Source organism: Dipteris shenzhenensis, chromosome 27 (assembly GCF_047967505.1).
Source record: "Dipteris shenzhenensis isolate YYH24624 ecotype China chromosome 27, Dip_SZ_1.0, whole genome shotgun sequence".
In the NCBI taxonomy this organism is placed as follows: domain Eukaryota; kingdom Viridiplantae; phylum Streptophyta; class Polypodiopsida; order Gleicheniales; family Dipteridaceae; genus Dipteris; species Dipteris shenzhenensis.
This window is the reverse complement of record NC_141622.1, coordinates 49,814,964-49,887,052: the sequence shown is the minus strand read 5'-3', so window position 1 is coordinate 49,887,052 and position 72,089 is coordinate 49,814,964. Positions and strand designations below refer to the sequence as shown.

The following is a 72,089-nucleotide window of genomic DNA, read 5'->3' as shown; positions in this document are numbered from 1 at the left end:
TTTTTCCGCATGAGCATAAGCTCCTTCTCTTATGCTTATGCTTATGAGCTTATGCGGAAAAAGAGAATGAGAGAAGCTTATGCTTATGCTTCTCTCATTCTCTTTTTCTGCATAAGCTCTTTCTCTTTTTCCGCATGAGCATAAGCATGAGCTTATGCTTATGCATAAGCATAAGCATAAGCATAAGCTCATGCTTATGCTCATGCATGAGCATGAGCTTATGCTTGTTACCGCATTAGCTTATGCAAAAATAGAGAAAGGGAGAAGCTTATGCTTCTCTCATTCTCTTTTTTCGCATAAGCTCCTTCTCTTTTTCTGCATGAGCATAAGCATGAGCATGAACTCATGCTTATGCTCATGCATGAGCATGAACTCATGCTTATGCTCATGCGGAAAAAGAGAAGGAGCTTATGCAAAAAAAGAGAATGAGAGAAGCATAAGCTTCTCTCATTCTCTATTTCCGCATAAGCTCATGCGGAAACTTACGCATAAGCTCATGCCCATGCATGAGTATAAGATCCTTCTCTTTTTCCGCATGAGCATAAGCATGAGCTTATGCTTATGCCTATGCATGAGCATAAGCATGAGCTTATGCTCATGCTTATGCTTAAGCATAGGCATAAGCATAAGCTCATGCTTATGCTCATGCGGAAAAAGAGAAGGAGCTTATGCTCATGCGGAAAAAGAGAATGAGAGAAGCATAAGCTTCTCTCATTCTCTTTTTCCGCATGAGCATAAGCTCCTTCTCTTTTTCCGCATGAGCATAAGCATGAGCTTATGCTTATGCTCTTTTTCCTCATGCTTAAGCATAAGCATAAGCATAAGCATAAGCATGAGCTTATGCTTATGCTTATGCATGAGCATAAGCATGAGCATAAACTCATGCTTATGCTCATGCATGAGCATGAGCTTATGCGTAAGTTTCCGCATAAGCTCTTTCTCTTTTTCCGCATGAGCATAAGCTCCTTCTCTTTTCCCGCTTATGCTCATGCATGAGCATGAGCTTATGCTTGTTTCCGCATGAGCTTATGCGAAAATAGAGAGTGCGAGAAGCTTATGCTTCTCTCATTCTCTTTTTTCGCATAAGCTCCTTCTCTTTTTCCGCATGAGCATAAGCATGAGCTTATGCTTATGCTTATGCTTAAGCATAAGCATAAGCTCATGCTTATGCTCATGCATGAGCATGAGCATGAGCTTATGCTTGTTTCCACATGAGCTTATGCGGAAATAGAGAAAGGGAGAAGCTTATGCTTCTCTCATTCTCTTTTTCCGCATGAGCATAAGCTCCTTCTCTTTTTTCGCATGAGCATAAGCATGTGTTTATGCTTATGCTTATGCTTAAGCATAAGCATGAGCATAAACTCATGCTTATGCTCATGCCTGAGCATGAGCTGATGCGTAAGTTTCTCACTCTATTTCCTTTTCTCCTTTTCCCACTCTATTTCCCCCTTCTCTCCTTCTCCCATGAGCATGAGCATGAGCATGGTCTGCATAAGCTCATTCTCCTTTTCCCACTCTATTTCCCCCTTCTCTCCTTCTCTATTTTCCCTCATCTCTTTCCCCTTCTCTATTTCCCCCTTCTCTCATTCTCTATTTCCTCATTCTCATTCTTTTCTTTCCTTTACATCTCATTTCCCTCTTATCTTTCCCTCTTCTTTCCCTCTTTCCTTTCCCTCTTCTTTCATTTCCCTCTTCTTTCTTCTTGCCTATGCCTATGCCTATGAGAATGCTCATGTTTGTTTTTTGTTTTCTGTTTTCGTGTTTGTGTCTATGTTAGACATGGGATCACGTCGCTCATCGGACGAGTACGGACAGCCTCGCAGGAGGAGAGCTCACGATCTATATGCTCCAGAGGACTTTGATTCCTCTCGGGCGACTACCCCGAGGAGTACCCCTGGTCCGACTCCTCCCGGTCCTAGCACTGCGACTACCCCTGGTCCGACCCCTCTTCCACGTAGCACTGCGACTACCCCTCAGGGGACTTCTTTGCTAGCCGCGCATGGCTTTGTCGGGACTCCCGACGAGTTTGTAGCGCAGATGAGCGATGAGGAGGCAGCGAGATTCTTCTCTCTGCTCTCTCAGAGGACCTCCGCAATTCCTTCCCCTACACCGACGGGTGGACGTACTGCCCAGCCATCCCCTCGCGCCCCTTCGACCGCGGGATCATCACCTGCGCATGCCTCCCGCAAGGGAAGGAAGAGTAGGATGGGCGGCTCATGTTGTGCTGACTCAGGAGATGTAGACGAGTCAGCACACTCACGCTCCTTTAGGTCTCCACTTGGTCCGGAGACACAGTATCAGTCAGGTCCCTTTCCCTCTCCTACTCCCACAACTACTCCTCGATCCGGAAGCGGTCGCGCAGCTTCCACTCCTTCAGACTCTGCTACCGTCAGTCCCCCTTACTCATCAGGGGATCTCTCCTATCAAATCACATCTGCCGGAGAGATAATAGAAGACAAAAAGGGCAAAGCAGTGATGGCCGCCATGAGGAGGTTGATGAGTCATCACTTCAAGAGCGGCATAAATATCGATTGGCGGTATCAAGATGCCCAAAAGAAGCAGGCGGTGATCGATGAGTTAAAACAAAGATATCCTAATCCGCCAAATGTGGAGTTTAATAACAATTATATGCTCGAGCGCATGGGTTTGGTCCTAAAGCATCGCAGATCAACCTTGCGTACTTCCATTACAAAGGGGTTGGCTAAACCCAGCTGGGCAGACAAAGCTGATTGGAAGTACTTCAAGAAGCAACATAGGGACCATCCCGAAATGTTCGAGGGTCAGAGGAGGGCTGCGAAGAGACGGCTGGACGTCGTAGGTACTTCGCACTTTGGTGCAAGCGGACGGTATGCATTCGAGGCAACCGTGGTAAGTCTACTTCTTCCCATTTAATGTATTGTTCTATTTGTTTTACTTACATATTACATGCACTTTAGCTAACTCTAACTCTCGTAAATTGGATCCACAACAAGCTGCGATGGGTCGGCTTCCTACGGATGCAGAGACGCGGCGCGCATTTCGGATAGGAACAAGGCCGTGGTTCATTGAGCAAGAGGCAATGGGAGCGACAGTCGATTGGGCTGAGGTGGCTGCTCGCACGGTATAAGTTTACTCCTACTTGTAATCTCACTTTTTAATTTAAGTTCCAATCTAATTTTTGATTTATATGGTTCACTCTTAGGGTCAAAGCTCAAGCGTCCCATCATTAGAGACGAGCGATCAACAGGGGCAAGGATCGGATGCAGGTGCCGAGGACGAGGGAGAAGACGCAGGTGTCGGGGACGAGGGAGAAGACGCAGGTGTCGAGGACCAAGGAACAGGCCATCAAGACGATTCGGATTCGGATTCGGATTAGTAGTGGTAGTAGCTCATTGTATATCCGCTCGTTTGAGCAATTTTGTATCGCCCTTTCACAGGGTAATTTTGTTACAAACACAGTTGTATATGTATATGCATTTCTTCCTCATCGTTCACAAGAACAATTTTGTATCATCCTGCAAGATGCGGAAATTTTGTTATAGAAAACTTTCTTTTGTAATTACAAAAAAAAAAAAAGGATTAGTGGGGCTAAACAGGGCCAAAAGGAAGCCCTGTTTAGCCCCACTAACCCTTTTTTTTTACTTCTGTTAATCGTCGCTATATAGCGACGTTTACCAGTGTCGCTATATAGCGACGATTAACAGAGTCGCTATATAGCGACGTTTAAAAATGTCGCTATATAGCGACGATTAACAGCGTCGCTATATAGCGACGATTTATAGCGACGCTCCTTTTCTGACGATTTTAACGACTTTTATAGCGACCTTTGCACCCGTGAAAAAAAAAATTTTTAATGTAAAAAGCGTCGGTATTTCCGTCGGAAAATGACCTATGCCTTGTAGTGTAAGGATGCAAGAGAGTGTCCTACTTGTGGAGAGGCAAGATATAGAGCAGATCTCAAAACCTTGGACGTGCCTCGTAAGGTATTGCGACATTTTCCCATAATCCCTCGCATCCAACATATGTTCAAGTGCAAATCTATTGCAGAGCTCATGTCATGGCATTCCTCCCATCGATCAACCGATGGCAAGTGGAGAACTCCCGCGGACTCTCCTGCGTGGAAGCATATTGAAGACACATGGCCAAGCTTCAAGGAAGAACCTAGGAGCTTGAGACATGGATTGGGTATGGACGGTGTGAACCCATTTGGTCTCAAAAGCACGTCTTACAGTGTATGGCCAGTGGTATTGGTGAATTACAATCTTCCACCCTCTATGGCTATTAAGAAAGGACATGTCATGCTGTCCCTTCTAATTCCAGGGAAACATAAAGTCAAAAACCCTGATGTTTATTTGGAGCCTTTGATTGATGAGCTAGAGATACTTTGGAGAGGTATCGAGGTGCATGATGTGAGCAGGCCTCCCTCGTCACGAGACTTCAACTGCAAAGCAGTCTTGATGTGGACGATGCATGACTTCCCAGGCTATGGCGAGTGTTCAGGTAAGCATTGCATTTTTTAATTATGAATAGGCAAAGGACGTGGCACCCTAAACCCACCTTCCACTCTTAATTGCATCTATTGTTCAGGTCTCACTACATCGGGTTACCATGCATGTCCTGTTTGTGGTCCTTCCTAGTTGCCTCACGGACAGACGCATTGAATAAGGTCATCTATGAGAATCACCATCGATTTTTCCCACCTGATCATCCTAGATATGTTGCCCCTTGGAATGAAGTCCTCCCACAATCACTCACCGCGGCAGATTGGATGAGAATTTGGGATGGTTCCATGACTCCTCCACCACTTGGCATGAGCCGGTAAGGATTTGTAACTATTGGCTGGAAGTAAAGATTGGCTATATTGGTTGAAAGTAAATATTGCACGCTAACACTTTATTTTGTTTAGATACTCCATCTTTTATCGTTTACCATATTGGTCCCACCTCAAGATCAATCACCTGCTCGATCCCATGCATATCTTCAAGAATGTGGCATCTAGCATTTGGGAGCATTTGAATAGGACACGAGATTTAGCAGGCATAAGGGAGGATCTACGTACCACAGGGAGGATGCGTGAAGCTTGGCCTCAAGAGAGACCAAACCGTGGATGTTATCAAAGCTAGAGATGGCGACGGTGAAGCGCGCTATTACTACAATTCGTACTCCCACTGGATGCATGAGGTGTTTGTAGGGAGCCTTTACAAAAAGCAAGAAAAGAGGTGTAGAGCAATTATATGGCTTGAAATCTCATGATTGGCACAAGATGCTCCAAGTAAGTATTTTATATGCATAATATCTTTTTCCTTTCAAATTTGTGAGTGAATAGCTATAAGCAACTAATCAACCACCTCCTCGCGGGTTCAGTTCATACTACCTACTAGCATTTCACGTAGTGCATCAAAGGACGTGAAAGATTGTATTTACAAGATGGGCGAGCTTGTGAGGTATGTGAGCTCAAAGGAAATAGATCCCACCACGCTTGAGAATGCTCGAGTTATGTCAGCGGAGGCGGATTGTTTAGTGGAGGAGACATTTCCACGTTCTATTCTCACAAGCCAACTACATCTCATAGTACATTTGGTGGATGAGATTGCTATATGCGGTTCTATACATGCACGATGGTTGTTCTTCCTCGAGCGCTTCATGAAGACGTTGAAGGGATTCGTGAGACAAAATGCAAGACCCGAAGGTAGCATGGCCGAGGATTGGTTGGTACAAGAGTCACTTGTATATATTTCTGAGTTTCTTGTTGATGTGGATAGCTCTCTCCCACGACTATGGAGAGATGATGAAGACCTAAGGATGACCTCTATTGTGCCTCAAGGAAAAGGACGCAACAAAGTAATAGACACGGAGTTGCATAATAGTATCAACCTCTTTTGCGTTCTTAATAGTGATGTGATGAAAAGATGGGTGACAAGATACGAGGATGCAAAGGTAAGAAGAGAAGAAGAAAGGGCCCTCTTTCGTACACACCACGGATCTCGTGTGCCATACCCTCAGCATCTAAGAGCACTTCCAAAGGATATTCATGTGGATTGGCTACTTGATGAAATGGAGAAAGCAGAGAAAGACGAGGGGATGCATATCACAATGGAAGAATGGGAGTATGCTAGGGGATGCATGAGCAAGGTCGGTATATAGAATGTTATGCATAAGTTAGGAGCTTTTTATAATTTAGATTGCTTATTTAATTGATTTTTTCTTGGTGTAGTGCACTATGTTCAATGCTATATGGTGTAAGGGCAAGCATTTTCGACACTACTACACACGCATCCTATTGCGACGTTTACGTACCGACGATTAGCGCCCGCTTAGCGTTAATCGTCGGTATAAAAATCGGGTGTCGTAAATCGTCGCTATATAGCGACTTTTAAGAATCGTCGCTATATAGCGACGTTAGTAATAGTCGCTATATAGCGACTATGAAGGGTCGCTATATAGCGACTTCTATTAAAGTCGCTATATAGCGACTTTTAAAGGACGCTATATAGCGACACTGAGACTATATTATAGCGACGTTTTACAGAGAGGTTTTTTTTTTTTTTTAAGTCTTAAAATTTATTTTCTTCCAATGACAAAATTTTGTAAATTTTCATACATGTTTGAGCTCATAGAGAAATAAAAAATGAGAGCATGTACATCAAGCCTTTGAAGCTCATATATTCATGTCCAAGTTGGAGATGAGAAAAATCAAATTAAATAAGAGCATTTACATCAACTGTTTCATCTTGAGCCAAGTCTAAGGCGCCAAGTAAGTCTATCTCCAACTCTATACCGAGTTGATCTCCTATATCATCATCGTACTCTAGCATCGTACGTTCACCTAAAAGTATTTGATCATCTTCTTCAATTAAGCTTAAGTGTGGTGATCGATCTTGACGATTGTTGTCTTCCTCGTCAATATCGTGATCTCCATCCTCCTCCCGTGCGATGTCATTATGCGCATCTTCCTCTTGCCTCATATGGTGATCTACATCTTCTTCGCTAGATTCATCAATTGGATCCGGATTTGGTAGTGGCATCTCCATATCCACATCTCGATCTTCAAAAATCTGCTTACTTCGTGGCGCAACTTGGATCACGTACCACCATCTTGGATCAGAACGATCCGGATGAAAAACCACCTATATTGAAGATGAAAAATCACGTGCCAAATGTCGTCAATTATATATATATCAATGGACTTAAAAAACGAAAGCTTCGACTAATTAAATCATTAGTATGCACCTGCTCACAGTGCTCGGGAAGAACAAAAGTATCACTTTCATCGGTCCAATGTTTGGTGGAGTCTATTGCAAAGAGACCGCTACCATCTTTTCTCACAGTTGCATGGGGACCGTTGTAAGTAGTTCTAAACCATTTTACATCAAGAATGAAAATAGTAAATCGTCTGAAATCAATTTCATAGATGTCGCGTATGGTTCCACAATAATCCAACTGTGAGGAGAGAAGATTGGTATCCGAAGCACTTGCTCGGCTATCTTGTGTGAAGTTAGCCATGACTCCACAATCATACGTGACTCTCTTTGAATCGATGCGTTCTATGCGAAAATGTCGTCCATATGACCATAATGCACTGTACTTTTTGTACTGTAAAAGAGTATCATTAAAACAATGAAGATGCACCTATTTTATAGCATATATTGCCACAAATAATTACTTAATTACATCAAGAGATAAGAAACTTACATGCACCATACATCCAGATGATAACTCCCGCTCGCGCTCGTTTATTGTCTCTCCATCACGTTCGGCTTTACGTATAGCTAGTTGTAGCCAATCAAGTGACATGTGAGTAGGGAGAAGAGCCAGATCTCGTGGAGATGGTTGTGATCGCCTGTACATTACTCTGAATCTCGTCCTTGCATTTATTCTTTCTGCTTTGGCCACTTCATATCTCTCAATCCACTTCTGCATCTCAGGGCTATTGAGGATACAAAACTTATTGAATTTCTCCATTTGCTCTTCGCTCATCTTTCTTTCAATCCCTTTTCCTTGGGGGACCTCGCCAATGATGCGATCATCATCCTTGTTGTGCCAAGCTTGCGGCATATCAGGATCCGTGGATGCAAGAAACTCTGTGATATATACTAATGACTCTTGCACAAGCCATCCCTCTGCCATGCTTGCTTCTGGTCTTGCTCTTTGTCTTACAAACCCCTTTAAAGTTTTCATAAACCGCTCGAGAAAAAACATCCATCGATTATGAACGGTACCTGCTATAGCCACCTCATCAACTATGTGCACAAGCAAGTGGACTTGAGTTGTCATAATGCTTGAGGGAAAGTGCTTCTCAAGCAAGCATACGGCTTCGATGGATTCCACCCTAGCCTTCTCGATGCTCGATATAGAGATCTCTTTTTGAGATATCCACCTATTTCACATGTCCATGCATATGTAAGATATTTGAGATATCCACCTATTTCACATGTCCATGAAGAAAATAGATAATGCGAATTGATAGTAAGCATACCTCACAATACCACAGATCTTGAATATAGCATTTCTAACATCTTCTTGTAAGCACCCTTTTATTGTAATTGGAAGGATGAACTATCAAAGCAACAATGAAATCATGTCAACAATATAACATAATAATAATTACGCTAATGCATCACTATTATCGGTACACTAATTCTACTTAGAATACCTGTAAGACCTTGTGCCAATCATGGGACTTGAGGCCACTAAGCTTATTGTCCTTTGAAAATGCTCCTTTCAAGCAACGCATGTACCCTGTCGGTGTTTGAAAAGAGGCAATGTCTGCCTTGATCGCTGCCTCCTCCCTCGTAGAGAGGATCCACGTTGCTTTCGGGAGGACAACTTTTCCTGAAGCATGCACTTGGGGCCACAAACGAGACATCCTATTCATAGCACGCAAGTCTTCTCGCACTCCTCTCGAGTCCTTGGAACCAACCAAGTGTGCCCAAATGGTAGCCCCCACATTCTTAAAGATATGCATGGGATCCAAGAGATGATTGATTTGTAACTGACCCCAATAAGGAAGCTCGTGAAAGATCGATAGCCTCTTCATACCAGGAGGAGGTTCCTCTCCATTCTCCCTCCAAGCTTGAATCCAATCACTTGCTTTTAAATATGATGGTGGTGGATCAAGCTGACCTCCACGTGCGAGATGGTCGAGCGGAAGGTATCGAGCATGACCTTCATAAACATTTTTCCTCATGTGTTTGGAGTAGCGTGCAAGCGATTTCAGAGCGGGTCCACAAACAGGACAAGCATGGTACCCACTTGTAGCAAGCCCTGCACGCGTGCATGAATATGTTAGTACAAGACATGCGTGCAAAAGAGAGTAAAAAAAGCATAATCCCTCATTGTACATGTAAAGACATAACCACGTACCTGCGCACTCTCCATATCCTGGGTAGTCATGCATGGTCCACATCGAGATACCCCTGACGGAAATATCATTGGTATGCCTAGGAGCTCTGGAAATATCAAAGACCTGCACTCCTCTCCATAATATCTGTAACTCCTCTATCAAAGGTGCCATGTACACGTCCATGTTTCTTGCCTTGTAATTTCCTGGCACAAGTAGTGCAAGCATGAGGTGTCCCTTTTTTATTGTTAGCCATGGTGGGATATTGTAATTCACCACGACTATGGGCCATGTCGACCAAGATGTCGAGCGTAACCCGAAAGGATTCACGCCGTCCATGGCTAGCCCAAGATGTAAGTTGCGTGGCTCTCTCGCAAAGTCCGGCCACTGATTATCTATGTGCTTCCAAGCCGCACAATCTGCGGGAATCCTCAATGTGTGATCAGTGGACCGATGAGATGCATGCCATGTCATCAACTCCGCTATGGATTTGCATCGAAACATGTGTTGTATTCTTGCAATGATGGGAAAGTGTCTTAAGACCTTTACCGGTATCCTCTCACCCTGCAAGTCATCTCTATATCGTTGTTCCCCACACTTTGGACAACTAGCCAAATCTCCATGCTCACGACGAAAGAGAATACAATCATTACGGCAAGCATGGATGGTATCATAATCCATACCCACCATTGTTAGCATCTTTTTCGCTTCATCTCTTGATGCGGGCATGGTATTTGGTGCAGGCAACATCTTTTGGAGCAACCTATGACAAAGACACTATCCAAATGATGATTCTCAAAACAAACAATATCCAAATAATGAGTCAATCAAATTAATGCAAGGGCTAACCTCATTAAGGCCGAGACACTTGTATCCGACCACCCATACTGTACTTGTAGATTCAAGATTGAGAGACAAGCACGTAGTTTAGACATCCTGGCACCCTCGTACAATTGTGTTGATTGCAACTCTCGCATTTTCACCTCAGACTCTGACATCACGTGTACGTGGGATGTAGTGCCCCTAAAAATGGAATCCATCATGTCGACCATACCCTCGTCGTCATCTGGGAGACTATAGTCTTGTTGAAAGTGAGAAGGTATATGCGTACCCTCGTCACCCTCGTCATCCTGTCATAAGCTCATTCGTGTAAATAGAAGATCTTCTAATTCCGGGTATACAATAAGATTGCGAACTTAAATAGCTTTGACTTACCGATGATCCATCAACATGTGCAACACCAACGGGGGGTACTGGTTCCGGCTCCTCCCCATACATCCGCAAGTGGCGCATGATAATACGACGTTGATGTCGTACTTCTCGCTTGCAATGAGTGCAATGACAATATAACCTCTCCGTAAGCCACTTCGTGCTCCCGGGCGTTGGCGCATCATCGGATGAGCTTCCACTCGTCCCTTCCATCTACACTTATAAAACCAAAACATAAGCATGAAGAGGAGATGTACACAATTATGAGCATAGCATGTTTAATTTGAGCTTCTCTTGAGGCTATATAAAAAGAATGACATCGCTATATAGTAAGGATTGAAACAAAAAATCCTATATAGTAAGGCTGTGTAGTAAGAGAAGATATTGACAATTATAGGCATAGCATGTTTGAGTCACAAGAGGCTTCATTAAAAAACAAACAGTAAGCGTCGCTATATAGCGACGCTCTGTTCCGTCGCTATATAGCGACGAATAAGCGTCGCTATATAGCGACGCTGTGGGTTAAAACCCGAAACGCCGAAACCCGCGGCGTTTTGCTCAAAGCTTTCCTAATCTCTAAACTAAGCTCTCCAAAATCTCCTCCCACCTATTTTCACTGACCTCCCATCTATTCCAAGCAACCTCCTACCCTATTTCCCACTCCTCACCCTCCTCCTACCTCTTGTGCACCCTCTCTCTCCTCTTTCCCTCTTTGGTTTCCAGAAAGAAAGTTCTTCAAAAGGTGAGTTTTTTTCAACAATGTAGGTTGTTTGTTTGTTAGCTTTGGTTTTCTGAGTGTTTCTACTTGTATTGCTAAAGTTTTAAACTAGTTTTCATGCTTGATTAGAAAAGATTCAAACAAAAAACGAAATTTCAAGAAAGAAAGAAAGAAACTCACCTCTTCTTTCTGTATTTCTCTTCCTTCTCTTCCTTCTCTTCTCCTCAATCTCCTCCTTTCCTTGTCTCCTCAATCTTCTCTTTCCTTGTCTCCTTTCAAGAAGTTGCTTTTGTGATCTCCTCTTTCCACTAACATCTTATTTGAAAAAATGGGTTGTTTTCTCTCTTTTGTAGGGCCAGTCCACTACACCGAGCGGGACATAGTCTCTCTTTTGTGGGCCCAGTCCACTACACCGAGCGGGACATACTTTTACAGGTAAGTGCTTCCTCTTCTTTCCATTTAAGCTTTTTGTTATTTGCATTTGCCTGCAGCTAGCGCCTTAAGCGCTAGCTGCAGTGATGGGCGTAGGAACCCTCTCTTCCCCCTTCTCTTTTTCTCATTTTCCCCCTTCTCTTTTTTCCCTCTTCTCTTATTCTCTCTTTCCCCCTCTCTCTTTTCCCTTCTCTCTTTCCTTTCCCCCTTATTCTCTATTTCCGCATCCCTCTTATTCTCTTATGCTTATGCTTCTCTCATTCCGCATAAGCTCCTCCTCTATTTCCGCATGAGCATAAGCATGAGCTTATGCTTATGCTTATGCATAAGCATAAGCATAAGCATAAGCTCATGCTTATGCTCATTCATGAGCATGAGCTTATGCGTAAGTTTCCGCAAGAGCTTATGCGGAAAAAGAGAATGAGAGAAGCATATGCTTCTCTCATTCTCTTTTTCCGCATAAGCTCCTTCTCTCATTCCGCATAAGCTCCTTCTCTATTTCCGCATGAGCATAAGCATGAGCTTATGCTTATGCTTATGCTTATATGCATAAGCATAAGCTCATGCTTATGCTCATGCGGAAATAGAGAAGGAGCTTATGCGGAATGAGAGAAGGAGCTTGTCATGAGCTTATGCGCAAGTTTCCGCAAGAGCTTATGCGCAAGTTTCCGCAAGTGCTCCTTCTCTTTTTCCGCATAAGCTCTTTCTCTCATTCCGCATAAGCTCCTTCTCTATTTCCGCATGAGCATAAGCATGAGCTTATGCTTATGATTATGCATAAGCATAAGCATAAGCTCATGCTTATGCTCATGCGGAAATAGAGAAGGAGCTTATGCGGCATAAGCATAAGCTCATGCTTATGCTCATTCATGAGCATGAGCTTATGCGTAAGTTTCCGCAAGAGCTTATCCGCAAGTTTCCGCAAGTGCTCCTTCTCTTTTTCCGCATAAGCTCCCTCTCTTTTTTCGCATGAGCATAAGCATGAGCTTATGCTTATGCTTATGCATAAGCATAAGCATAAGCTCATGCTTATGCTCATTCTTCCGCATGAGCTTATGCGTAAGTTTCCGCAAGAGCTTATGCGGAAATAGAGAATGAGAGAAGCATATGCTTCTCTCATTCTCTTTTTCCGCATAAGCTCCTTCTCTCATTCCGCATAAGCTCCTTCTCTATTTCCGCATGAGCATAAGCATGAGCTTATGCTTATGCTTATGCATAAGCATAAGCATAAGCTCATGCTTATGCTCATTCATGAGCATGAGCTTATGCGCAAGTTTCCGCAAGAGCTTATCCGCAAGTTTCCGCAAGTGCTCCTTCTCTTTTTCCGCATAAGCTCCCTCTCTTTTTCCGCATGAGCATAAGCATGAGCTTATGCTTATGCTTATGCATAAGCATAAGCATAAGCTCATGCTTATGCTCATTCTTCCGCATGAGCTTATGCGTAAGTTTCCGCAAGAGCTTATGCGGAAATAGAGAATGAGAGAAGCATATGCTTCTCTCATTCTCTTTTTCCGCATAAGCTCCTTCTCTCATTCCGCATAAGCTCCTTCTCTATTTCCGCATGAGCATAAGCATGAGCTTATGCTTATGCTTATGCTCATGCTTATGCTTATGCATAAGCATAAGCATAAGCTCATGCTTATGCTCATGCGGAAATAGAGAAGGAGCTTATGCAGAATGAGAGAAGGAGCTTGTCATGAGCTTATGCGCAAGTTTCCGCAAGAGCTTATGCGCATGAGCTTATGCATGAGCTTATGCATGAGCATGAGCTTATGCTTATGCTTATGCATAAGCATAAGCATAAGCTCATGCTTATGCTCATTCATGCTTATGCTTATGCTTATGCTTATGCTCATGCTTATGCTCCTTCTCTATTTCCGCATGAGCATAAGCATGAGTTTCCGCATAAGCATAAGCATAAGCTCATGCTTATGCTCATTCTTCCGCATGAGCTTATGCGTAAGTTTCCGCAAGAGCTTATGCGGAAATAGAGAATGAGAGAAGCATATGCTTCTCTCATTCTCTTTTTCCGCATAAGCTCCTTCTCTCATTCCGCATAAGCTCCTTCTCTCATTCCGCATAAGCCCCTTCTCTATTTCCGCATGAGCATAAGCATGAGCTTATGCTTATGCTTATGCATAAGCATAAGCATGAGCTTAAGCATAAGCTCATGCTTATGCTTATGCATAAGCATAAGCATAAGCTCATGCTTATGCTCATGCGGAAATAGAGAAGGGGCTTATGCGGAATGAGAGAAGGAGCTTGTCATGAGCTTATGCGCAAGTTTCCGCAAGAGCTTATGCGCAAGTTTCCGCAAGTGCTCCTTCTCTTTTTCCGCATAAGCTCCTTCTCTTTTTGCGCATAAGCTCCTTCTCTCATTCCGCATAAGCTCCTTCGCAAGTTTCCGCATGAGCATAAGCATGAGCTTATGCTTATGCTTATGCATGAGCTTATGCTTATGCTTATGCATAAGCATAAGCATAAGCTCATGCTTATGCTCATTCATGCTTATGCTTATGCTTCTCTCATTCTCTTTTTTCGCATAAGCTCCTTCTCTTATTCCGCATGCAATTTTCCGCAAGTTTCTGCATGAGCTCCTTCTCTTATTCCGCATAAGCTCATGACAAGCTCCTTCTCTCATTCCGCATAAGCTCCTTCTCTATTTCCGCATGAGCATAAGCATGAGCTTATGCTTATTCATGAGCATGAGCTTATGCGGAAGTTTCCGCAGGAGCTTATGCGGAAATAGAGAATGAGAGAAGCATATGCGGATCTCATTCTCTTTTTCCGCATAAGCTCTTTCTCTCTTTCCGCATAAGCTCTTTCTCTTTCTCTTTTGCGTGAGCATATGCGGAAATAGAGAATGAGAGAAGCTTATGCTTCTCTCCTCCTCTATTTTCGCATATGCGGAAACATGAGCATAAGCTCATGCTCACCCATGAGCATAAGCATAAGCTCATGCGGAAAAAGAGAAGGAGCTTATGCGGAAATAGAGAATGAGAGATGCTTCTCTCCTTCTCTTTTTCTGCATAAGCTCCTTCTCTTTTTCCGCATGAGCATAAGCATGCGGAAACTCATCCTTCTCATGCTTATGCTCATGCATGTGCATGAGCTTATGCTTAAGTTTCCGCATAAGCTCATGCACATGCGTGAGCTTATGCGGAAATAGAGAATGAGAGAAGCATAAGCTCATTCTCTATTTCCCACTCTATTTCCCCCTTCTCTCATTTCCCCCTTCTCTCATTCTCTATTTTCCCTCATCTCTTTCCCTTTCTCTCATTCTCTATTTCCTCGTTCTCATTCTTTTCTTTCCTTTACATCTTCTTTCCCTCTTATCTTTCCCTCTTCTTTCCCTCTTTCCTTTCCCTCTTCTTTCCTTTCCCTCTTCTTTCTTCTTGCCTATGCCTATGCCTATGAGAATGCTCATGTTTGTTTATTTGTTTTCTGTTTTCGTGTTTGTGTCTATGTTAGACATGGGATCACGTCGCTCATCCGACGAGTACGGACAGCCTCGCAGGAGGAGAGCTCACGATCTATATGCTCCAGAGGACTTTGATTCCTCTCAGGCGACTACCCCGAGGACTACCCCTGGTCCGACTCCTCTCGGTCCTAGCACTGTGACTACCCCTGGTCCGACCCCTCTTCCACGTAGCACTGCCACTACCCCTCAGGGGACTCCTTTGCTAGCCGCGCATGGATTTGTTGGGACTCCCGACGAGTTTGTAGCGCAGATGAGCGATGAGGAGGCAGCGAGATTCTTCTCTCTGCTCTCTCAGAGGACCTCCGCAATTCCTTCCCCTACACCGACGGGTGGACGTACAGCCCAGCCATCCCCTCGCGCCCCTTCGACCGCGGGATCATCACCTGCGCATGCCTCCCGCAAGGGAAGGAAGAGTAGGATGGGCGGCTCATGTTGTGCTGACTCAGGAGATGTAGACGAGTCAGCACACTCACGCTCCTTTAGGTCTCCACTTGGTCCGGAGACACAGTATCAGTCGGGTCCCTTTCCCTCTCCTACTCCCACAGCTACTCCTCGATCCGGAAGCGGTCGCGCAGCTTCCACTCCTTCAGACTCTGCTACCGTCAGTCCCCCTTACTCATCAGGGGATCTCTCCTATCAAATCACATCTGCCGGAGAGATAATAGAAGACAAAAAGGGCAAAGCAGTGATGGCCGCCATGAGGCGGTTGATGAGTCATCACTTCAAGAGCGGCATAAATATCGATTGGCGGTATCAAGATGGCCAAAAGAAGCAGGCGGTGATCGATGAGTTAAAACTCAGATTTCCTAATCCGCCAAATGTGGAGTTTAATAACAGTTATATGCTCGAGCGCATGGGTTTGGTCCTAAAGCATCGCAGATCAACCATGCGTACTTCCATTACAAAGGGGTTGTCTAAACCCAGCTGGGCAGACAAAGCTGATTGGAAGTTCTTGAAGAAGCAGAATAGGGACCATCCTGAAATGTTCGAGGGTCAGAGGAGGGCTGCGAAGAGACGGCTGGATGTCGTAGGTACTTCGCACTTTGGTGCAGGTGGACGGTATGCGTTCGAGGCAACCGTGGTAAGTTTACTTCTTTCCATTTAATGTATTGTTCTATTTGTTTTACTTACATATTACATGCACTTTAGCTAACTCTAACTCTCATAAATTGGATCCACAGCAAGCTGCGATGGGTCGTCTTCCTACGGATGCAGAGACGCGGCGCGCATTTCGGATAGGAACCAAGCCGTGGTTCATTGAGCAAGAGGCAATGGGAGCGACAGTCGATTGGGCTGAGGTGGCTGCTCGCACGGTATAAGTTTACTCCTGCTTGTAATCTCACTTTTTAATTTAAGTTCCAATCTAATTTTTGATTTATTTGGTTCAGTCTCAGGGTCAAAGCTCAAGCGTCCCATCATCAGAGACGAGCGATCAACAGGGGCAAGGATCGGACGCAGGTGCCGATGACGAAGGAGAAGACGCAGGTGTCGGGGACGAGGGAGAAGATGCAGGTGCCGAGGACCAGGGAACAGCCCAACAAGACGATTCGGATTCGGATTCGGATTAGTAGTGGTAGTAGCATTTTTCATATCCGCTCGTTAGAGCCATTTTGTATCGCCCTTTCACAGGGTAATTTTGTTTCAAACACAGTTGTATATGTATATGCATTTCTTCCTCATCGTTCACAAGAACAATTTTGTATCACCCTGCAAGCAAGGGAAATTTTGTTATAAAAAACTTTCTTTTGTAATTACAAAAAAAAAAAAATGGTTAGTGGGGCTAAACAGGGCTTCCTTTTGGCCCTGTTTAGCCCCACTAACCATTTTTTTTACCTTCTGTTAATCGTCGCTATATAGCGACGTTTACCAGTGTCGCTATATAGCGACGATTAACAGAGTCGCTATATAGCGACGTTTTTATCGTCGCTATATAGCGACGTTTACATCGTCGCTATATAGCGACGATTAACAACGTCGCTATATAGCGACGGTTTATAGCGACGCTCCTTTTCCGACGATTATAACGACTTTTATAGCGACCTTTGCGCCCGTGAAAAAAAAAATTTTTAATGTAAAAAGCGTCGGTATTTCCGTCGGAAAATGGCCTATGCCTTGTAGTGCGAACACAACGGATTGATGATAAGAGAAACACACAAGATTGCGGCGTCATTGCTAGCTTTGAGGGAGCCAATGGAGCCATGGATGATTATTGTGGCATAATCCAAGATATCATTATGCTTGACTTTCGACGCTTCTTTGTGTATGTTTTGGATGTAAAGTGGTTTAAGGACGTGGTGGAAAGAGGCCCTAATGCAACAATCAAACGCCATGCAAGTGGCTTTGTAACTATTGACTCCACAAAGTTTTGGCAAAGTAGGAAGGACACACTAGTACTACCGCAACAATGTGAACAGGTATTGTGCACACACATAAAAATACTCGCTTTTAAATATTTGATGCAAGAAAAGTAACATGATTGTATTTGTGTTTGAATTAGGTTATCTATCAACCAATGGTGGATAATAATAGATGGTGGCATGTCATACCTATTATGCCACGTTCCAAAGTGATGTATAGTACATTTACTAATATGGAGCGTATGGAGGATGATCATGGCCATGGACATGATGATGACCGTGATACAAGAGAGGAGGATGATCATGAGATAGGAGATATAGATATTGAGGCCGGCATTACCCGTGAGGACGAGCCTACCATTGGAGATGTTGATTTCGATGAGCACATGAGTGGCACAAGTAGTAGTGGGTTGAATGTATTTGTAGATCTAAACACTTGTTTGGATTTTGAAGTAGATGGTTTGGCAAGGTTTGATCTCATTGAGGATGAGATTGAACCGTAGCCCCACAATTGATATTGGCAAAACTATTTTACATATTGTCTCATTCTCCTCATTTCACTTAATTCTTGTATATGTGGGCTTGCAAAAAATTATGTGCTTTGGTAATCATGGGCAATGTTTGGAAAGCAATGATGTATACCAAAATCTCACTTTCTGTATTCTCTGGAGCGCGTCTATTTACGCGTCTAAATGCGCGTCTGATTCTCAGTGTAAACGCGCAAATAAACGCACAAATACACGTGCTAATAAACGGGATGTTAAACGGGCCCGTATTTTCTCAGGTCAAACGCGTAAATAGACGCGGTGATTTACGCGCAAATAGATGAGTGTTTAGCCGCGCCTATAGACGCGCCCGTAATTTCTCTACTAAAGCAATGCCTATAGACGCGCCCGCTATTTTGCGCGTCTACCAAGCGCGTCTATAGTTGCTTTGTGTTGTTGTGTGCCCGTGAGGCAACTAGCGAAGGACCACAAACAGGACATGCATGGTAACCCGATGTAGTGAGACCTGAACAATAGACGCAATTAAGAGTTGAAGGTGGGTTTAGGGTGCCACATCCTTTGCCTATTCATAATTAGAAGTGCAATGCTTACCTGAACACTCGCCATAGCCTGGGAAGTCATGCATCGTCCACATCAAGACTGCTTTGCAGTTGAAGTCTCGTGATAAGGGAGGCCTGCTCACATCATGCACCTCGATACCTCTCCAAAGTATCTCTAGCTCGTCAATCAAAGGCACCAAATAAACATCAGGATTTTTGACTTTATGTTTCCCTGGAATTAGAAGGGACAGCATAACATGTCCTTTCTTAATAGCCATAGAGGGTGGAAGATTATAATTCACCAATATCACTAGCCATACACTGTAAGAGGTGCTTCTGAGACCAAATGGGTTCACACCGTCCATACCCAATCCAAGTCTCAAGCTCCTAGGTTCTTCCTTGAAGCTTGGCCATGTGTCTTCAATATGCTTCCACGCAGGAGAGTCTGCGGGAGTTCTCCACTTGCCATCGGTTGATTGATGGGAGGAATGCCATGACATGTGCTCTGCAATAGATTTGCACTTGAACATGTGTTGGATGCGAGGGATTATGGGAAAATGTCGCAAAACCTTACGAGGCACATCCAAAGTTTTGAGATCTGCTCTATATCTTGCCTCTCCACAAGTAGGACACTCTCTTGCATCCTTATGTAGTCTACGAAACAAAATCCAATCGTTGACACATGCATGGATGCGCTTGTAATCTAATCCTCCAAGAGAGGTCACATGTTGCCTTGCCATATCTCTTGAGGTCAGTAATTTATTCTCCCTTGGAAGCATTTTACACAATAGCCTGCACGTGAAGACCATAAATGAGGAAAAGCATTCGAGTAATTGACCCACTAGCATAATTCACCATGTTTGCAAAATAGACTTTAAAGCTTACTTGAGTAATGCATTCAAACTTGCATTGCTCCATCCATAGATGGTTTGCAAGTTTAGTAACTCAAGGGAGGCACGTCGAACAGAGAATGTGCACCCCTCAAACAATGGAGTCGATGCTGCAGTAAAAAGATCATCCTGCTCCATGCTATCATCCCTCCCTTGATGGACATATAAATCCCGCACCATATCATCAAACACCTCCTCCTCCACGGCTTCATGAGGTAATGGCGGAGGGCTACTATCACCATCACTCCATGCATCCGTAATGGTCCCTCCGGAAGATCTCACCTCATATCGCTGATGCTTCGCCTCCTCACGGCGAGCATAGGGCAACATATGCAGGTGTGGCACTGCATCCTGTATCAAATTAAAACGGGATCATAACTCAAACATATGAACAGCCATAGGTATCTCAATCAACCTTAACTTACAAACCCTTACCATGTTTACGTCGCATCCCATTCTTCATACTTTGAGATGTGATTGAGTGTAATCCTGCGTGCACGATACATGTTTCCTCGACATCGATTACACATACATTTGATTTTTTGCTCCAACCACATTTCACCATGGTGGATATGGAGGGATTCATCCTCACTGGAGCTACTTGTTGAAGATGAAGACATCCTACAAACAAACAACCCAAAAAAATTTGCTTTTCTTCAAATATTTAATTTTAAACTCTGTGGCGCATCTAAAGGCGCATCTAAAACCACGTCTATCTGTTCTATGGTGCGCGTCTATAAGCGCGTCTAAAACCGTGTCTGTTTGTTCTGTGGTGCACGTCTACAAGCACGTCTAAAACCGCATTTGATCTGTGTATTTAGACGTGTATATAGACGCGCTATTAGATGTGTCTACGCGGCTTTTAAATCTGCTTTTAGCACACTCGCTTTGCTTTTCTTCACATTAATTATACTTCGCGTGGCTTGCTTGCTACGCTATTAGCAAATCCACAGTTTTGACGCTTAAGAGGAAGGAACCCACACTTACTTCCAAGCTTACACTTAAGAGGAAGGCACCCACACTTACTTCCAAGCTTAAAGGAGAAGAGGGCGAACAAGGAAGAGAAGCAACTTTGAAAAAGGAGAAGAACCTTCCATACCTCTATCCAAGGTAAGTCTTTTTGCAGTTGATCTTTTTTGGAAGTTTGCTCTCTTTGGATTTGTACTTTCTGGTATCCAAAAAACACATGATTTGGGTATCAGTGTTAACGTTTTTGTGTCGGGCGCATGTCCTTTTCTACTTTTTAGAAAAGTCCATCTGTCGGAGCGTGTCTATAGGCGCGTCTAAAACCGCGTCTATAGGTGCATTTAGATGCGCGTCTAGCCTGTTTGCAGACACAGACAGCCGCGTCTATAGACGCGCTGTTATACGCGAAAATAGACGGGCTAGTCAGACGCTTCTATAGATGCGCTCCGACAGTAATCCTCTCTTCCCTTCCCCTTTCTTCTCAGCTCATCAGTAATCGTCTTTTTTTCTTTGTTCCAGTTCATCATGTGGCCAAGAAGTGCTTCGGGCTCACCTGATCTCCGAGAGTCTATTTTTAGGGACTTATATAACCTTTTAGGGCACCCTCCTAGTCCTACGGTGTTATATGGGTATATGACGGGTACTCTAAACACCCCCCAGGAGTCGGCACTACAGATTCCAAACCACCCTACACCAGCTGAGATCACCCTAGCGGAGTCAGCACAGCCCAGCCGGCTACACAACGCGGGCCCATCTCCCATGCCATCTTATGCCCCTTCCCCCATGCCGTCTTATGCCCCTTCCCCCATGCCGTTAGGAGGTCCTTCTGTCTTGCAGAGCCATCGGCGTACTCCTGTGCAGTCGAGACTCGGTTCTCCAGCTACGAGTAGTCCACATAGTCCCGTGCAGTCTCCAGCTACGAGTGGCCAGCGTACTAGCTCGACACGACATGGTAGCAGGCGTAGTAGCAAGGAGAGCGGTGGGGGATGCATGGCACAGTGCTTTGGGAGGGGTGGCGGTGGGGACGATGATGATTTAGATGATTTAGACGTGCCTCCGAATGATGGTACGATATTCTATGACATCACTCAGACAAGAGGCATCTTGATGGATGCACGGGAGAAGGACATCATGGCCTTCATGCGCTTTGTAATTGCTAACAATTACAGAGATTGCTTTATCCACTACAAAGACCAGCCGAAGAGGTTGGCTGATGAGACCCTCACTGCTGTTCGCTCTAGGTTTCCTATCCCCCCCATTCGCCAGTTCACAGATAAATGGGCCAAGTCAAAGATTGTTACGATACTTGGCAATAAAAGATCTTCGCTTAAGAGGCAGGCACTAGCGGAGCTTGCCAGGCTCGAGGGAGGTCAACCACCAAGGGGCCCGCCCCACACCGCTCACAAGCGTGAGTGGAAGAAAGCAATGAAGTCAGTGAGGGAGGACCCCAGTCTGCAGCACGTGGAGGCACGAAGGATCCAGATGGAGCAATATGGAAGCGTGCATTTTGGTGCAGGGGGTGTTGATTCATGGGAGGCCCAATTTGTAAGTATCGATCTCAAATTATATTGCTTATGTAGTTTATTAGGAGGTTGTTTCTTTGTTCTAATCCCTCCGCAAATTGTGTCGTCTTGTAGCTTGATATCATGGGCAGATACCCTACTCTTGTCGAGACAGCCTACCACCGCCACCATCGCAGAGGAGATACATGGAGGCACTTCTATCATGACGGGTTGATTACTGAGGAGCAGTATATCCAGGCTACCGCAGTGGCCCCCGAGGTATTTGAAAGTAATTAAATAATGTCAGTATTATAAGTAAAGATTTGATTTTTCATACATTGATATATGTTGTCCCTTGTTTACAGGTCCATGCACAAGACAACGAGGAAGAAGACGAGGAAGGAGGCGGAGAAGGGAGCGCAAAAGGGAGCGTGGAAGGGAGCGAGGATTAGTTGTAGAAGTAGTGCTAGCTACTCTTTTTTGTACTTAAAGCCACTGGCTTGGCTTCGTGCCTCTTGTATATACACTCCTCTTATTTTTTATACTTGGAGCCACATGACGTGGCTTAGCTTCGTGCTATATGTACATACAAGCACTTTTTGAGCTTTCAATTTTATTGCGTTTTGGAGTTGTAATGTTTTTTTTGGAATTGTAATTAAAATGCGGTTGGCTGGAAGAATTGAATTACACAATGTGGAAATGGGATTCTTGTAACTATATAGCATACACAACATACACAGCATTCTGTAAATTAAAAAATATATATTATAAAGCGCGTCTATCAGTGCATCTATAAACACATCTATATACGCGTCTGTCTGTTCGAGAAGCATCTATTTGCACGTCTATAAATGTGTTTGTAAAACCGTTAAAAAATGCTTCTACACGCGTTTAACGATGCATCTGTCTGTTTTTTAAATTTTTAAGTAGAGCGTCTATTTACGCGTCTATACGTGCATGTGTCTACTATATAGACGCGATGTTAGACGTGGGTCTCTAGACGTAGAAATAGATGCGCAAATAGACGCGCCCGTAAGTTTTTTATTTAGTTCAGTAAACGCGCCTGTGTGCACGTCTGTAGGTGCTTTGTCTTGTTGTGGATTCAGATGATTTAGACATGCCTCCGGGTGATGGTACGATCTTCTATGACATCACTCAAACAGGAGGCATCTTGATGGATGCACGGGGGAAGGACATCATGGCCTTCATGCGCTCTATAATTTCTAACAATTATAGAGATTGCTTTATCCACTATAAAGACCATCCAAAGAGGTTGGTTGATGAGACCCTCACTGCTGTTCGCTCTAGGTATCCTAACCCCCCCAATCGTCAGTTTACAGATAAAAAGGGCCAAGTCAAAGATTATTACGATACTTGGCAATAAAAGATCTTCGCTTAAGAGGCAGGCACTAGCGGAGCTTGCCAGGCTCGAGGGAGGTCAACCACCAAGGGGCTCGCCCCACACCGCTCACAAGCGTGAGTGGAAGAAAGCAATGAAGTCATCGAGAGAGGACCCCAGTCTGCAGCACGTGGAGGCACGAAGGATCCAGATGGAGCAATATGGAAGCGTGCATTTTGGAGCAAGGGGTGTTGAATCATGGGAGGCCCAATCTGTAAGTATCGATCTCAAATTATATTGCTTATGTAGTTTATTAGGAGGTTGTTTCTTTGTACTAACCCCTCCGCAAATTGTGTCGTCTTGCAGCTTGAGATCATGGGCAGATACCCTACTCTTGTCGAGACAGCCTACCACCGCCACCATCGTAGAGAGGAGATACGTGAAAGCACTTCTATCATGATGGGTTGATTACTGAGGAGCAGTATATCCGGGCTGCTGGAGCGGCCCCCGAGGTATTTGAAAGTAATTAAATAATGTCAATATTATAAGTAAAGATTTGATTTTTCATACATTGATATATGTTGTCCCTTGTTTACAGGCCCCTGCACAAGAAGACGAGGAAGGAGGCAGAGAAGGGAGCGCAGAAGGGAGCATAGAAGGGAGCGTGGAAGGGAGCGAGGACGTGGAGAATTTAGATTAGTCGTAGAAGTAGTGCTAGCTACTCTTTTTTGTACTTAAAGCCACTAGCTTGGCTTCGTGCCTCTTGTATATACACTCCTCTTATTTTTTGTACTTGAAGCCACATGACGTGGCTTAGCTTTGTGCTATATGTACATACAAGCACTTTTTGAGCTTTCAATTTTCTTGTGCAACGTTCTATCAATTAATGCCTTGTGAACTAAACGTTTTGGAGTTGTAATGTTTTATTTGGAATTGTAATTGTCGGCTATAGACGTGCTTGAAGAGTGCTAATTAAAATGCGGTTGACTGTAAGAATTGAATTACACAATGTGGAAATGGGATTCCTGTAACTATATAGCATACACAGCATTCTGTAAATTTAAAAAATATTATGTAGTGCTTCTATCAGCGCATCTATAAACGCGTCTGTCTATTCGGGGAGCATTTCTTTGCATGTCTATAAAAGCATCTATAAGACCGTTTATAAATGCGTCTATACACGCGTTTAATGATGCATCTGTCTGTTTTTTAAATTTCTTAGCAGAGTATCTATTTACGCATCTAGATGCGCGTCTATACGCATGTCTGTCTACTATATAGACGCACCGTTAGACGCGGGTCTCTAGACGCACAAATAGACGTGCAAAGAGATGCGCCCGTAAGTTTTTTAGTTCAATAAACGCATCTGTGTGTGTGTCTGTGGGTGCTTTGTCTTGTTGTGAAGGTTTTCTCAAGCTTCAATTTGGCCTAAAGAGGAGTAACCTTACTATTTTTTCTTCTATTCATGAAGCCAGGAGGGGTTGTTAGAGGGGCCATCGATTGTCTTGGTTTATACACCCTACAGTTGGCCAGGTCAGGGAGCACTCTAGAGTCTTTGTAAGGACCTAATTAGATGCCAGGGATAGTATCTAGCATTTAGGGACAAGATGGGCACATCTAGGAACTAGAAGGGGAAATGAAATGTAGTAGCATTAAGGTTTAGAATTAGGCCAGCACCATCTAAGCATATGAACATTTATCTTGCACTATTGGTGGAATGCCATGATCCTAACGCCGACACATGCCACTGAAAGACTTGTTTATTTCTACACCGGAGCCTTCCTTATTAGGAACATTTAAAAGTGAGATAAATTTTTGCAAGGTTGCAATTTCAAAGTTTATCTCTTTAGCATTATTAATGCTTATTTTGATCCTTATGTGACACAAAATTCTAGTGGCTATATCGACGCTTGTATCAATGCATTTGAATTTTGTTAAAAAAGGATTGATACAAGGCATTAAGAAAGGTCATGTAATATAGTAGTGGTGAATGGTAAAATATAGTAAGTTGTTGCATCATTTGATAATATTGCAAGTTTTTGAAAAAGAAAATATATGAAACAATTGAAATGTTTTGCAACTAGATTTGCATATACAATGACATCTTTCATAAAATTTATTGATGATTTGAAGGAAAGCACATTCGCATTAGTGGTGCAAATATCTTGAAGGAGTGCAATCAAGAAGCCACAATTAGTTCCCATATGGTAAAGGACAATGTCCATTGACCTCAATTAAAGAAATAGGAAAAGGAGAGTTTTCAAATTACAGTTCTCAAACTAAGATAGGAAGTAGAAGGCCAATATCAATGCCAATATTAGACCATCGCAAAATAAAAAGATCAATGGTTGCTATAAACAAGGACTTTAAAATAGAATCATATGTGCGATAAAGGGCATGTGGAAATGTATGGCCTTCATGTGTGGTATTGCTACATGCATCATGGAATGACAATGCTCGATAAGAGAAATTCCAATTTGAAGACTTCATGAGTCCATGGTGAAGTGTCTAACATTGGATTTTAAATGGATGAAGCACCTTTGTGGTGGAGAGTTAAATTTCCCTTTATGTGCACAAATTGATTCTTTTAGTTATTTTAGTTTGACTTCTCATTTTCTTTTCTACATATATGGATGCTTTACTTTGTACAAATATAAGAAAATATGTTAGAAACCAAGTATAAGTTGCAAGTTGATTTAAAGTGATAATATAAAAATATAATTTAGAGATCTTCTTTGCAAGCTAGAACTGAATTTGAAAATTGTAATATCTAGCTATGTACAAAGAAAAAGCCTCCCACATTATTGCCAATCCAATTTGTCCACTTGGAGAGACATGGAGCATACGAGACTCGGAAACTTAGTATGTGTATGTGGATAGGGAATTGCTGTTCCAAATCTTTTATTCGTGCAGTTTCATGCATTAGTTCTTTTGGAGAAGTTTTAGTATGTGTATGTAGATAGGTGTTCTATTCTTGTTCCATGCATGCAATCTTTTGGATGAATCAGATGGAAATACTTTTTGGTACTCCTTTCCCGGTCAAGCCTGCCTGAGACGTTGGGAAAAGCAAAGTATAAGGAACTTTAGCCAGTCCACTCCTATTCCAAAGCTGTGGATTGGCATTCCGTTCAAGAATGGCCTTCTCAATCTCCCTTATATTGCCTGCAAATTTGTTATAGCCTTGGACCGCTCTTTGATTTTTAATCCAATTGGCAGGCAGCTCTTGTCCCAGATACTCCTCGTCCGATGCATGGTTAGAGAGGGCCTGAACGGTGGTCATCCCCACTATGAATTGGAAAACGGAATTAATACTCTGCAGATAGAAGGTGTCTGGATCTTGAACAAGCTGATTGTACTCTTCAGTCCCTTCTTCTGGAATCAATTTTCTGCCCATTGTGGGTTTATTTGGAACATATCCCGCATATGCATACTGCCCGAAATTTACTGCGGCATGATGGGCGGAAGCCACCCATATTATTGTTGACACAATTTCCACCAATGCCGTGACACTCTTCAACTCGGGCCACCAAGGTTCACCTTTCTTGTCTGCATGCCCTACCTCTATGATTTCTGTCCACCAGCTTTGTAGCTCCGTGTCTTCCTGCACTGCTGCATCGCCTTCGTAAAAAATCGAAACATAGTCACTCACCCATGACTTTATGGCAGCCCAAATGTCCAACCCATCCACTGCATATGGGTAATCTGCAATGCTCAGCTTCAGGCCGTACTTAGCGGTTTCATCCTCCACTGCTATGCCTCTGCACGCAAGCAGCAGGTATAAGTAGTACTTTCATGAGACGAAATGGAAAGGCATTGCTATGTGAGAGAAGCCTAAAAACACCCCGCCCTTCCTATCTCTTAATTGTTCTCTAGTCTCTGATCACAGTATACACGAAACAGTGTTGAGAGTCACCTTTTGATCAAGTCTCGAGGAAGACTCTGTTCATCAAATCGCCAAGCCTTGTAGAATGCTGCCGACATCTCCATGGAATATTTATGGGATGGAAATGTTTTCTCAATAATTCCATTCGCAATAGCCAGAGATTGTCGGCCGAGGGAGTTGATGTTCATCGTGTCTTTGAAGTGTGGGACGAGCAGTACATTGATTGGATGAATGGCACTTAGTTGTCTGTGTGTTGCTATGACGTAAGGCTCCACACACGCGTGAGTCCGCAACCTAAGGAAGGCAAATACAGAAGTAAGCAAAAATGGCAACCACAAGTGCATAAGAATTCGGGACTTCGATTTATTACCAGTGGCTAACAAGCTGATGAACTCCGGCATCGTTAAGCTTCACATGAGTTTTAGCTAAGTTCCACAGAGAATCTTCCACACCGAGACCTGACGCTGGAGTGAATACTCTTCTAGTACAATTTCCACCTTCAGTAGCTGGCGGCAAGCTGAGCTCAATCGCGATCGGTTTCAGCCTACATACCTCAGTTAAGAACAAAATCATCCGAGTTGCATAAAGTCTGCCATCCATCGCGTTAATTTGATCAATATACGGTATGTAGGCGTCATGGAAATCTAGGATGAAAAGGTTGTTCTGGTCCAAGGCCTGAAGCAATGTAGTAGCAGCAGGTCAGCCCTGACAGCTAAATATCGCAAATCAAGTTTATCAGAATGGGAGACCTAGAGAGGGGGGCGGGGCGGGGGCGGGCTCGAGAGACACCTGCTGGACAGTTAGACCATTCAGCTTGTCAGCAATGTGCTCCTCCGTGAAAGCGGAAGCAGGAGAACCGTAGATCGCCGGGTCGAGGCTGCTAACGGGAGGAAAAGTCTACACCATGCATCAGCATGTAATTCGGACGATCAGCGCAATTGCCTCCTAATATTACGACCTATAGAATACAATAGATTGCAGTTTCCCACCTTCAGTCCCTCTATGATTAACGGATTCATCCCGGCTAAAAGTTGTCGTGCAAATTCTTCGTCCGATAGCCACGCCTCTTTGTTTTCTGGAAAACAAATCAATGTTTCAAAGCTAAAGATCCACCCATCTTCGAGACATTATTAGTTCAACACCTCAACCCCTAGAATCAATGTCTCCTAAGACGATGCAGAGCTATGAACGCGTTTCCCTACCTTGATAAACTTGCGGCACAGGATATCGGAGCGTGCTGGTACCGAGAAGACCGGGATGAGTCAACTTATTGATGAAATTTTGGGGAACTTTGGCAGAACTGCTGCTAGTACTCAAGTCTAGTCCAGATTGATAAAGCCTGTCTATCTCCTCCAAATTTTTGAAGCTCCCGCGGTTCCGAAGGAGGGCTTCCAGTGCCGGAACGATATCCAGGATGAAGGAGTGAATTGCAGAGCCGAGGACATCTTTGAATTTTGTAGGACTAAACTTCTCATCTCGAGGCACATATATCTCTTTCAAACCCGGTGGGGACTCGCATTCCGGATCTGCAACCAAAACGATGGAATTATCGATCAGTTTGAATACTCGCGTGCAAACCAGGCACTTCGCACAATATGTTGGCTTCGATCGACCTACCGGTCTTAGTGGGTTTACGGCCTGTGCGACACCGGCGAGGATAAGGGTGGTCACTAGAACCACCCAGGTTGGGCCTCACATAATCTTCGCCGAGGTCTGGTCTTCCCAGATCGTTGTAAACGTCGTAGTCATATTGACGATCAGCTTCTTTCCTCTCACCCGTACCATTGCCTCGTAATTCTTTCAATTCTGTCAGTCGTAAATTCTGCAGTCCGGGAGGCGTGTCCTTGGGAAGGTATACCTGCACGAGCATGCATTGAGCACAGCAAACTCAGGTGAAGAAAACGAAGCTGCAAAACAATTCAAAGTTCATAGTTCAAAGTTCAAACTTCAAATTTCTCTCTTCGTGTGACGGTGACGGTACACTACGTGAGCATGAAGAGAATCGAGACTCGCTAGCAGCAAGCCTCAAGAGTCAAGAGTGAGACGATATATTGAGTCTTGACAGTTAATTCTCAAGGGGAACATAAATCGTAAGACGGCTTGGCATGAAGGGATTCAAAGTTTCATAATTAGTTATAGCTCCACCTGATTGCTGAAAAAGATTCGGGGCCCGTTGTACGAGCTTGAATTAGACACCCATGATTTGCAGTTAAAAACTATTTGAGTTTTGTCGGGCATATCCAGCGTCAATGATTCCAGGAAGAACTCATTTGGATGATGGTTTTGCAACAGAAAGGCACCCGGAGTGCCGAAATCTTTATGTAGTTGAAACGTTACAGCATACGACGTTCCTTTATCAGCCGCCAGAGAATAATCTGACTTGGTAATCCAACCTTCCAAGTTTGCAGGCTGGCTCATCTTCCCGGCTCCAGTTGCTAACACAATATATGCACCAGTAAGCCATAGTCTTAGCATCTCTCTCGCGCGCATTTCCATACATACCAGTATTTCCATACATACCAGTATTCTGCGAACAGCGACAATAATAAAATACCTGGATCTATATCCACGCTCACTAGCTGCAGCGTTGCTTTGTGGCCAAGCACCTCGCTCGCTACATCCGCAACCTCTGCTACTTGGTCGTTAAGATCCAGCAGGTTTTTCCTCTTAAGCACGACATTGCCTTTCAATTGAACCGTTCCGGCATCTTTGTCGGGGAAGAAAGGCTGGAAGATCTTCGTCGCAACATCGGTTAGCTTTGCCTGGGCAGATGCGAGCTTCTGGGAGTGTTGCGGGATCCCTCCAAGCTTGCGCTTGGAAGAATTAAATAGTCCAGCATGCTTGGAGAAGGCATCGACAGGGGAAGACGAGAAGGCGGCGAGGAGCAAGCGCTGGGAAGTTAGAGTATGAGCGCAAGATTGCTGGCGCAGCATGGTGATGATATGGAGTGTCCGACTGTGGTGGCATCCGGTTGTGATCGAGCATCTACATATAGCCATGCAAATGCTAAATCGTGTTTCACGTGGAGCTTGGAGGGAACCCGTTACCCTATCGGCAATTGCATCATCGTGTATTTTGATTAAAGCCAACCGACATGAGGTAAAAGAGTGCGCCCCCCTCACTTTCTTGGATTCCGGATGAAGTCATTCATTATGCCTGCCCTTAGCCATGCAAAAGTCAGAGTGTTTCACGTGCAGCTTGGACGGAAGGGATGGGATGTAATGGGACAATGTTGTTTGTCCATGGGGACTTCTATCATTGTATGAATGATAACCGGCAAGAGATAAGAGTGTGTGCTAGCTTGACAGAGATAGCCATTCAAAAGTTCAATTGAATTTCACGTGAAGCTTGGAGGGTAGTGACGGACTAATGCGAACTTGTACGATTGCATTAATGCCAACCGGTAAGAGATAACAGAGCTTCACATGGGTGTCATTTTGGTGCAGGCTTTCGGCAATGACCATTGAAAAATGAGAATATTAGCATTCATCACCCCTTATGGGGACTTCTATCATATGAAAGATAACCGGCAAGAGATAAGAGTGTGTGCTAGCTTGACAGAGATAGCCATTCAATAGTTCAATTGTATTTCACGTGAAGCTTGGAGGGTGGAACTTGTACGATTGCATTAATGCCAACCAAGGAGGGGTATTTTAATCCCATGTTTGAAACAAATTGAAGAGGATTACAATAAGAGGAGGGGTTTTCTAATTCTTTAGAAAAAAATCAGTTATCTCATTAGTAAAGTGGGGTGGTTTTATTAGGGAGGAAATTTTAGTTAAGGGGTTTATTAAATACCTCTTAAACACACACAATATCTACACTTTATTAGTAGTGCACCCCTCAAGCATCAAGCCTCTTTGTTTATACGCTTTGAAATGGCTCATAAAAGTTGACTGAAGGTACACTGTCTCGCTTCCTCTGGAACTCCCTCTACATCCTCCCTCTGCATCCCCTCTCCATCAGTGAGCTGAGAAAAGTCTACTTGGAGTCACCTATCAAAAATCATTCTGTAGGAGTGCTCAAATGAGCAACCTGCAAACTGTAGGTGTCAAACAGAGCAGTTGAGGACACATCAATGCACGCTCTCATTAATTCATTCACATGAACAGAAACGGAGTGCCTCTAACAATGTAACAAAGGTTACGTGTGCACTGAGCCTTAGATCCATTAGTTTGACTCGGAGGATCGGCTCCATGAAGATCGCTAATCATTGCATTGCATCATTAATGAAAATAAGTAAAGAAGCTTGAGATGTAAACTACGGAACTGTTTCCATGGCACGCGTGCATTCAGGTACGAGAAGCAGCAAATATTTGGTTCACCCAAAATATTTTCAAATGAGTGGTGGTGGCGTGTAGAGCATGTGGTGCGAGATTGAATCCAAGAACATTTGTAAGGCCTTGCTTTGATCTTGACATGGAGCCAATGGGATTGCTTGATAGATCCTTTTCCAAGCTCTAGCATTCAATGACGCTAGGAGTGTAGAGACTACATGAGAAGAAGAAGAGTGGAGAATTTGGTGTGCACACAAAGGATGAGGGAAAGAAATGAACGTGAAAATGACATGTGGGTTGCATTCATTTGAGAGTTCAAGTAGAGCGACTTTATTCGGTTACAACTGACGCTGGAAGGCGTAGAAATGTGCATAACATGTGATGTTTATTTTGAGTCCTAAGATAATTAATTTATGTGTCCCAAACATCGATTCCAGATGTGTGCTTAGTCTTCTACGGTCTGCGCAAGGCTTGCCTAATGGGGTCGGGTGCCAACACCTAGGGGATCGAGGCCATTCACTGTATCGCATCTAACTTTGATGATGCTCCACTGAACACCTGACACTGGGGCATCTCATCACATGTCTTCCAAGAAACACTCGTTCTCCGAATCTGAGGGGGGTCACTATGTATAAACCCTCTATATCACGTGCGTTCAAGGCCTATATTTAAAATCCCTTATCTGTAAATTTTTTCATTAATAAAATGTACCCCTTTTCTATACAAATCTGTAAATTTTTTCCAAAACTATTTTAAATAGTCCCTTATGTATATTTATTTCTGTAAATTTTAGAAATAAAAAATATCCTTCTGTTGAACTCACGTGATAGGGTTACATATGATGAGTGACCCCCCCGAGCTCCGAATTGGAGATGTATGCAACACTTCTTCCAATATACTTGGGTGATAATCGCCCCCTGTCTGCCACTAGACATGGTACAGTCCTAATTATTTTCCTTGATGGATGACATTTGGCATGCACAAGGTGCTCTTGGTCCTAGCACAGCAAAAGAACCTCATATATGTCACTACATTGACAAAACAAGGATTACTGCCTCGTCTAGTCCAATGATCTGGCAAGATTTACACCTGTCAGATGCGATACAGTGAATGGCCTCTTTCCCCTCAGCGTTGTCACCCGACCCCTTCCGGCAAGCCTTGCGGACCATAGAAGATAAAGCACATGTTTGGCATCGATGTTTGGGAACATAAATTATCAAGCCCTCTCACATTTAGCATGCTCTCAATTGCTCCACGAAATCCTTGTGGTCGATACCTTTTGTGAATCCTGTGTCTTAGGGAAGTAGCACCTCACTACATTTAGTGGTCTTGAAGGCACACATGCCACTCGACTCCTATAGTTGGTCCATTCTGCCCTGTGTGGACCGATGCAAAACCACTCATTGGGAGGTGCATTCTATCTCCGTATTTTTGTGGATGATTATAGTAGCTACACACATTTGTACTTCCTAAGCCAAAAAAGCAACACACTCACAAAATTCAAGGAGTTTCACAAAATTCAAGGAGTTTCACAAAACTCACACAACAGTTCAAACTTCTCATCAGTTGTTGCAAGTTCTGCGCACTGATGGCAGAGGCGAAAACATGTCAAATGCCTTTAGAGATTGGTGTGCACACAGAGGATGAGGGAAAGAAATGAATGTGAAAATGAAATGTGCATCCCATTGATTTGAGCGTTTAAGTAGTACGACTTCAGTCAATTACAACTCACGCTAGAAAAGCGTAGAGGCGCACATAACATGCAACGTTTATTTTGGCTCCTAAGCCAACTGTGATTTGGATCTATGGGATCACTTTTCATCGCAATTTTAGTTGTCTATTTAGACACTTTTCAATAATGCACACTTGAAGTTTCAAGTTGTATGTTTGGACTTCAAGGTTTTTGAATTGGAACTTGTAGAATTGGAGGTTTTTTTAAAGTTCATATTTTGTGAGATTTTTTTTAAAACTTTTAACTTTTGTGAAAATTCTGCAAAGTCTAGCTTTCATTTAAGGTTTTTGTATTGGTTGCTCAAAATGTTTTCAGTAAACACTGGTTGGAAGCACATCATGTGCATTGTGATTCGTGAACACTGAACAGCCGGCTTACACTTTAAAGAACAGACATGGTCTATGGGAAGGACACACACTCCGGATGGAGACAAGCAATTCTGCACACGTTGCACATGATGAAGTACTGAAATAAATACTCAAGTACACGTTGGACATGGTGAAAAACTGAAGTAAATATTGAAGGAAATCCTATGATACGGTGTGTAAGAAAGAAAATTGCCCATGCGTAGAACTCGTGTTCATGGTCGATGGGAACTTGGAAGGAGACAGGCAATACGGCCCGGTGAAGTACTTAAGACACCTAATGTTGCAGTTCCGTATTTGAGACAGGCAATACGGCCCGGTGAAGTACTTAAGACACCTAATGTTGCAGTTCCTAAAATACGGTGTGTAAATATTGCCGATGGGTAGAAGTGGAATACAGCACGTTGCGCATGGTGAAATGGCCTTTTAATACGTCTGTTGCAGTTCCTGCATAGTCGTCTTCTATAGCTCTTCCAAGTTCTAACCATGACCTTCGCCATGGTCTCTCGCCTGCTTTCCTTCCCCTTCATATTTTGTGAGATTTTTTTTTAAACTTTCAACTTTTGTGAAAATTCTGCAAAGTCTAGCTTTCATTTAAGGTTTTTGTGTTGGTTGCTCAAAATGGTTTTAGTAAACACTAGTTGGAAGTACATCAAATGCATTGTGATTCGTGACCACTGAACAGCCGCCTTAAACTTTAAAGAACAGACATGGTCGATGGGAAGGACATACGCTCCGGATGGAGCCAGGCAATTCTGCACACGTTGCACATGGTGAAGTGCTGAAATAAATACTCAAGTACACGTTGGACATGGTGAAGTACTGAAGTAAATATTGAAGGAAATCCTATGATACGGTGTGTAAGAAAGAAAATTGCCCATGCGTAGAACTCGTGTTCATGGTCGATGGGAACTTGGAAGGAGACAGGCAATACGCCCCGGTGAAGTACTTACGACACCTAATGTTGCAGTTCCTACAATACGGTGTGTAAATATTCCCGATGGGTAGAAGTGGAATACAGCACGTTGCTCATGGTGAAATGGCCTTTTAATACCTCTGTTGCAGTTCGTGCATAGTCGTCTTCTATAGCTCTTCCAAGTTCTAGCCATGACCTTCGCCATGGTCTCTCGCCTGCCTCAAGTTCCTTCCCCTTCAGCACCGGCTCTCAGCACTCTTCCCTCCCTTCACAGCTCCCCTTTCCTGATCAGCCTACCCTTCAGGAGACTTGCCACTAGCTGCGTCCCCTTAAGCTCTCCCCATTCTCCACGTACATCAGTCATCTACTCCGCACTGGACAAGCCGAAGACCTCCAGAACAGATCAGAAAAAATCAGCAGTGACGCAGAACTCCCAAGCGAGCATTGCTCCATCGGTTGAGACCGCCAAGGAGGTAGAGGTGGCCACAGGCGAGACTCCGAACCGGGAGCAATCGGATATTCAGAACCAATTATCCAAAATATGGAGAGAGATTCAAGGGGATAACAACTGGAAAGAACTATTGGATCCCCTAGATCCAATCCTTCGCTCAGAGGTCATCCGATATGGAGAATTTGCGCAGGTCTGTTATGACGCATTTGATTTTGACAAGCATTCCAAATATTGTGGCAGTTGTAAATACAATCGAACGAGGCTGTTCCAGATGACCGACCATGGAGAATGCGGCTATACGGCCGAGAAATATCTCCATGCTACGTCGTCCATCCAACTGCCCACTTTCTTCCGCAGGTCAGACTCAGAACAGGATCGTTGGAGCAATGACTCTAACTGGATTGGCTATGTTGCGGTTGCCACGGACGAGAAAGAGATTAAAAGGCTTGGCCGGCGGGATATCCTGGTGGCATGGAGGGGCACGGTTACAAGCACGGAATGGATGTGTGATGCAACGGACATCCTTACACCTGCAGGTCTAGAAACCGCAGGACAAGGGGTCGAGGTCGAGAGGGGATTTCTTAGCCTCTATGTTTCTAGCAAGGCAACTTCACGATACAACAAGATTAGTGCCAGGGAGCAGCTCAAATCGGAGATCAGCAGGCTGCTGAAGAAATACGAAGGCGAGCAGCTGAGCATTACAGTGACGGGCCACAGTTTGGGGGCTGCTTTGGCCGTCCTGAGCGCCTACGATATTGCAGCAGGATATTCGAACGTTGGTCACGGAAAAGCTGTACCGATCACGGTGTTTTCCTTCGCCGGTCCTCGAGTTGGCAATAAAGCGTTCCAGAGAAGGATAGAGGAGCTCGGAGTGAAGGTTCTCCGATTAGTTAACATCCACGACAAGGTTCCGCAAGTTCCAGGACTCATCTTCAACGAACAAACGCAATGGGGCTGGTTCAATTTTGTGGTTGAAGCGCTACCTTGGGCTTACTATCATGTGGGCGTTGGGCTGAAAGTGGACACGGACAGCTCTCCCCACCTGAAACAACCTGGGGATATACCAAACTTCCATAACCTTGAGGCATACCTGCATGTGGTAGATGGGTTCCAAGGTGAAGGAAAAGAGTTCACGTCGACTTTTGGGAGAGATCCTGTGCTTGTGAACAAATCTTCTGATTTTTTGAGGCCCGATTACTATGTACCACCGAGTTGGTTGCAAGAGAGGAACAAAGGCCTCGTTAAGGACGAGAAGGGATACTGGAGGGTAGTTGAGAGAGGTAGGGTAGACCTGCCTCAACACTATGATAAACATCCTATTGAGGATACCACCTAAGAGTTGGTCATTATCGAACCCCAAAATTAGAATGTTCACATAAGTAGAAAATGTTAAGTGATCGTACAATATACAATAAGGGAGTTCGTACCTTTTTTAGTGTAGAACTAGGAGGGTGGCATATGGGGAATAAGCTCTATTTGGGTGAATTTGAGAAATATAGAAATCTTCTTTTTAAAAATGTGACTTAACTTGGTTGCCCGTATTTCACATGTCTTGATCTTGGTGGATTTGTCATGGATGTCAAGTATTTTAAAGCATGTTTATGTAGGGCTTTTACATCTTATGGCTCTTAATATTGCAACGCATTCTGAGTACATGTTCTTATTAACTATGCATCATGATATTTGTGATCCAATTTGGTTTCAATGATGGCAAGGTTTGTATCACACCTACCTTAAGTGTTTGCTCAAGGAGCTCGCATGAAAAGTTCAAGTTATTAATAGTGACCTTTCTTGGATACATGGGTATGATTCTATGCATTAATTATAGTCATTCTTCTAATTTAAGAAAAAAAACGTTTGAAGGGTGAGGAAGACCTACTATGTGTAAGATGATAACAAGAGAGAGGATGTCAATGGAATCTATAAACGATGAATATAACAATATGAAGTACAAAGATGTTGAGCGACAGTAGAAGAATAAAGCTAAAATTGATCATTAATCTAGGATGCGCGTATAGAATGCATCCTAATGATTTATACAATGTGAGGTCTCAATGGTATGCATACTATAAGTGTGGTGGCATCGGGTACTTATACGTATATATATCTCAAGCTATAAACCCTATATATCACGTACATTCAAGGCCTATATATAAAATGCTTTGTATGCGAATTTTTCATCATTAATAAAATGTACCCTTTTCATATACATTCTATACTTTTTTCCCAAAATCCTTTTTATGGCACCCTTTTGTAAGCAAAAATGTGAGAAAATGAAATTAAATATGTCCTTCTATTGAACTCGCGTGATAGTCACACATATTATTGAGTGAATCCCCCGAGATCTGTATAGGGATTTTCCTCTTTTGATAATATAAACAATTTAAAAAACTTTGTGGACATATGGTGGAAAATGGCATTGTGAATTTAACTAATGCATCACTAAATTTAAAGTTGAGATCTTTGTCATTGGAATCTTTGTGTACATATGGTATAGTGAATTTAATTAATGAGTCACTAAAACTAATGATGATATCTTTGCCTTTGGAATCTGTGTGTACATATAATATCATCAATTTAACTACTATGTCTCTAGAATTGATCACGGTATCTTCATCATTTAAGACATATTGTTACATGGCCTCAGGCATGGCATAGCATCGCTTAAGAAGATGAAGAGAGACGCACAAATGGGAAAGGAAAGAGAGAGGGAGAGAGAGAGAGAGAGAGAGAGAGAGAGAGAGAGAGAGAGAGAGAGTAAGTGAGCATTAGGTTACCTGAGTTTAGAGGGTTACATTAATTCAGTTGGTTACTAGTTTAGTATCATTTTGATACTGGCTATCAAGATGGTATTGCGTGTCAGATGTGAACATTGCTACCCATTTCTTCAACTCAAACCCTTGAATGGATTTTGCCAATTTCGTATGTTGTCATGTGCCTTACAAATACCAAGTTGCTACTCTTCCAATGGGCTAGGAAGAGAAGAGTGGCAAAGTGAGGATCTTCTATCCTTAGTGTAGGCTTTAAAGCAGTTGAGCATCTTAAAACGTGTCTAGAAGCATGTCTTATACAACAAGACAAGCACCCACAGACATGCACACAGACGCGTTTATTGAACTTAAAAAAAAACTTATGGGCGCATCTATTTGCGCATCTATTTCCACGTCTAGAGACCCGTGTCTAACAGCGTGTCTATATAGCAGACGGATGCGCATATAGACGCACATCTAGATGCGTAAATAGATGCTTTGCTAAAAAATTTAAAAACAGACAGACGCATCGTTAAACGCGTGTATAGACGCGTTTATAAATAGTCTTATAGACGTGCAAATAAACACTTCTCGAACTGACAGACGCATATATAGATGCATTTATAGATGCACTGATAGACGCGCTATATAATATATTTTCTTAAATTTATAGAATGCTGTGTATGTTGTGTATGCTATATAGTTACAAGAATCCCATTTCCACATTGTGTAATTCAATTCTTATAGCCAACCGCATTTTAATTACAATTCCAAATAAAACATTACAACTCCAAAACGCAATAAAATTAAAAGCTCAAAAAGTGCTTGTATGTACATATAGCACGAAGCTAAGCCACATCATGTGGCTTCAAGTACAAAAAATAAGAGGAGTGTATATACAAGAGGCACTTCAAAGCCAAGCCAGTGGCTTTAAGTACAAAAAAGAGTAGCTAGCACTACTTCTACAACTAATCCTTGCTCCCTTCCACGCTCCCTTCTGCGCTCCCTTTTGCGCTCCCTCCTTTGCCTCCTTCCTCGTCTTCTTGTGCAGGGACCTGTAAATAAGGGACAACATATATCAATGTAAGAAAAATCAAATCTTTACTTATAATATTGACATTATTTAATTACTTTCAAATACCTCGGGGGCCGCTCCAGTAGCCTGGATATACTGCTCCTCAATAATCAACCCATCATGATAGAAGTGCTTCCATGTATCTCCTTTGCGATGGTGGCGGTGGTAGGCTGTCTCGACAGGAGTAGGGTATCTGCCCACGATATCAAGCTGCAAAGCGACACAATTTGCGGAGGGGTTAGTACAAAGAAACAACCTCCTAATAAACTACATAAGCAATATAATTTGAGATCGATACTTACAAATTGGGCCTCCCATGAATCAACACCCCCTGGTCCAAAATGCACGCTTCCATATTGCTCCATCTGGATCCTTCGTGCCTCCACGTGCTGCAGACTGGGGTCCTCCATCACTGACTTCATTGCTTTCTTCCACTCACGCTTGTGAGCGGTGTGGGGCGGGCCCCTTGGTGGTTGACCTCCCTCGAGCCTGGCAAGCTCTGCTAGTGCCTGCCTCTTAAGCGAAGATTTTTTATTGCCAAGTATGGTAACAATCTTTGACTTGGCCCATTTATCTCTGAACTGATTATTGGGGGGGTTAGGATACCTAGAGCGAACAGCAGCAAGGGTCTCATCAGCCAACCTCTTTGGCTGGTCTTTGTAGTGGATGAAGCAATCTCTGTAATTGTTAGCAATTACAGAGCGCATGAAGGCCATGATGTCCTTCCCCCGTGCATCCATCAAGATGCCTCTTGTCTGAGTGATGTCGTAGAATATCGTACCATCACCCGGAGGCACGTGTAAATCATCTGAATCATCATCGTTCCCACCACCACCCCTCCCAAAGCACTGTGCCATGATGGTGCCATGCATCCCCCATCGCTCTCCCTGCTACTACACTTGCTACCGTGTCGTATCGAGCTAGTACGTTGGCCACTCGTAGCTGGAGACTGCACGGGACTACGTGGACCACTCGTAGCTGAAGAACCGAGTCTCGACTGCACAGGTGTATGCCGATGGCTCTACGAGACAGAAGGACCTCCTGACGGCATGGGGAAAGGGGCATAAGACGACATGGCAGAAGGGGCATAAGACGGCATGGGGGAAGGGGCACAAGATGGCATGGGAGATGGGCCCGCGCTGTGTAGCCGACTGGGCTGTGCTGACTCCGCTGGGGTAATCTCAGCTGGTGTGGGATGGTTTGGAGTCTGTAGTGCCGACTCCTTGGGGGTGTTTAGAGTACTTGTCATATACTCGTATAACTCACCAGGACTAGGAGGGTGCCCTAAAAGGTTATATAAGTCCCTAAAAATAGACTCCCAGAGATCAGGTGAGCCCGAAGAGCTTCCTAGCCACATGATGAACTAGAAAAGAGAAAAAAAGACGATTACTGATGAGCTGAGAAGAAAGGGGAAGGGAAGAAAAGATTACCGTCGGAGTGCATCTATAGACGCGTCTAAGAAGCGCGTCTATTTTTGCGTATAACAGCGCGTCTATAGATGCGGTTGTCTGTGTCTACAAACAAGCTAGATGCGCGTCTTTACGTGCTTGTACACGCAATTTTAGACGTGCTCTGAGACGCGCCTATAGACGCGCTCCGAAAGATGGACTTTTCTAAAAAGTAGAAAAGGACATGCGCTCGACACAAAAACGTAACACTGATACCAAAATCATGCATTTCTTGGATACGAGAAAGTACAAATCCAAAGAGAGCAAACTTCCAAAAAAGATCAACTGTAAAAAGACTTACCTTGGATAGAGGTATGGAAGGTTCTTCTCCTTTTTCAAAGTTGCTTCTCTTCCTTGTTCACCCTCTTCTCCTTTAAGCTTGGAAGTAAGTGTGGGTGCCTTCCTCTTAAGTGTAAGCTTGGAAGTAAGTGTGAGTGCCTTCCTCTTAAGCGTCGAAACTGTGGATCTACTAATAGCAAAGCAAGCAAGCCGCGCGAAGTATAAGTAATGTGAAGAAAAGCAAAGCGAGCGCTTGTGAGATCTATTTGTCTTTGAGTCCTCAGGGAGGGATGATAGCATGGAGCATGACCATCTTTTTATTGCATCATGAACACCAGTGTTTTTGGGGTACACATTCTCTATTTATGTGCCTCCCTTGAGTTACTAAACTTGTAGACCATTTATGGATGGGGCAATGCAAGTCTGAATGAATTACTCAAGTAAGCTTTCTGTTTTGCAAACATGGTGAATTATGCTAATGGATCAACTGGAATACTTTTTCTCCTTTATAATCTTAACGTGCAGGCTATTGTCTACCATGCTTCCAAGGGAGAATAAATTAACGACCTTAAGAGACATGGCGATGCTCTATGTGACATCTCTTGGAGGGTTGGATTATAAGTGCATCCATGCATGCGTCAATGCTTGCATTCTATTTTGTGGAGCACATAAGGAGACTCGAGAGTGTGGTACTTGTGGTGAGGTAAGATATAGAGCAGATCTCAAAACTTTAGATGTGCCTCGTACGGTTTTGTGACATTTTTCCATAACCTCTTACACCCAACATATGTTCAAGTGCAAATCCATTGTGGTTGGTTGGTTGGTACAAGAATCAATTGTATATATTTTTGAGTTTCTTGTCTATCTGGATAGCTCTCTCCGATACCTATGGAGAGATGAAGAAGACCTAAGGATGACCTCTATTGTGCCTCAAGGGAAAGGACGGAGCAAGGTAACGCACAGGGAGTTGCTTAATAATCTAAACCTCTATTGCATGCTTGATAGTGATGTGATGAGAAGATGGGTGACAAGATATGAGGATGTAAAGGCAAGAAGACAAGGAGACATGGCCCTCTTTTGTACACACCATGGATCTCATGTGCCATACCCTTAGCATATAACAACACTTCCAAAGGATATTCATGTCAATTGGCTACTTAACAAAATGAAGAGAGCAGAGAGAAATAAGGGGTTGCATATCACAATGGAAAAATGGGAGTATGCTAGAGGATGCATGCAAAAGGTTGGTATATAGAATGTTTTGAATAAGTTAGGAGCTTTCAACAATTTAGATTACTTATTCTTGATTGATTTTGTCTTGGTGTAGTGTACTATGTTCAATGCTATATGGTGTGACAGAAAGTATTTTCGGACACAACGGATTGATGATAAGAGAAATACACAAGATTGCGGCGCCATTGCTAGCTTGAGGGAGTCAATGGAGCCATGGATGATTATTGTGGCATAATCCAATATATTATTAAGCTTGACTTTCGACGTTTCTTTGTATATGTTTTGGATGTCAAGTGGTTTAAGGACATGGTGGAAAGAGGCCCTAATGCAACAATCAAATGCCATGCAAGTGTCTTTGTAACTATTGTCTCCACAAAGTCTTGGCAAAGCAAGGAGGATACACTAGTACTTCCGCAACAATGTGAACAAGTACTCTACACATATATATAAATGCTCACTTATATATATTTGATACCTTCAACGCAAGGAAATAAACATGTTTGTATTTGTGTTTGAATAGGTTTTCTATCAACCAATGGTGGATAATAATAGGTGGTGCATGTCATACCTATTATGCCATGTTTCAAAGTGATGTATAGTACATTTACTAATATGGAGCATATGGAGGATAATCATGGCCATGGAGGTGATGATGATCGTGATATGAGAGAGGAGGATTATCATGAGATAGGAGATACATATATTTAGGCCATTATCCATGAGGACGAGCCTACCATTGGTGATGCTGATTTCGATGAGCATAGTAGCATAAGTAGTAATCGGATGAATGTATCTATAGATCTCCACCTTGGTTTGGATATTGAAGTAGATAGTTTGCCAAGGGTTGATTTCATTGAGGATGAGATCGAACTATAGCCCATCATTGTATCATTTAAATTTCTTACATATTGGAAAAACTATTTTATATATTGTCTCGTTCTCCTCACCTCATTTAATTTTTGTATATGTGCATTTGGCAAAAAACATATTAATGGTATGTGACACGTGCATAGCATTGATATTTTTATTACATTAGGTGCTTTGTTAATCATGGGCAATGTTTGGCAAGCCATGATGCACATTTATCGACCTACAATAAAATTTTAAACTTTGTTGAGCATTTATCAACACGTTTAAATGCGCATCTATTATACAGTGCAGATGCACTATTAAATGCATGTAATATCGCAATTTTAGACGCTTGTGTAACCGCACTAATAGACGTGCCCATAATTTCATTAACTCTATCAGCACTTATGGATGTGCTCGCCATTTTTTGTGTCTATCGAGCGAGTCTACATATGCATTGTGTTGTTGTGTAGTGCATAAGTCCAAGATCTTTCATGTTGAACTCTGCAATTAAGTCTTGTTTCAACTTCTTGATGAAGGTATCATTACTTCTAGTTACAGGGTCAACATTAGCTTGGGTGTAGCCAATTGTGGAACTATTTTCGGAACCATTTTGGGGCCGTGACGTGATGCGCTTCTGGGTGAATATTTGAATTTTTCACGGACCCGCGCTCTCGCCAAAAAAATTTTCGACATCATGAAGGCACATTGGCGTAATAATGAGATGAAATCTATTTGTTCAGAACACCGCATAGCTCGACACATGGCATCTTTGCACTGCTTCATCCAGCATAGTCTCTAGCCTACACTGCCTGATTACTTATTATCGTGCATCCTTTTGATGCAGCTTCGCCACCTATCACTGGGCATGCACCCATGCAGATCATTAAAATTGAAGGTTGGCTTGGAGAGACCACCGCGCTGGTTCTTGTCGTAATAATTGAATGCAATCTATCATTTTGAACACCGCCGCAGTGTAGTCTCTAGTTTGACCACCTGTCATGATGTAGCCTTTTGTTGCTTCTTTGCCCGCAGGCCCATGCAAATCATAGGTTGACTTAGAGATACCACCACGCTCATTTTGGCGTAATAATGAGACACAAGCTATCATTCTGAGCATCACCTCAGCGTCGTCTCTGGCATGACCACCTGTCATCGCCCAAAATTCAAGGTTGTCTTGGACAAACCACCGCACTAGTCCTTGGAGTTATAGCTCCGGTACCTATTTTTACGTATTACGAGAGGAGATCTATGAAAGCCACTACGTTGGTTCTTGGAGTTATAAATTTGTGTGCTATGATGCCAAAAATTGATATTTTTAATTTGACATTGGTATTGTTTTTCTCTATGTTTGATAAGAGGTTGAGTATCAAGTGATAGCCTAGCGGCTCTCACTTATTTCTATTTCTAAGATATTGTATGGGATTGAGAGGATGAGTGGAATGGATCATTGTAAATACCATAGGTATGAATTATAAATACCTTGGTATGGGGTGAGAGTTATTTGTGTATGGGATATTATGGGGTTTTTAGAAAATAGGAAGAGTGAGTCATATAAAGAGGTGGGCTCATGTCCATGTGTTCCAATAATATAAGAGCAATCACATGCCAAGTGTGTGGAAGGCATGTGGAGGAGTGTGGAGTGAAGAGGAATCCTTCTAGAACTCCTATGTGGAATAAGGAGGATGTGGACATATGGAAAAGAGAGGGTCCCTATGGGCTCCATGTGGGGAGACTCTTGACTTTCTCAATATATTTAAGAGTCTTGAGCATCTTTTGATGGGACACATGGCAAGAGTAGCTAAAAAGGACATGGATGGTGACGTACAGGCTTATGTGATTGATGGGAAAAAGAATCTATAGGCAGCAATTGTAAATGGGTGAAGGAGGGTGACAAAATCTCTATAAAAGGAGCCCTCCTCTCCCTTGTTCAACATCTCTTCCACCATTAGGCCTCATGTTGCTGTAGCTCTAATCTCCTCAAGCCTCTTCCATGAGCCTTCTCTCCCTCTTGTAGATATTCTCTTATGTAGACTCTTGAGTCCATCTCTCTCTAGTTTATTCTCTCTCTATGAGTAGTCTTGGAGCTTCCGCTCCCTCTTGTATGTATGAAACCTCTTCTTCTCCCTGCTATTCACAGGTTCGACCAATCTCTTTTGTGGAGCACAAGATTGAGTTGAAGCCAAAAAGCAAGCCAATTGTGCAACGCTTAAGGCGATTGGAGGTGATCCAAGCTAAGGCACTAAAGAAAGAGGTAACACAACTACTTGAGGTGGGATTCATCTTTCCTGTTGATGATTCAGAATGGATATCTCATGTAGTTGTCACACCAAAGAAAGGAAATAAGTGGTGGGTTTGTGTGGACTTTCGTCCTTTGAATGCATGCACTAAGAGGGATCATTTTCCTTTGCCATTCCAAGATGAAATACTAGACCAAGTAGCAGGGCATGAGATGTATTCTATATGTGATGGGTATTCTGGGTACTTTCAAATTCGTATTCGGGAGGAAGATCAAAAGAAAACATCATTTGTCGCACCTTGGGTAGTTTTTGCTTACAAAGTGATGCCTTTTGGGTTGACCAATGCACCAACTACATTTCAAAGGTTCATGAGTCAAGGGATCGAGCCTTACTTGGGAAAGTTCATAAGGGTGTTTTTGGATGATTTTTGCATTTATTCTCGGCACATAGATCACATGGAGAAGTTAAAGATGGCCTTAGCTAGGATTGATGAAGCAAAAGGGTGTCTAAATCCTAGCAAGAGTCATTTGGCTCAAACAAAAGTAGTCTTGTTGGGGCATATTGTGTCTGAAGAAGGCCTGCAAATGGATCCTAACAAGGTTCAAGCAATCATGGCATTGCTAAGTCCTAAGAGTGTCACTGGTGTTCGCAGAATTCTAGAAAAGAGCAAGTATTATCAATGCTTTTGTGATGATTTCATAGAGATAGTGCATCCCATGAACTTGTTGACAAGAAAAGGAGTTTCTTTCCAATGGGGTATGGAGCAACAAGAGTCTTTTCAGAAACTTAAGGAGGCCATGAGTAAGGGCCCAATATTGAAGCCCCTTGATTAGTCTCAAGACTTTTATGTAAATCCAAGTGTATCTTTGCATTCAATTGGTGCTATATTGCTACAAAAGGAGAGGTAGGTAGAATGCAACCCATCTATTATGCCAGTGACAACTTACAGAGGTGGAAACAAGGTATGAAGAAATGGAGTAGCAAGCTCTCTCTTTGGTGTTTTCAGTCAGAAAGTTTCGCTCCTATTTATTACCTCGACCATTTCTCTTCCTTTCCTCTTAGTCTGTGTTAGCATATCTAGTTCACAAGCTTAATCCTGGGTGGAGATTTGCAAAATGGTTGTCAGAGCTTCAAGAGTTCTCTTTCTCTTTTGTCACTTATTTCTATTTTCTAAGATATTGTATGGGATTGAGAGGATGAGTGGAATGGATCATTGTAAATACCATAGGTATGAATTATAAATACCTTGGTATGGGGTGAGAGTTATTTGTGTCTGGGATATTATGGGGTTTTTAGAAAATAGGAAGAGTGAGTCATATAAAGAGGTGGTCTCATGTCCATGTGTTCCAATAATATAAGAGCAATCACATGCCAAGCATGTGGAAGGCATGTGGAGGAGTGTGGAGTCAAGAGGAATCCTTCTAGAATTCCTATGTGGAATAAGGAGGATGTGGACATATGGAAAAGAGAGGGTCCCTATGGGCTCCATGTGGGGAGACTCTTGACTTTCTCAATATTTTAAGAGTCCTGAGCATCTTTTGATGGGACACATGGCAAGAGTAGCAAAAAAGGACATGGATGGTGACATACGGGCTTATGTAATTGATGGGGAAAAGAATCTACAGGCAGCAATTGTAAATGGGTGAAGGAGGGTGACAAAATCTCTATAAAAGGAGCCCTCCTCTCCCTTGTTCATCATATCTTCCACCAATAGGCCTCATGTTGCTATAGCTCTAGTCTCCGCAAGCCTCTTCCATGAGCCTTCTCTCCCTCTTGTAGATATTCTCTTATGTAGACTCTTGAGTCCATCTCTCTCTATCTTATTCTCTCTCTATGAGTAGTCTTGGAGCTTCCGCTCCCTCTCGTATGTATGAAACCTCTTCTTCTCCCTTGTGTTTGTAGTATTTTGAGTGTATTTGAGTGGATTCTTACTCTCATGGCAATGAAAGTCACTTTTTATCATTTTCCTTGAGTCTCCATTCCTATGTTCTTTTCTCTCTCTATTCAAGTCTCTAAAGTAGTTCTTGTTCGGCCGCTCACAGTGCACACATGGTCCATCTGTTTCCCAAGCCAACATGCAAGCTTCTTCCTCTCTTTAAGGCAAATTTTAGGGGTATTGGATCGTTGATAATTGTGGAGCCTTGAGGGAGTAGTTTGCTTAGGCGAAATCTGCATGGGCAGATGGTAGTTAATATAGCAGTTAGACCCCCTGTCAGTATTTGGCCTATAAGTTTCTCCTCGGTGGTTGGATTTCAATGAAACTTATATCAACGCGCAGCTCTCTTTAAGGTCTCCCTTCCATGTAATTAGTTTTTTGCATCAGGTCCAAGACAAGAAGTTATGAGTCTTTGTGTATGACTATTTATTTCTATGGCAGTTTTTAACCCCTTTCAGTAAACTGTCCATATCTCTTCAACTGGTCATCTATTTTCAACGAAACTTATATCAGTACGAACCTCACTTCCACGCACATCCCTATATGTACTTTAATTTTTTATATTAGTTTTTTGGTGGAAGTTATAGACCTCTATGTTTTCTAGCAGTTTGTAGAATGATTTTGAGCCATTTCTAGAGGCTTCTGTGAAGGAGGTGCCATGTTTCCCTAAAATTTACCCATCCAACCAAATAAGCCCTTTCAAGCCCCTAGATATATATCAGTTCATGTCATGTTGAGCCGAAAGATCTTCTTCCAACAATGCATCGCTCTTCTCTTTGGCACCGATCGGCTTGGTGAGATAATGGCCTCTACGGAACCTTTTCTTCTCCCAATGCTAGACTACAATGTCACTTGGGATGTTACCATATTCATTCTCCTCTAAGGGAAGCAAGGAGAAAGATATGTTGTGGTTTTCTTTGCATGAAAATATTTTCTTCATCTCTCTTTGCAAGTGATAAGGGTCTCTATTATTAAGATTGGGAAGAGCACGACGCTAAGAGGTGCGTGAAGTTTCATTACCCCCAACTTCATTTCACAGTACCAAGGAAAATGTATTCTGTTGTGCAACCAACCAAAATGCAAGTGAAGATATGGCCCTTGAGGAGTCCCCTTTAGGGGCAAGGACCATATCTACATGCATTATACAATATCCAAGATGCCACTGGACAAAAATGGCATGTCGATATGGCCCTTGCCCCTAAAGGGGACCCCTCAAGGGCCATATCGTCAATTGCATTTTCTGAAAGTTCAATTATATTTTTCTAGATGTATCTTCATGCAACCACAACGGTGGGGTCATTGGAGCTTTTTTAGTGCTATTTTGGTCATAAACCAAGGAAATTGTAGTCCTTCTTTCCTAGTATTTTAGTCCTTGTTGCAGTAAATATGAATGATGGCAAAAGTACAATTTATCGATTGAAAATTGAGCAAAAGATATTACAATGTACATTTACGTTCAATAACAGGTTATATAAAAATTATCAACATATACCGAGAAAATTTGAATAGAGGATTTAAGATTTTTAAAAACTCAGCCATTGCTGAGAGCCTTAAACAAAAGATTACAGGTAGCGGCCATAACCATTCAAATACAAATATAAAAGTTAACAACAGTGCACACTGAGAGCCTCAATTTGAACAAAAATAGATTACATAAATGCCTTAGAGACCAAAACATTACATCCTGTGAGCCAAAAGGTCGTTGAGCTCACCCAAAAGATTACATCCAGCCATTGCTGAGAGCCTCATTTGAGCAAGAGGGAATTTGTACAACTAAGTTTTCTGCTAGTCTAGCTTGTTGCATTAAAAATTTTTAGGGACCCAAAGGAGGATATGATGGAGAGGCCGAAGACCATGCACATTGCGAGGACTCAGATTATGGCCCCCCCAGCAAGTAGAGAGTACTCTGCTATGAAATTATTGAGGGCTTTATGGACATCTAAGGGAACCCATATAGCCCAACCATAAAGAGTCCCTCTGGGAGCTTGTTATCCAAGGTGATTACATTTAGATGTGTGGGGAGTCAGCTGTGGGAATGAAGGGTCTCCACTAGTGCGAGCATTTCTATTCCATGTGAGTGCAACACAATCACCTTATATGAGAAGATAGATATTATTGGGATCACAGAGCATCGAGGGAGGCAGGAACTAGGCATACTGAAGATGAGTGGGTGAGCAGAAGATGAGCAGGGGAGAAGATGCAGTGATGAGAGTTGGAGGAGGGAGCATGGAGCAAAGTAGAGCAGGGGCGAAAAGAGATAGAGGATAGAGGAGGGGTGTGGAGCAACATAGCAGAGCATGGGTGGATCAAAGCAACGTAGGAAAATGCCAAATGCCACGAATCTTATATATATTATAAAGTTCTAGCCACCGTGGTGGCTAAATCCTGGGGTTGCATCCATATTAATTGTAGGCCACTGCGGTGGAATCCCCTAGATAGGCTACTAATCATGAAGAAGATGCCATGTGGTGCCACTCCCATGGCTGGTAATTAACTTAGCCACGACAGACGTGGCTGATGAGAGCCACCACCTCTAGACAGTGATTCTCATTACCATTCTAATCGTTCATTACCATGCACTCTAGTTCTCTATTGAGCATGTGAGCCCGGTGACTGGTAATTTTTACTGCACTCGTACTGATCATGCATGCTAAAGCGTGGTGGTGGGTGAGTGGTGGCACGGTGGAATCATAGCCACAATAGACGTGGCTGATGACAGCCACCACCATCGGGCAGTAATTCCCACAAAAGTAGATCATGAAGCCTAATCACCTCTAATTCCTCATTACCATAATTTACTGCACTTGTAGTAATCATGCATGCAAACTTGGTGGTGGTAACTGGAAGCTGAGTAATTGTGGGCCACTGCGGTGGCTGGTAATTAACTGATAGCCCTGGTAATTAACTGATAGCCCGGTGGCCGCCACCATAAACATGGTTGAGAATCTTAGATACCACCACCTCTAATCATTCATTACCATGCAAGTCAGTACAACTACCACCATGGTGGCTCTCACCTTGATAGTAGTCGGGCTACAACCACTGTGGTGGCTCTCACTTTGACAGTGTAGTTAGCTATTCCATTCCCTTAACTGGTGCTCTTGTCAACTCTTTTTTACTCTTTGAATGCTCCTCAATTTCATTCTGCAACTGCTGCTCCAATTTTGCACGAATGGCTATCTCCTCCATCTTGGCCCCCTTTTCTTGTAGGTACATCATTTTATACGTTTCCGCAAATGCAGACTGCGCTGAAATATAACCAAGAAGTCCATTTTGTCCATCGCCGGCAAACCTCAGTAATGTGGTGGGATTGACAAATGGAGGTGTAGAGTTTTTTACTTGACATTTTGGATATATGCTTCCATCGCACCATAAGTCAATATGTTGAAGCCCTTCTCTTCTCATATTTTCCCGCTGTTGAGCATTCAGCACCGTATCCTTTCGTCTTTTTTGTGCTGAAGCATATTGTTCTTCCAAGTCGATGTGAAGATGGTCGCTTAATCTTCTATCCCTCTTCACCATTTCTTTCTTCCTTGCACTCTTCCTGCAACTTCTATCCCCTCTTGTAATGGACCTTGCAAAGTCTAGGAGCTCCTCACACAATCTTTCCTCCCCCTCTGCAGCACAGTTCTAGAGCCCCTCCTCCCCTAATCTTGAAATCGTGACGTATGGGAGCTCCTCTCTCGCTATTCAAAAGCCCAATTTGGATGCTCTCCAAAACTTCACTAGGATGGTACAGGAGGTGAACGTGAAGGAGGGGCATCTAGTCTGTCAAGGTCACAAGATTACCATCAATGAAAGCATGATTGAAAAGGCTCGAGGAATTTCTAGAGGCAGTATGCAAGCACACTTTTTGGAGAAGTAGTGGAAGAGAGGATATTCTAGATGTATACCCCAATGCTCAGATTAGTAAAGATGGTGGAGTCAAGATTTTGAGCTTGCCAACATACCTCCAAGATGTACTGAAGAAGACAATTCACTTCTTTCTTGATACGAGAGACCCCTGCAAGTTCTAGCAGGTTCAAGAAGTAGTAGAGCAATTGAAAGGATGTGATGTATCTTTCTCAAGGGTGATCTCCAAAAGTGTGTTAACCAACCTGAAGAATTGCATGGATGGCAAATCCCAATTGTCATCTCAGTCCACTAGAGTTGCAATCCACCTGATGGCATCCACCCTCAAAGGGATTTTTAAGCAATACAAGAAGGAGATGTCTCAGAATGTGACTTTTCTACAAGAGAAAGCCACCGATGCAGCAAAGGCAGCGCACCTTGAGAAAAGTCTCAGGGTAGGTGTAGAAGCCAAGGTAGAGGAGGCACAAGCAAGGGCCTTGCAAGCACAAGAGCAAGCTGAGGCCGCCACAAAATTGGTTGACATGGAAAGGCATAGAAGAGAAGAAGCATAGAAGCGCATGAAGGGGCTCCAAGATAGGCTCGAAGAAGTGAGAAATGATAGGGACATGGTGGAGGCTTTGCAACATGCAGAACTCATTGAACATTGAAAACAACCAGGTGATGGAGGAGCTAAAAAGGGAGAATGCAAAAACCAGAAAGGTGATGTAGGAACTATGAGAGAGCTTCGAGGCCAGGAAGGATGGCGGGCAAAGAGCAGTCGGGGTGGAGAAGACAATGAGGCAACTCCCCAGGCTAGGAAGATGCAGAGAGTAGCCACCACAATGGAGCAAGTTCCAGCCACTGCGGTGGAGAAATTTGCAGTAGCCGCAATGAGGGTTGTTTTTTTGAAACACTATTGGAAGTCCAAAGAGAAAGCTACAATACCCTACAAGAAGATCAGGATAGATGTTTACACAAGCTTGCCGTGGCTTTCGACAGTTATGAAAAGTAGTCCATCGCCCTGTGAGATTTCCAAACTAGAGTGGAAGTCTTGGAAACCAGCCATGAAGACGTTTTTAAGGAATTTACGAAAGTTCAACAGATGGTGAGGGATTCTGATGAAGTTGTTGCATAGAGTGAGGAAAAATTGGAGGAGATGAAGGAGAACATCCACAGCCTTAGGATGAGGGAGGAAGGAATCAAGAAGCAACTTCGTCTCATGTACAGAGTTAAATTGGATGCCTATCCTGCTATGCAGTAGGGTCTAAAATGCATGGTCTGCCATACCCCCATCATAGATGACTTTTGTATCCAATGGCCTGCATGCTACCACCTGGTGCACCTTTTTTGCTTTGGAGTGTGGGTGAATACAAAATTTCTATGTAGAGAATGCCATTTGCCATTGCCCAGGTCATGGACATGTCAAATGTGCCTGCCTACTATAGCTATATATATGACAAGAAAGTAGATGCTGCATCTTAATTTGCCATTTGAGCAAAAGATCTTAAAGACAAGGAGCTCAAAATGAAGAAGTCCCTGACTGCGAGAAAAAGGAGCCTGAAGGGAGGAACAAACCACCTTCCGAAAAGGAGCAAAAAGGACCGAGCCTGCAACCAGGAAGCTCCAATCAAGGAAAGAGGAAGCGGCATGAAGGGAAGGAGTCTTTGAGATTCTAATCTATGCAATCTGTGTGTATTGAATTGTTAATCTTCTCTAGAGTTTACTTGATCAGCTAAGTCACTAGATACTATCCTTTGATCCATGCCAGCTTGTGAGTCATCAAGCAGATTGGCATCAGGCATGGAAGAATCAAGCAAATGACTATACGTGATATGCACAAGAATTGTTATCTGCTTGTTGTACCAGTGAGCACTTTGTATCTCATATTGTTCTTGAAAAGAATAATTTTTTGCAAACTGTATGACATATACAATAGTGTCATGGGAAAATTGGCAAGGCATGTCCTGAACTGCTTATCTTGCCAGCTGGCCGTGAAATTGTGAAGCACATATTTTGGTATGGATTGAACCACGTGACCTACAAGCTCCCTTGGTTGGGTGCTCTTATATGATAGTAGCCATCTCTTTTTATCAGATCCTTTAACATTGACATTTTCAAATCTCCTCCCATTTTAGAGCAAGGTGGTTGTCTTCCCTCATTTCATTTGGACAGAAATTGAATGTCTTCTTTTTCAGCTTCAAACTGCAATGCTTGCATGTGCCGCAAATGCATTCAATCCTGTGCCACTCATGGTCCCCTTTTGACAAACCACTGGTTCCCATAGAGACCTCAGGCTACAAAACCTGCCCTCCCTTACAACACATGATGAGGATCTAGGTGGCCTACAGGCTACGCATTCATTGGGGAGGCATGGGCATCGATCCCCATGGAGCAATGCTCCAACACGACCAGTTTTCAAGTCATTCATAGCTTACCGAGCCAAGTCAAAGTTTGTGTATTTTGCAACAAGAAACATTCCTATCTTTGAGTTTCCTGACGTACCAGGGCTTACAATGCTCAAAGCTCCTTTGCCCAATTGAAATGTCCATATTTTGATCCACAAACTTGAGATACAAATCCGTCTGTTGACCCAACATGCGGGAACAACGGAACAATGAGCCCCCTTTTTGCTACTACTAAAAGAATACAAAACACAGTCTAATTAAAGTATATAACGAAGCAAAATAATTTTCAACCACCGCTCTGGTTTAGCATAATCACAATTCAATCACTGGGCTGGTTTAGGATACATTTAGGATAGTCACAATTTCAACCACTCGGATGGTTTAGGACACTGTCATAGTTTCAACCACCGGGATGGTTTAGCCTAATGGTCTCAACTTCACATATTAGATAATAACAAGTATATTTCTTTTAATTTCTAAATTTCACCATTAGAAAATAACAATATATTGCTTTCCATTTCTAAATTCCATAATTTAGCAGTGGTATATGACCCAAATAGCAAGAAATTAAATTTAACGAATTGAAGTACTAAGAAGCACAATAATTTGAACCACCGTGTTGGTCAATAACTAATGTCTGTTCAACCACGCTGGTTCAAGACAATCACATAACTGGTGATTGAGCTGAAGCAGCCACGATTGCATGATGTTCCAACCACCGGGTTGGTTTACTAAAATAACAATATATTGCGAAATATATTGTTGTTAATTTTTGCTCAACCATGCCACCAGACTGGAGAACAACTAATGTATGTTCAACCACGTTGGTTGAGGACAATCACATCACTGGCGATTGAGCTGAACGAGCCTACAGTTGCATGATGTTCCAACCACGTACCGGGCTGGTTTAGGACAATCACATTTAGTCCAAGCCTAGTTTAACGAAACAAGTAAACTATCCCAAAGCTCAATCACAAACAACCACTAGGCTCGTTTAGGCACCACTGACCTACATTGTATCTAGCATTTGTATCTAGCATGTATATGATGTGATCCTCAAACACCTTTCATCCCGTTCGCTTCTTACAGATATTCTTTTTATTTGGAGAAACTCTCGTATTTTCATGCCAAAATGTCGTCACTGTAGCAATGAATTCCACACTTAGGCTGTCTCTCCTTTTCTTATGTTCTGTTGAAGTTCACAGAGTTCTCGGATCAGGATGATCATGCATTGCTTCTATTCTATGTTCAACCACTGGAGCCATGTTGGCCCTTCTGATTGACAACATCTTCGACATTGTGTGCCCAAGCGGTTTCTCCTTTGTTTCAAGGGACACCAACATAGCTAATGTCGCCTTGGCAGCTAGTTGATCTAAGCTGTGCACCCCTTTTACTTTCTGTATAAATCTCGGTTAAAGAGACTTGCCAAATATTCTATATCAAGCCTTACTTTCAGCATGAGCTGATTGATTCAAAGGAGCTTCCAAAATATTTTGTATTGTTTTAAAGGCTAGATTTTCTTCGATTATCTTATCATTTACTTTTGATTTCCTAAATGTTTTATGTTATTTTGAAGGTGAGAGTTAGTTTCGATTATCTTATGATTTTGAAAGCAGGTTCTCTTTCATCTTTGTTAATCAAACATGCCTATAGGCCATCCATTGTATTTGATATGGAGTAGGCTAAATATCATGTAGGTGTGCTTGATATGCAGAAGAAAATGTTGATCTAATGTTTATTTCTCTCTTATAAGCTAACATCTTGCTTGACTTGCTCATCGTGTATTCAACACTAGCTTCACTTTCATAAGTTGGTCCATCCTATGAAAGAAAAGGACTTGCCGAATGTTTTACGTTGTTATACAATCCAACGGACTAAATGCACATTCGATACCTACAGGATGAGTACATCTACTTTGTTTTTCATACTCATCTATATTTATGAGTGCATGCAAGGTCTTGCTAGACTAACGATTTGTTCCTTCTTTGTTGATTAACTTATTGATGACTTATGGTATGTATTTACCTATTGGTTCAAGCAAGGCATACTTTTATTTTGCCCTTTATGTGGTGAGGTATACTTATATGTCTTTCACGATGAACACCTATGGCTGACTTATTAAGTACTCATTTTTGGCCGTGGCATCTATGGATTACTTATTGCATGCTCATTTGAACATGGCAAGGTTCAACGTCTTTCAGGTGATAATATTTATGAACACATATGGCTAATTGCTTGAGTACTCATTTGGACGTGGCATATGGCTAACTACTTGAGTACTCGTCTCGACGTGGTACATGGATTATTACTAACTCCTCGTTTGGATGTGACACATATTTACTCGTCTGGATGTGGTACATGGATTATTACTAAGTCCTCGTTTGGATGTGACACATATTTATTTGGCTTTCACGATGGACACATATGGATTACTTATTGAGTACTCATTTGGACATGGTCATATTGCATACTCATTTGCACGTGGCAAGGTTTAACGTCTTGCAGATGAACACATATGGATTACTTCTTGAGTACTCGTTTGGATATGGCACAAAAGGATTATTTATTAAGTACTCGTTTGGGCATGGCACATGTGCATTACTGTTGAGTACTTGTTTGGACGTGATCACCATTCCCGGATGCCCATTTTCTTAGTTACTTCTAGATGTTCTTTGTAATCTCGGATGCTCATCTTCTTGGTTGTTCAGTACTTTCATATGCGAAGAGGTTGTTATTTGTACTTCTGGGATGCCCAATTGTTTGTATTTCCACTTATTCGGTACTTCCGACTGCCCAATTTTTTGGTACTTCTTGGATGCGCAATTGTTCGGTACTTTCGGATGTCTGGATGCTCCTTGTGTTTCTAGATTATTGGTTCTTGATTTGCAGGATCATTATGGGTCTTTCTATTGTGTTGCTATGGCTTTCTTACACTATGCAAGTGACATTTCAACCTTGGCTTTATGGACATATCAAATCCGATACTTTAGGATGCCCAAATGCTCATTGTGTTTTTGGATATTGGTTCTTGATTTGCAAGAACTTTATGGGCCTTCCTATTGTGTTGCTACGGCTTTCTTACACTACCCAAGAGACATTTCAGCCCTAGCTTTGTGGACATCTCAAATCGCCCCTCCATACTCATCTTTGGAGTGACTAAAGCAATTTTCTCATACATTCACCCTTGGTACAATAGAAACAGACACTTGAATATTTGTTGTGTTCATATACACTACATGAAATCAGTCATTTTATGTGGATGAATTGTGCAAAACATGAAGGCATGATTATAAAGGTTTGAGGAGGTTTGACTAGATTGAACTTGGAGAGAAAAAGCTCTACTATTTAGATGAAGAGCTCAAACATTGAACTTAAAGATCTCAAGCCTTGATTATGCATCATCACTATGTCAAACAAGTTGAGATTTCCAAGAAGATTTTTTTATTTTTCACACATACTTTGCACTGTATCATGCACCAAACATAGTGCCTATACTTTGCACTATACTATGGACAAGTGCTTATCTTATGCCCTTGTACTATCCACATGCAATTTGCACTGTATCATCCAACATTACACTGTATCACTCAAATTGGCATATGGTCATCCTTTGTATATATATTTTCACAAAGATATATCTAGTGGCTCGGGTTTTTTCCTTGTACTCCCCAAGGGTTTTTTTCATCCGTAGCTAGAGGGCCTAGTTTGAGTGGGGGTGTTAGAGCTATATATAGCTTGCCCTAACTCAGCCTAGTTCTCAACTATATATATGCCTATGATCTATGAATAGAATCACTTTCTTGGGAGCAACTCTTGTATTGGTCTCTCTCCTCTTTCTCTTCCTCTCAACACAACTCTTGTGTCCGTCTCTCTCCTCTTTCTCTTCCTCTCAACACAATCAAACATATTCCTGCTATTCAGACAGACTCATTTTTCATCTCGTTGGCCCCGTATCGCACGTATAGCTCCAATCTCTATCGAAGGTCTTTAGTACTCTCATTCTTTGAAACCAGCCTAAAGTGAGGCTCTCCAATGTCTTTTAGACAATACGCGAGCATATCGTGAAATGTTTGCATGCTCTTCTGTTCCAAAGCTCTACATAGAATCATGCCCCCCATAGGTCTTTTGGTCTCCCACCTCATGCATTTTTGAAGCAATTTATTAACACCCTGCACGCTCTTCGCAACTATCTAACATACCATCAGATGGAGATGAAATAGAGAGCCTCCCCTCTTGACCGAACAAAGTCCCCCAAGGCAACACGAATAAAGAAACTTATGCATGGCCTCTATAATATCTACATCAATATCGACATCTCCCACTCTAATCGTGACACTCACCTCAAGAACCTTTGAACCATCTACCAGCCAAGCTCGACCTCTACCCTTCTTTATGGCCTCACACTTGGAGAAAACACATTATCAGCAAAGCTAGTTGACAAAAAACACTCCTGCATCCAATCGAACCTCAGACAAACCTCTGCAAAAGGTCATTCTACAAGTGCATTGCTAACTTGTGTCTCAACTCCAGCCTCTTTAACCTACATCTCACCTCTAGCCTTTGCTCCTTCGATATTCTGAGCGATTCGCTTAACCTTGATTGTCTCCTTAAGCATTCACAGCCAAGTGGTCACAGCCATCTCCCTGCCCTTTGCCCTCATGCGGGCTAAAACACTACATCTCCACTCCTCCACTAAGCTAGCATGGAGCAACTCATTGCTCCTCCTCCACCACCTTTGTCTAACACAAACCGTTGGACATGTGTTAGATATGTGTGTTCTAGGATCTTCTAGCTAACATTCCGCTAACCAGATTATATTATACCTTATCCCTAGCTACTAATGTCCCACTAAGAAGCCTTATGCATATCCTTAAACTTGGCTAATAATACATCGTCCACCCTCAAGTAATTAATCTCCCAAATAAAAGTCGTCGGGGCACCTACTAAACCAGTTTTTTCATTTGACAATGAAAATCAAGGACATTGTTCATGTGAAAATGATAAAAGATTCCGGTTGTGTCCAGGACCTAATGTAAGCCTATTGTTGCGTGGGTTTTCTGTAGATAATATACTGAGTACAATGCGTTTATAGAAAGGCGGAAGAGATGGGGACTTGGAAATAATGCACTCTTGAAATCATGAGTCGGAAGAGATGGGGACTTGTAAATAATACACTCTAGAAATCGTGAAAGGTGAGTCTAGCTCCGCTGAGACTTTTAGCCTAGGTCACAACTCAAGTTACATGGATTTTCTGTAAATAATACACTAGTATAATGCGTTTATAAAGAGACGGAAGGGATGGACACTTGGAAATAATAGACTCTTGAAATCATGAATGAAGACTATGGGTCTGTGGCTCCATTATATTCTACAATGCATTCTTACTCTCCAGTATACACAACAAGGTGGGGATCCCACTAAGGCCCTGCCTTGGAATGTCATTATAAGTCTAAGTGTAAAGTCGCTTGGGGATATTGAGAAATGTGGTACTGTAGAATACTAAGAGAAATTATGTGATTGGTAGAGTGGATCGTGTCAATGGATCAATGACATGTGTAGTAGAAGAAGATGATGTTGATCTTGTACTCTAGGTAGATGATTGAAAGAGACTAGAGAAAAGAGGTGAAAGAGGCGTGTGTGTGTGTGTGGTGGTGGATGGATCATTAAATAAAAGTGGGACCGAGCATTAATAAAAATGGGGAGGTGGCTTTTTGGTAAGAGTGGTGGAGAGAGAGAGTGGTGGAAAGACAAGCATTTAAAACCTCCATAAGGGGGCAAAAACTTGACCCTAACAACACATTAGGAGCACATAAGTTCAAGCCTTCAACAACCACTAAACCAAAACTTAAAGTGGTCAAGTTAACCAATGAACTTAAAGAAGTGGGATGGGCCTGATTAGCAAAAACTAATCTATCCATCCCTTAGGACCGGTACTCCATGGGGAGTGGGTTCATGTCACATGGCTGAGACCTGTACTCCACGTACGTGCACTGTGGCTTTATTTTGAATAGCCGGTATTCCACGGGGAGTGGGGACATGTCACATGGCTGAGACCTGTACGAATTGATGCCACGGCACACATCTATTGAAATCTGGAGCGTGCACTCTGGCTTTATGCTGAATAGCCCGTACCACGTGGGCATTGGGGACGGTGGAGCTGCACTCAAATCAATCAACAGCGCGAGTTCCGACAGCCCGCTCCGTCCATCCGTCACTTCGCTCTAACCTTCACGTGAAACACGATTTAACTTTTGCATGGCTATAAGTAGATCCTCATCCTCTATCAAAACCGGATTCTAACGATCCAATACCCTGCTCCTGCCATCCTATCATCCCCATTCTGTTGCAGCAATCTTTCGCAATACGCTCTCATACTCCAACTTCACAGCGCTTGCTCCTCTCCGCCTTCTCGTAGAACTTCAAAGAAGTCGCGGCTCCTGACTACGGCACTCTTCCCAGTGTTCGTCATCAGTCCAAGGGCATTTTAAATGGACTACTAGAGATTTTTTATTGGGACAGGCTATAGATGATTACCATGCAGTAACTCTGTATATAGTGCATTGTGATAGGCTGAAATATTGCATGGTACTTCCATCTACCACGGTGTGTCTATTTACCATGTAGTGATTAAGGACTATACCGCACTGTGTGTATCATATATCCCTGGTCACCGCATTCATACCATTCACATTATTGAGATTCCTAGTATTCCGTGGAGTCTTGGGAAAAACAAAAAGCAAAAAAGAGAAGGATAGACAAAACTACAAAATAATTTATAAGTTTTTGTTATCCTTCTAAAAAGTATTTTCGTGTCAGTAATGGGCTCGTGTTTGTCAGTTGTAAGCCACGCGCACTTAGATACTAATTAGATAGGTAGCACTTGGATACTAAGAGAAAAAGAAGTTTGTTAGTTGCATGCAATAGAGGTTGAGATTATTAAGCAACTCCGTGTCCATTACTTTGCTATGTCCTTTCCCCTGGGGCACAATAGAGGTCATCCCTAGGTCTTCATCATCTCTCCATAGTCGTGGGAGAGAGCTATCCACATCAACAAGAAGTCAAATTTTCAATGCCTTAAGCATTCATGAGGAAATAAGGGATTGCATGAATAATGGAAATAAGTGATTGCATGAGGGAAATCGGACTGCAGCATGAGGGCGAGATAAAGAAAGAGAGCATGCATGATGGGAATCACGGGATTGCACAACTCTTTTAATATGTGCATATGGAAAGAGGGAATGCATGATTGAAATCTTCTCCTCTTCTTTTTTGCAATTCATCATGTGGCCAGGAAGCTCTTCAAGAGCCTCGCCTGATCTTTGGGATGCCATATTACAACAGTTATATAACATTTTGGGGCACCCTCCCACTCCTCAAGAGTTATACACATGCATCATGAGCACTCAAAACACCCCCCAGGAGCCTCCCACTCCTCAAGAGTTATACACATGCATCATGAGCACTCAAAACACCCCCCAGGAGTCACTAGTACAGACTCAAACCACCCCATACCCACGCCAGCTGAGATTACTCTTGTGGAGTCGAGATAGCCCAGCAGGAGGCAGAGCCACCAGCCTTCTCCCCGATCATCAGGAGTCCCTCCTCCCCTGCAGTTTGGAGTCCCTTCTCCCCTGCGATCATCAGGAGTCCCTTCTTCCCTGTGGCAGTCTGGAGTCCCTTCTCCCCAGCCGTGAGGAGGCCCTTCAGCCCCACAGAGTAGCCAGGGTACTGCCATGTGGTCAGGAGTCCCTTCTCCAGATATGAGTGCCTAGCATACTAGCTCGTCACGACAGACCAACATGCGTAGTAGAAGGGAGAGCTCCAGGGGATGTATGGCACTGTGCTGTGGGGGTAATGGTGGGGGCAGGGAGGATTCAGATGATGTAGACGTGCTAGAGGGTGATGGTACAATAAACTATGACATCACTGTGACGAGAGGCATCTTGATGGATGCACGGGGAAAGGACATCATGCCCTTCATGCGCTTTGTAGTTGCTAACAACTATAGAGATTGCTTTATTCCATTCAAAGAGTAGCAAAAAAGGTTGAGTGATGATACCATCAATGTTGTACGCTCTAGGTATCCCAATCCCCCCAATGTTGAGTTCACATAGAAATGGGCAAAGTCAAAGATCTTGCCAATATACTTGCCAATAAAAGATCTTTGCTTAAGAGGCATGCACTAGCCGAGATTGCTAGGAGAGAGGGAGGTCAACCACCACGGGCCCAGCCCCACACTGCTCATAAGCGCGAGTGGAAGAAAGAAATGAAGGCAACGAAGGCGGACCCTAGTATGCGGCACATGGAGACACGAAGGATCCAAATGGAGCAATATGGAAACGTGCATTTTGGAGCAGGGGGTATTGCATCATGGGAGGCCCAATTTGTAAGTATTGATCTCAAATTATATTGTGTTTATGTGGTTTATTAGGAGGTTGTTTCTTTGTACTAACCGCTCTACAAATTGTGTCACCTGTAGCTTGATATCATGGGCAGATACCCTACTCCTGTCGAGACAGCCTACCATCATGGACATCGCAGATGACATAAATGGAGGCACTTCTATGATGGCAGGTTGGTTACTGAGGAGCCATATATCCGGGCAACTAGAGCGACCCCCTAGGTATTTAAAAGTACTTAAATAGTGTCCATGTTGTAAATAAAGATTTGATTTTTCATACAATATTGATACATGTTGTCCCTCGGTTACAGGCTGGGGATATTCAAGAGGAAGAAGGCGAGGATATTGAGGAGGAAGAAGGCGATGAAGAAGGGAGGGACGATGTGGATGACTTAGATTAGTCATAGAACTGTGCTAGAATTAGTGCTAGCTACTCTTTTTTGTACTTGAAGCTATTGGCTTGGCTTCATGCCTCTTGTATATACACTCCTCTTATTTTTTGTACTTGAAGCCACAGGTGGCTTGGCTTCGTGCTATATGTATATACAAGCACTTTTTGGGCTATGAATTAATATACAGTGCTTTAATTTTTTTGGCATTTAATTTCCTTGTGCAATGTTCTATCAATGAATGCCTTGTGAACTTAACGTTTTGGAGTTGTAATGTTTTATTCAAAATTGTAATTGTCGGCTATAGCCATGTGTGGAATCGTGCTAATTAAAATGTGATTGGCTGCTGTAAGAATTGAATTGCACACTTTAGAAATGGGATTCCTGCAACAACCACACAGCATTCTATTCAAGCACGTAGAATCCTGCTTTAAAAATAAATAAATCTACATAGCGTCTATAAGCACGTCTATTAACGTGTCTTTCTATTTTTTTAAATTTTCCATAGAGCATCTAGTAGCGCATCTATAGGCACATATGTCTGTTATCTAGATGCACTATAGATGTGGGTCTGTAGATGCGCTAATAGACATGCAAATAGACGTGCCCATAACTTCTTTTTTAAATTAAGGAAACACATCTGTACGCACGTCTATGGATGCATTGTGTTGTGTTTATCAATAGAGCATAATGTTACGGATGATCATGGTGCAAATAGATGCTTATTAAGGAGAGGGAGAGGGACTTGGGCAAAGGAAACAAGCCATCCCACATCTATTTCAATAGGTAGACTACCACATTCATAATCATCCAATCACGTCAGGGGGGGGCAAGACAATTGGATGATTTCTCTATGTTGAGGTCTAGCACGCTTAGATGAACATTGAAATATTCTAAGCTAGATGTGTCAAATAGCCACAACAATTTCTTGATGTAGAACTACAAATGAAGCCAAACATTGTTATTTGTCCTAAATTTCATGGTAGAAATGTCTTAAAATGTAAACATGGAAATGTTCGTAAACAAACATATCACTTATACAAAATTACTTTTGTTTCTCTTATAGCATTGACAGCAACCATGCTCGAACCATGGCTCTAGAGAAAAGAGGACAAAATCTGACAAACACTGTGGAATATGTTACGATGCTCGAGGGGGTCACTCATCATATGTAACCCTATCACGTGAGTTCAACAGAAGGATTTTTTTTATTTCTAAAATTTACAGAAATAAATATACATAAGGGTCTATTTAAGATAGTTTTGGAAAAATTTTACAGATTTGTATAGAAAAGGGGTACATTTTATTAATGAAATTTTTTACAGATAAGGGACTTTAAATATAGGCCTTGAACGCACGTGATATAGAGGGTTTATACATAGTGACCCCCCCGAGTTACGATGTTACATAATAAGAATTGAAAATGCAACATTTGCCACGAAGAGTACTCAGACTATGGCACAAGAATGCAAAGGTGATCCTTAGAAACAAATTGGGGTCATTGTTTGCTTATGTGTAGCCATTTTTGGTGAGGTTGAGGGACTTTTCTGTATATAGGTATCTTGCATGACTCATAACTTATGCATTGCTCAACGGAATTTGGCAAACTATGTCTTCAAGTTGTAGTACACATTCCAAAATTGAACATGAGAGTGAAAATTTGCAGAATAAGGATTTAGGACAAGACCGTTAAAGCATTACAAGTGCTATGTTGCATGTGAAGCATGCATCCTGAAGACTATAGGATGTAGCATTAATTTATTCAAAAACATCAAAATTTTATTCTATACATACATGCAACCAAGAAATCATTCAAAAGTGTTGAGAGAGAAGAAGAAGAGATGATAGACACATCAAATAGACTCCCAAAGACTTATTCATATTGATCACTAGTTACACATATATAGGTGAGACCTAGTTCAAGTTAGGGCAAGTTATATATAGCTCTAACACACCCACTCAAACAAATGTCTCTAGCTATGGATGAAAAAACCCTTGGGGAGCACAAGGGGAAAACCCGATCTCCTATATACAAGTATACAAGTTGATTATTTGTATAATTATTTACAAATATATAATGCAGATGTGCATCTATATACAAAAGGTCACCCATAGGTCTGTTAATCTTGTAAGAGAGAAGTTGCAAGAACTCCAAGTTATGATCGTAGCAATGTGAAGCATGCCTCACTAAGTCCTTTAGTGAGAATATATGCAATCATCTAAGAAGAGGGACAATGTTCAATCATTATCATCCCTTTCTTCACTTCATGTCTGACATAATGGTAATGAACATCAATATGCTTGGCTTTGTTATGCTGACCATAATCTTTAGCCAGACTTATGGCACTTTGATTATCACATCTGAGAGGAGTACTGGATGAGGAAGGATGATAAATATATGTAAGCAATTGTCATAGCCAAACCAATTCTCGAGCTACTAGAGAAGCTGCTACACATACTCAGATTCTGTGGTAGAAACAACAACACAATGTTGCTTCTTACTTGTGCAAGAGACCAAGCAACCATTGATAAAGAAGCAATTACTACTTGTAGACCGCATAGAGGAGTGAGAGCTTGCCCAATCTGCATCTATATATTCCAAAAGATCAAGAGACATCACAGAAGATGATTTTGTATGATGTCGATAAACTAATCCAAAATCAGAAGTGCCTTTCAAATACTTTAGAACATGTTTTGCTGCAGACCAATGTTGCGTTGAGGGAGTAGCCAGATATTGACCTAGAAAATTGGCAGTAAAAAGAATATCTGGTCGAGTGTTCAACCCGATGAACTGTAACCAACAAGATTGGCATAGGGTTGATGTGAAACCTCAACATCATGAGTCAATCGAGTATTTTGACAGAGCTCACAAGACAAGGAGTGGTCGCAGAGTGAGCATTCATCAAGCCAAACTTTTGAACTGCATCTTGAATGAATTTTGCTTGTCGAAGTAGCAGAATTCCCTTGTGATGAAATCGCTGAACTTGAATACCAAGACATGAATGAATGTCACCAAGATCAACCATATCAAATGCTGAGGATAAGACTTTCTTGACATGTTGCAGGAAACTTAGATTGTTAGAAACAAGTATGGCATCATCCACATAAAGAGCAAGGATGACAAAAAGAGCACCATCATGTTTGGCATATAAGTTGGGGTCAAAGAAACAAGAGTTGAAACCTTGAGATGTTAGAAACTGATCAATTTTCATGTACCAAGAATGGGAAGCTTGTTTTGGACCATAAAGAGCATGATGAAGGTGACAAACAAGATGGCCCTAACCGAGAAGTATGAACCCTTCTGGTTGCTCCATATAAATCTCCTCTTTAAGATCTTTATTAAGAAAAGTAGTTTTCACATCCATTTGATGAATCTCCAAATCAAATTGAGTAGCGAAAGCCAAGAGTACCCGAATACTTGTGCTATGAACAACGGGTGAAAAAGTATCATGATAATCAACTCTTCCAATTTGTGAGTATCCTTTTGCAACTAGACAAGCTTTAAACTTGTCAAAAGAACCATCAGCTTTGGTTTTGGTTTTATAAACCCACTTACATTTGATAGGATTGCGACCAAGAGGTAGCTCACTAAGAACCCGTGTATCTTTAGAGATCAAAGAATCATATTCAGCTTCCATTCACAACAACACAAAGCAACTATAGATGCGCAAAATAACGGGCGCGTCTATAGGCGCAGATCGGATAGACACAACAAGACAAAGCACCCATAGACGCGCGCACAGACGTGTTTTATGAACTAAACAAAAAACTTACGAGCGCGTCTATTTGCGTGTCAGGAGACCCGCGTCTAAGTGCGCGTCTATATATCAGACTTACGCGCGTATAGACGCGCTTATACACGCGTAAATAGACGCGCTTATAAACGCATTGATAGACGCCTGTATAAACGCAATTCGAACAGACAGACGCACATATAAACGCGTTTTTAAACGCCTTGATAGACGCGCCTTTAAAAAAAAAAAAAAAATTTACAGAATATTGTGTATGTTGTGTATGCTATATAGTTACAAGAATCCCATATCCACAGCATTTTAATTACAATTCCAAATAAAATATTACAACTCCAAAACGCAATAAAATTGAAAGCTCAAAAAGTGCTTGTATATACATATAGCACGAAGCTAAGCCACGTCATGTGGCTCCAAGTACAAAGAATAAAGAAGCTAAGCCATGTCATGTGGCTTCAAGTACAAAAAATAAGAGGAGTCTATATACAAGAGGCACGAAGCCAAGCCAATGGCTTTAAGTACAAAAAAGAATAGTAGCACTACTTCTACGACTAATCCTCGCTGCCTTCCACGCTCCCTTCTGCGCTGCCTTCTGCGCTACCTTCTGCGTCTTCCTCGTCATCTTGTGCAGGGGTGCCCTGTAAACAAGGGACAACATATATCAATGTATGAAAAATCAAATCTTTACTTATAATTTTGGCATTATTTAATTACTTTCAAATACCTGGGGGGCCTGTCCAGTAGCTCGGGTATACTGCTCCTCAGTAATCAACCCGTCATCATAGAAGTGCCTCCATGTATCTCCTTTGCGATGGTGGCGGTGGTAGGCTGTCTCCACTGGAGTAGGGTATCTGCCCACGATCTCAAGCTGCATGACCGCGATACACTTTGTGGAGGGATTAGTACAAAGAAACAACCAACCTCCTAATAAACTACATAAGCAATATAATTTGAGATCGATACTTACAAATTGGGCCTCCCATGAGTCAACACCCCCTGCTCCAAAATGCGCGCTCCCATACTCCTCCATCTGGATCCTCCGTGCCTCCACGTGCTGTAGACTGGGCTCCTCCCTCGCTGACTTCATTGCCTTCTTCCACTCACGCTTGTGAGCGGTGTGGGGCGGGCCCCTTGGAGGTTGACCTGCCTCAAGTCTGGCAAGCTCCGCTAGTGCCTGCCTCTTAAGGGAAGATCTTTTATTGCTAAGTATCGTAACAATCTTTGACTTCCCCCATTTATCTGTGAACTGGCGATTGGGGGGGTTAGGATACCTAGAGCGAACAGTAGCGAGGGTCTCATCAGCCAACCTCTTTGGGTGGTCTTTATAGTGGATAAAGCAATCTCTGTAATTGTTAGCAATTACAGAGCGCATGAAGGCCATTATGTCCTTCCCCCGCGCATCCATCAAGATGCCTCCTGTCTGGGTGATGTCATAATAAATCGTACCATCACCCAGAGGCACGTCTAAATCATCTGAATCATCCTCCTCCTCACCGCCACATGGCCCAAAGCAGCATCCGCCACCGCTCTCCCTGCTACTACGCCTGCTACCCTGTCGTGTCGAGCTCGTACGCTGGCCACTCGTAGCTGGGGACCGCGCGGGACTATGCTGACCACTTGTAGCTGGAGAACTGAGTCTCGACGGCTGGGGAGTACGTCGACGGCTCGCTGAGGCAGAAGGACCTCCTGAAGGCATGGGGGAAGGGGCATAAGACGGGATGGCAGAAGGGACATAAGACGGCATGGGGGAAGGGGCATAGGACGGTACGGGGGAAGGGGCATAGGATGGCTGTGCGGACTCCGCTCGGGTGATCTCAGGCGGTGTGGGGTGGCTCGGAGTCTGTAGTGCCGACTCCTGGGGAGTGTTAAGGGTACCCGTCATATACCCGTACAACTCCGCAGGACTAGGAGGGTGTCCTAAAAGATTATATAAATCCTTCCATATCGATTCCCGCGGATCAGGTGAGCTAGAAGCACTTCTTGGCCACATCTTGAACTAGAAAAAAATAAACAAATCTATTACTTTGGGAGCTGAGAAGAAAAGGGGGGAAAAAAAAAAGAGGCTCTGTCAGAGCGCGTCTATAGATCCGTCTGATCTGCGCATCTATAATCGCGTCTAACAGACCGTCTATCAGTGCATTACACAGCGCGTCTAAAATCGCGTCTAAATCTTCGTTTAAAACATCGTTTAACAGAGCGTCTGTTTGGGCGTCTATATCCGCGTCTGTGTGTGTCTGGACCAACTCAGACGCGCATATAGACGCGCCCATAGACGCAGGTTTAGATGCGCCCTCAGACGCCTCTATAGACGTCCTCCGACAGTCGAGAAAACTCAAAAGTGGAAAAGGACGTTTCGCCCGACAAAAGAACGTGTTGCTCATTCCTAGATGCTGCGTTTCGTGGATGCGAAAAAGTACAAAACTAGAAAAGGCAAGCAAGAACAACTTCAAAAGGACTTACCTTGAAAAAGGTATGAAAGGATCTTTCTTTTCCAAGCTTGTTTCTTCTCTTTGTTTGTACTCCTCCTCTTCTTTAGGCTTGGAAGCAAGCTGTGTAGGTACGGCTCTTTTGTCTTGAGTGAAAGCTTGGAACTGTGTATGGGAGCTTCGAATCTATAGAAGTGCTAATAAAGAAGAAAGAAAACCGCTCGCGAAGTTTAAGTAGTCAAAAGAAAAGCAAAGCGAGCGGCGTGCCGAAAAGCAGGTTTAAAAGTCGCGGGTATAGTCGCGTCTATTAGCGCGTCTATAGTCGCGTCTGAATACACAGAGTAGTCGCATTTATTAGCGCGTCTAAAGGCGTGTTAAAATACACAGAGTAGACGGGCATTTAGACGCGCAATTAGACGCGACGATAGACACGAAGATAGACGCAACACAGAGTTTTTAAGCATTTGAGGAAGAGCAAATTTGGTGGGTTGTTTGTTTGTAGGATGTCTCCATCTTCAACAAGCAGCTCCAGTGAGGATGAATCCCTCCGTATCCACCATCGCGAAATGTGGTTGGAGCAAAAAATCAAATGTCTGTGTGATCGATGTCGAGGAAACATGTATCGTGCACGCAGGATTACGCTCAATCATATCTCAAAGTATGGAGAATGGGATGTGACCGTAAACAGGGTAAGGATTTGTAAGTTAAGGTTGATTGAGATACCTATGGGTGTTCATATGTTTGAGTTATAATGATCCCGTTTTAATTTGATACAGGATGCAATGCCACACCCGCACATGTTACCCTATGCCCGTCGTGAGTCGGCGAAGCGTCGGCGATATGAGGTGGGATCTTCAGGAGGGACCGTTACGGATGCATGGAGTGATGGTGATAGTAGCCCTCCACCATTACCTCATGAAGCCGTGGAGGAGGAGGTGTTTGATGATATGGTGCGGGATTTATATGTCCATCAAGGGAGAGATAATAGCATGGAGCAGGATGATCTTTTTACCGCAGCATCGACTCCACTGTTTGAGGGGTGCACATTCTCTGTTCTACGTGCCTCCCTTGAGTTACTAAACTTGCAAACCATCTATGGATGGAGCAATGCAAGTTTGAATGCATTACTCAAGTAAGCTTTAAAGTCGATTTTGCAAATTAAACATGGTGAATTATGCGCGTGGGTCAATTACTCGAATGCTTTTCCTCATTTATGGTCTTCACGTGCAGGCTATTGTGTAAAATGCTTCCAAGGGAGAATAAATTACCGACCTCAAGAGATATGGCAAGGCAACATGTGACCTCTCTTGGAGGATTAGATTACAAGCGCATCCATGCATGTGTCAACGATTGCGTTTTGTTTCGTGGACTACATAAGGATGCAAGAGAGTGTCCTACTTGTGGAGAGGCAAGATATAGAGCAGATCTCAAAACCTTGGACGTGCCTCGTAAGGTATTGCGACATTTTCCCATAATCCCTCGCATCCAACATATGTTCAAGTGCAAATCTATTGCAGAGCTCATGTCATGGCATTCCTCCCATCGATCAACCGATGACAAGTGGAGAACTCCCGCGGACTCTCCTGCGTGGAAGCATATTGAAGACACATGGCCAAGCTTCAAGGAAGAACCTAGGAGCTTGAGACTTTGATTGGGTATGGACGGTGTGAACCCATTTGGTCTCAAAAGCACGTCTTACAGTGTGTGGCCAGTGGTATTGGTGAATTACAATCTTCCACCCTCTATGGCTATTAAGAAAGGACATGTCATGCTGTCCCTTCTAATTCCAGGGAAGCATAAAGTCAAAAACCCTGATGTTTATTTGGAGCCTTTGATTGATGAGCTAGAGATACTTTGGAGAGGTATCGAGGTGCATGATGTGAGCAGGTCTCCCTCGTCACGAGACTTCAACTGCATTGCATTTTTTAATTATGAATAGGCAAGGACGTGGCATCCTAAACCCACCTTCCACTCTTAATTGCATCTATTGTTTCAGGTCTCACTACATCGGGTTACCATGCATGTCCTATTTGTGGTCCTTCGCTAGTTGCCTCACGGGCAGACGCATTAAATAAGGTCATCTATGAGAATCACCATCGATTTCTCCCACCTGATCATCCTAGATATGTTGCCCCTTGGAATGAAGTCCTCCCACATTCACTCACCGCGGGAGATTGGATGAGAATTTGGGACGGTTCCACGACTCCTCCACCACTTGGCATGAGCCGGTAAGGATTTGTAACTATTGGCTGGAAGTAAAGATTGGCTATATTGGTTGAAAGTGAGGATTGCACGCTAACACTTTATTTTGTTTAGATACTCCATCTTTTATCGTTTACCATATTGGTCCCACCTCAAGATCAATCACCTGCTCAATCCCATGCATATCTTCAAGAATGTGGCATCTACCATTTGGGAGCATTTGAATGGGACACGAGATTCGGCAGGCATAAGGGAGGATCTACGTACCACAGGAAGGATGCGTGAAGCTTGGCCTCAAGAGAGACCAAATGGACGTGTTTTTTTACCTCGTGCACCGTGGATGTTATCAAAGCTAGAGATGGCGACGGTGAAGCGCGCTATTACTACAATTCGTACTCCCACTGGATGCATGAGGTGTTTGAAGGGAGCCTTTACAAAGAGCAAGAAAAGAGGTGTAGAGCAATTATATGGCTTGAAATCTCATGATTGGCACAAGATGCTCCAAGTAAGTATTTTATGTGCATAATATCTTTTTTCTTTCAAATTTGTGAGTGAATAATTATAAGCAACTAATCAACCACCTCCTTGTGGGTTCAGTTCATACTACCTACTAGCATTTCACGTAGTGCATCAAAGGACGTGAAAGATTGTATTTACAAGATGGGCGAGCTTGTGAGGTATGTGAGCTCAAAGGAAATAGATCCCACCACGCTTGAGAATGCTCGAGTTATGTCGGTGGAGGCGGTTTGTTTAGTGGAGGAGACATTTCCACGTTCTATTCTCACAAGCCAACTACATCTCATAGTACATTTGGTGGATGAGATTGTTATATGCGGTACTATACATGCACGATGGTTGTTCTTCCTCGAGCGCTTCATGAAGACGTTGAAGGGCTTCGTGAGACAAAATGCAAGACCCGAAGGTAGCATGGCCGAGGGTTGGTTGGTACAAGAGTCACTTGTATATATTTCTGAGTTTCTTGTTGATGTGGATAGCTCTCTCCCACGACTATGGAGAGATGATGAAGACCTAAGGATGACCTCTATTGTGCCTCAAGGAAAAGGACGCAACAAAGTAATAGACACGGAGTTGCGTAATAGTATCAACCTCTTTTGCGTGCTTAATAGTGATGTGATGAAAAGATGGGTGACAAGATACGAGGATGCAAAGGCAAGAAGACAAGAAGAAAGGGCCCTCTTTCGTACACACCACGGATCTCGTGTGCCATACCCTCAGCGTCTAAGAGCATTTCCAAAGGATATTCATGTGGATTGGCTACTTGATGAAATGGAGAAAGCAGAGAAAGACGAGGGGATGCATATCACAATGGAAGAATGGGAGTATGCTAGGGGATGCATGAGCAAGGTCGGTATATAGAATGTTATGCATAAGTTAGGAGCTTTTTATAATTTAGATTGCTTATTTAATTGATTTTTTCTTGGTGTAGTGCACTATGTTCAATGCTATATGGTGTGAGGGCAAGCATTTTCGAACACAACAGATTGATGATAAGAGAAACACACAAGATTGCGGCGTCATTGCTAGCTTTGAGGGAGCCAATGGAGTCATGGATGATTATTGTGGCATAATCCAAGATATCATTATGCTTGACTTTCGACGCTTCTTTGTGTATGTTTTGGATGTAAAGTGGTTTAAGGACGTGGTGGAAAGAGGCCCTAATGCAACAATCAAACGCCATGCAAGTGGCTTTGTAACTATTGACTCCACAAAGTTTTGGCAAAGTAGGAAGGACACACTAATACTACCGCAACAATGTGAACAGGTACTGTGCACACACATAAAAATACTCGCTTTTAAATAATTGATGCAAGAAAAGTAACATGATTGTATTTGTGTTTGAATTAGGTTGTCTATCAACCAATGGTGGATAATAATAGGTGGTGGCATGTCATACCTATTATGCCACGTTCCAAAGTGATGTATAGTACATTTACTAATATCGAGCATATGGAGGATGATCATGGCCATGGACG

The 72,089-nt window shown here is 42.8% G+C and overlaps 1 protein-coding gene and 2 pseudogenes across 1 annotated transcript; 2 read left to right on the top strand and 1 right to left on the bottom strand.

The window, feature by feature from the left end:
- Nucleotides 1-25,962: 25,962 nt before the first annotated feature.
- On the bottom strand, nt 25,963-30,126 carry LOC147884440 (linoleate 9S-lipoxygenase 6-like). The gene is made up of 9 exons (XM_087398726.1): nt 29,696-30,126; nt 29,287-29,576; nt 28,759-28,999; nt 28,344-28,667; nt 28,131-28,216; nt 27,931-28,038; nt 27,512-27,816; nt 27,172-27,435; nt 25,963-27,016 (listed from the first exon to the last, which is right to left on the bottom strand). The coding sequence occupies exons 1-9, from the start codon at nt 30,072-30,074 to the stop codon at nt 26,263-26,265; spliced, it is 2,751 nt and encodes a 916-aa protein (XP_087254852.1). The 5' UTR covers nt 30,075-30,126; the 3' UTR covers nt 25,963-26,262.
- Nucleotides 30,127-34,609: 4,483 nt separating this feature from the next.
- LOC147884439 (phospholipase A1-Igamma1, chloroplastic pseudogene) lies at nt 34,610-36,340 on the top strand (annotated as a pseudogene).
- Nucleotides 36,341-41,880: 5,540 nt separating this feature from the next.
- LOC147884438 (uncharacterized) lies at nt 41,881-42,543 on the top strand (annotated as a pseudogene).
- The last annotated feature ends 29,546 nt before the right edge of the window (nt 42,544-72,089 follow it).

What these genes read in the sequence shown, in the direction of transcription:
- LOC147884440 (XM_087398726.1), bottom strand. Translation starts at nt 30,074, where the DNA reads ATGCTGCGCCAGCAATCTTGCGCTCATACTCTAACTTCCCAGCGCTTG. An exon ending in GAATCTTTTTCAGCAATCAG is followed by an intron (nt 29,000 to 29,286) that starts GTGGAGCTATAA and finishes ATGCTCGTGCAG; the next exon opens with GTATACCTTCCCAAGGACAC. An exon ending in CCTCGAGACTTGATCAAAAG is followed by an intron (nt 27,017 to 27,171) that starts GTGACTCTCAAC and finishes GCTTGCGTGCAG; the next exon opens with AGGCATAGCAGTGGAGGATG.